The 71,061-nt window shown below is 43.4% G+C and overlaps 5 protein-coding genes across 9 annotated transcripts in view; all 5 read left to right on the plus strand.

Annotated features, from left to right (window-relative positions):
- The first annotated feature begins 1,242 nt into the window (after positions 1 to 1,242).
- aplnrb (apelin receptor b) lies at positions 1,243 to 3,076 on the plus strand. The gene has a single exon (XM_063014130.1). It carries the CDS (start codon positions 1,298 to 1,300, stop codon positions 2,384 to 2,386), a length of 1,089 nt encoding a protein of 362 aa, XP_062870200.1. The 5' UTR covers positions 1,243 to 1,297; the 3' UTR covers positions 2,387 to 3,076.
- Positions 3,077 to 21,802: 18,726 nt separating this feature from the next.
- nfkbil1 (nuclear factor of kappa light polypeptide gene enhancer in B-cells inhibitor-like 1) lies at positions 21,803 to 24,684 on the plus strand. Its single transcript, XM_063014103.1, has 4 exons — positions 21,803 to 22,267; positions 23,335 to 23,447; positions 23,569 to 23,683; positions 23,949 to 24,684. The coding sequence occupies exons 1-4, from the start codon at positions 21,991 to 21,993 to the stop codon at positions 24,530 to 24,532; spliced, it is 1,089 nt and encodes a 362-aa protein (XP_062870173.1). The 5' UTR covers positions 21,803 to 21,990; the 3' UTR covers positions 24,533 to 24,684.
- Positions 24,685 to 28,487: 3,803 nt separating this feature from the next.
- Positions 28,488 to 43,389, plus strand: atp6v0a2a (ATPase H+ transporting V0 subunit a2a). Of its 3 annotated transcripts, none has more exons than XM_063014580.1 (20): positions 28,488 to 28,604; positions 30,037 to 30,115; positions 30,918 to 31,015; positions 31,529 to 31,672; positions 31,827 to 31,924; positions 32,071 to 32,197; positions 33,558 to 33,640; positions 33,748 to 33,841; positions 35,715 to 35,927; positions 36,016 to 36,166; positions 36,266 to 36,405; positions 37,449 to 37,606; positions 38,164 to 38,254; positions 38,344 to 38,462; positions 39,398 to 39,608; positions 39,869 to 39,988; positions 40,678 to 40,788; positions 40,884 to 41,001; positions 41,090 to 41,261; positions 42,041 to 43,389. In XM_063014580.1, the coding sequence occupies exons 1-20, from the start codon at positions 28,488 to 28,490 to the stop codon at positions 42,141 to 42,143; spliced, it is 2,547 nt and encodes an 848-aa protein (XP_062870650.1). In that variant the 3' UTR covers positions 42,144 to 43,389. The 3 variants fall into 3 exon arrangements, with proteins under 3 accessions (XP_062870650.1, XP_062870649.1, XP_062870648.1); XM_063014579.1 differs by having other exon boundaries at positions 31,529 to 31,666; positions 39,869 to 39,994; XM_063014578.1 differs by having other exon boundaries at positions 31,529 to 31,666.
- A 2,027-nt stretch (positions 43,390 to 45,416) lies between these two features.
- ewsr1a (EWS RNA-binding protein 1a) lies at positions 45,417 to 57,645 on the plus strand. Of its 2 annotated transcripts, none has more exons than XM_063014581.1 (16): positions 45,417 to 45,462; positions 47,612 to 47,648; positions 47,858 to 47,909; positions 48,322 to 48,463; positions 48,630 to 48,825; positions 48,907 to 49,211; positions 49,306 to 49,465; positions 53,955 to 53,992; positions 54,523 to 54,537; positions 54,627 to 54,742; positions 56,003 to 56,132; positions 56,223 to 56,336; positions 56,417 to 56,558; positions 56,677 to 56,771; positions 56,898 to 57,147; positions 57,292 to 57,645. In XM_063014581.1, the coding sequence occupies exons 1-16, from the start codon at positions 45,447 to 45,449 to the stop codon at positions 57,329 to 57,331; spliced, it is 1,848 nt and encodes a 615-aa protein (XP_062870651.1). In that variant the 5' UTR covers positions 45,417 to 45,446; the 3' UTR covers positions 57,332 to 57,645. The 2 variants fall into 2 exon arrangements, with proteins under 2 accessions (XP_062870651.1, XP_062870652.1); XM_063014582.1 differs by having other exon boundaries at positions 53,958 to 53,992.
- Positions 57,646 to 60,553: 2,908 nt separating this feature from the next.
- The window catches only part of slc35e4 (solute carrier family 35 member E4), a 13,054-nt gene continuing 2,546 nt past the window's right edge, over positions 60,554 to 71,061 (plus strand). Inside the window, exons 1-3 of one of the 2 annotated variants that reach the window (XM_063014223.1) lie at positions 60,554 to 60,609; positions 64,795 to 65,405; positions 68,725 to 71,061. The exon at positions 68,725 to 71,061 is cut by the window's right edge and continues 2,546 nt beyond it. In XM_063014223.1, coding sequence (XP_062870293.1) covers positions 64,814 to 65,405; positions 68,725 to 70,559 — 2,427 coding nt within the window. In that variant the 5' untranslated portion in view covers positions 60,554 to 60,609; positions 64,795 to 64,813 and the 3' untranslated portion in view covers positions 70,560 to 71,061. Of the gene's footprint in view, positions 60,610 to 64,703; positions 65,406 to 68,724 lie in introns of those variants that run through there. The other variant, XM_063014222.1, reaches the window with a different exon arrangement.

Genomic DNA, 71,061 nt, shown 5'->3' on the forward strand with positions numbered 1-71,061 from the left:
ATTGTTAATTATTATTATTATTATTATTATTATTGCTAGTTCTATGATTATTATTATATTACTACTACCATTAATTAATAAATTAATTAGCTAATTATTATTATTGTTATTATTATTAATTGCTATTATTATTATTATTATCCATTACTATTATTACTACTATAATAATAATTATTATTAATTTCTATTATTATTATTATTATCAATTACCATTTTATTATTGCATTTACTATGATTATTATTATATTACTACTACCATTAATTAATTAATTAATTATTATTTATTATTGTTATTATTATTATTATTATTAATTGCTATTATTATTTATTTTTATTTTTATTATTTATTATGATTGTTATTACCAATTATTTTTATTATTATTATTATTATTATTATTATTAATTGCTATTATTATTTATTTTTATTTTTATTATTATTATTATTATTATTATTATAAGTATAATAATACAACTTTGTTGCAGTTGTAGCCTAGTGGTTAAGGTACTAGATTAGTAATCAAAAGGTAGCTGGTTCAAGCCCCACCACTGCCAGGTTGCCACTGTTGGGCCCTTATCCTTCAGTAGCTTAGACTGTATACTGTCAGAGTACTGTAAGTCATCTGCTAAATGCTGTAAATGTAAATAATAATAATAATAATTATTATTTTATTATTAAGATCTAATAATGATGTATGAGTGTGTTTTTAATTTGATATATATATTATGTCAGAGCTGTTGAGTGGGGCTGAGGTCAGACCTCTGTTATGTCTTTATAGAGTTTTGCTTTGTGCACAGGAAAGGGCCTTCCCTAAACTGTTAATTCCCTAAACATATAATTTCCTATATACAGTATAATTGATTTATTTCACATCATAGCAACTGTTGTGGCTGAAACACATGAATGTAATCATTAGAAGGGGCGTCCCTGTGTGTTTTAATAGTTTACTATTAATATATTTACTATCCATTATTCAGCACTTATTCTTATTCTTATTACCTTTAAATCTTTGTTTGGGTTCTTTTTAAGGTTGGATTAATCATCTCTATTTTAAAGTATAATATTCACGTGCAGGAGGCATGAATACTTGGTGCTGGAGTTTAGTGGGAAGTTAGAGAGGGAGGGGAAGATTAGGGAGGGGTGTGGGGTATTGGGAGGAGGGGTGTGGTGGTTAGAGGGCTTTAAAAAGCCGGCGTGTCCCTCTCAGACGGCATTCACACTTGGACTCGAGTGCAGAGAGAAGGATCTGCCTCTCTCACTCCCTTCTGCTTTCTGAAAACCTTCTGAACTTTGAAACTCATGGATATGATGGATATGATGGATAACGGGTCGGACTACATGGACGATTACGACCTGCTGGGGAACGGCAGCGGCTCATGCGAGTACGCCGAGTGGGAGCCCTCGTACTCCCTCATCCCGGTCCTGTACATGCTGATCTTCATCCTGGGACTGTCCGGAAACGGGGTGGTCATCTTCACCGTGTGGAAGGGCGAGAGCAAGCGGCGAGCGGCGGACATCTACATCGGCAACCTGGCGCTGGCCGACCTGACCTTCGTGGTGACCCTGCCGCTCTGGGCCGTGTACACGGCGCTCGGGTACCACTGGCCGTTCGGCGTGGCTCTGTGCAAGCTCAGCAGCTACATCGTCCTCCTCAACATGTACGCTAGCGTCTTCTGCCTCACCTGCCTCAGCCTGGATCGCTACATGGCCATCGTCCGCTCCCTGAGCAGCTCTCAGCTCAGAACCCGCGGCAGAATGAGGGCGTCTCTCGCCGCCATCTGGATCCTGTCCGGTGTCCTGGCGTCGCCCACTTTGCTCTTCCGGACCACCGTGTTCGACAAGGAACTCAACCGGACCTCCTGTGCCATGGATTTCAGTCTGGTGGTGAGCAGTTCCAGCGAGGAGACCCTCTGGATCGCCGGACTTAGCATTTCATCCACAGCGTTGGGCTTCATAATCCCGCTGATGGCCATGCTGGTGTGTTACGGCTTCATCGGCTGCACCGTGACGCGCCACTTCAACAAGAACCTGCGCAAGGAGGACCAGCGCAAGAGACGCCTCCTGAAGATCATCACCACGCTGGTGGTGGTGTTCGCAGCCTGCTGGATACCCTTCCACGTGGTCAAGAGCATGGACGCTCTGTCCTACCTGGGACTGGCGCCGGATTCGTGCTCCCTGCTGACGTTCCTGCTCCTGGCGCATCCCTACGCCACCTGCCTGGCGTACCTGAACAGCTGCCTCAACCCGTTCCTGTACGCCTTCTTCGATCTGAGGTTCAGGTCTCAGTGTTTGTGCCTGCTGAACCTGAAAAAGGCCATGCACGCCAGCCCGGCCAGCTCCCTCTCCTCGCAGAAGACTGAAGCCCAGTCGCTAGCCACCAAGGTGTGAGCTGACGAGGTGAGCGAGCGGGGCTCTTTTTTTTATGAGGCTTCGCGACTGGACCTTAAATCTACTGATCTCGAGCAACCAGACTCTTATGTGTTGCGTGAAAAGACCTTAAAGGACTGAACAGGCATGCTGGAGGTTCTCAGTGCCGGTCTGGCTGGCATCCATGCCAAGGTCGGACATCACGGACAGCTAAGCTGCTCTCCAGAAGTCGGCGGCTCCGTAGGGACGGACGGAGGGACCCGGTGGGTGGTCCCAGGTCCCTTGTAGAGACATTTGCTCTGGACTTTTAATTTTATCGCTTCATTACTTTTAAGCACTTGGTCATATGTTGATAAGGGGCATCTCGGTGCCTCCTGCTGAGCAATTTATCAATTCATCACGGGGATCAACTTTTGGGCAAGTGTGGAGGGGGGTGGTAATTAAGGAGCAGGGTGTCAGTCCAGACAAAGTGTTGCGGATTGATTAAAGACGTCGTTTGGGAGGGGTGCGTGGGTACGGGGGGCTTAGACTGACAGATGGAGACTGACAAATGCCGCCAGAGGGGGGCAAGATATTAACTGGCAGCTTTTACGGGCGGCTGTGTGTGTGTGTGTGTGAGCAGACACTTTATGAAGTGAAGTTTATATGAATTGACCTGCTGTACTGTATGATCACCACGAATCATGAATTATCCTGTAAATAAAACTTCTTTCCTGAATTTCTTGCCTTTGCTGTGTTTGTTGTTTCGAGCGCTGCAGGAATGTCCTGAGCGTCGAGTAACGCGTCGAGTTTTCCTGTTCCGAACCGCGCTATTGTCCTCTTTAGGTCCCAAATCAAAGCAGACGTCTCGCAGGAAATGCATGTTAGGTGCAAATTTCCCTTCGGCTGCGGACGGGAGATTGTGTGTGTTTGTGTGCAGCCGCAAACTTTCGGCGTTTCCTCTGGCATGCAGAATTCCACTGTTAATTCTTACAGACCTAAAAACTCTCATAATGCATTATTACTAATGACAGGTCTGTCTGAAAACCTAGTGAGCTGCCTCAGTAAAGAGGGTTCTAATCGCAGGTCATTCAAACGGACGCTAGCACGCCAGCTAACATCTCCCCCCGTGCTTAAACTGTCCCTGACGCCACAATTTACAAATAAACCACACTTATATAATTACACTTTATACAAATTAAACATCAATGAGAATTTATTTACATTTGATAAGAACTCTGTTGGTTGCTCTGCCTTATAATCATCCATCACGTTTGTAGTTTTTGTGAGAAAATTCGTGCCGCACTGAATGCTGGGATTGCATTCTGCACTGAGGAGGCGTCGGACGCTCCCTCGTTACTCACTCGGATCATCACTCAGAATTAAGGCGCCTCAGTAGGAGCATTTTAAGGGATCTGAGAATTTAGACACACCCTCTTCTCGGTCATAAATATATATGTGTATATATGTGCCGCACTAAGCTACCTAAACTGCTAATAATAAACTGTGATCCAAGATGCTTTATGGGCATTTTAGTACATAAAGCACAAGGACATACAGACAGGAAACGACGTCCCTACAGGACCACAAGTGCAAACAACACAATACACACAGCATACACACAAAATAACACACAATAAATACAATAAAGACACATTTCAGAACCGTAAAGTGAAAAAACTGGACCTAAAGAGATTGTGTTGTTGGTCTGTACACAATACTGAGTGATGCAGACTGAGGAAACTACAACATACAAATAGAAAATACAACATATTTTGATATGAATGAATTTATCTTGGAAAACAAGAACATAAGTGCTTAAATATTAAGGTCAAAAAGTATGTAGAAACATATATAAGAAAAAGTATATAAAAACAATATATAAAAGTGTATAAAGGTGAATCTGTGCACTAGATTTCACATTTAAATACTTAAGCAACACAAGAATCGTGTACAAAAATGCACTTAATAATAATCCGGTCACTAAGTGTGTCAATCTAAAGCAGCTAAAATGCTTCATTAGTGGTTATAACAACACTATAATCACTTAATGAGCCTCATTAGATGCTTCGGATGAAAGGAAATATGCCAAAAAACACACGGCCATTGAACTGTTCCACTATAAGAATAAAGTGACTGAGATGATGGTGAGGAACAGTTTAATCAATCTTTTAAACACACATTTCACAAATGTGTTGCTTCCTTATAACCAAATGATATTTAAATATATAAATATATATATAATAAATATGATCATATTTCCCCCCATCGTTTTTTGCATTTGTGTGTATGGTATGTGTGTGGTGTGTGTGTGGTGTGTGTAATGTGTGTATGGTGTGTTTGATGTGTGTGTGTATGATATGTGTGTGGTGTGTGTGTAATGTGTATGTGTATGGTGTGTTTGATGTGTGTGTGTATGATATGTGTGTGGTGTGTGTGTAATGTGTGTGTGTATGATATGTGTGTGGTGTATGTGTATGTGTATGGTGTGTTTGATGTGTGTGTGTGTGTGTGTATGATATGTGTGTGGTGTGTGTATGTGCATGGTGTGTGGTGTGTGTGTATGGTGTGTTTGATGTGTGTGTATGATATGTGTATGGTATGTTTGATGTGTGTGTGTATGTATATGGTGTGTGGTGTGTGTGTGTAATGTGTGTATGGTGTGATTGATGTGTGTGTATGATATGTGTGTGGTTTCTGTGTATGTGTATGGCGTGTCTATGGTGTGTGTGAGAGGTGTGTGTAGTGTATGGTGTGTGTGTAGTATGTGTGTGTGTATGATATGTGTGTGGTGTGTGTATGTATATGGTGTGTGTGTGTGTAATGTGTGTATGGTGTGTTTGATGTGTGTGTGTATGATATGTGTGTGGTGCGTGTATGTATATGGTGTGTGTGTGTGTGTGTGTGTGTGTGTGTGTGTGTGTGTGTGTGTGTGTAAAATGTGTGTATGGTGTGTTTGATGTGTGTGTATGATATGTGTATGGTGTGTTTGATGTGTGTGTGTATGATATGTGTGTGGTGTGTGTATGTGCATGGTGTGTGGTGTGTGTGTATGGTGTGTTTGATGTGTGTGTATGATATGTGTATGGTATGTTTGATGTGTGTGTGTATGTATATGGTGTGTGGTGTGTGTGTGTAATGTGTGTATGGTGTGATTGATGTGTGTGTATGATATGTGTGTGGTTTCTGTGTATGTGTATGGCGTGTCTATGGTGTGTGTGAGAGGTGTGTGTAGTGTATGGTGTGTGTGTAGTATGTGTGTGTGTATGATATGTGTGTGGTGTGTGTATGTATATGGTGTGTGTGTGTGTAATGTGTGTATGGTGTGTTTGATGTGTGTGTGTATGATATGTGTGTGGTGCGTGTATGTATATGGTGTGTGTGTGTGTGTGTGTGTGTGTGTGTGTGTGTGTGTAAAATGTGTGTATGGTGTGTTTCATGTGTGTGTATGATATGTGTATGGTGTGTTTGATGTGTGTGTGTATGATATGTGTGTGGTGTGTGTATGTGCATGGTGTGTGTGTAATGTACAGTGTATCACAAAAGTGAGTACACCCCTCACATTTCTGCAAATATTTCATTATATCTTTTCATGGGACAACACTATAGACATGAAACTTGGATATAACTTAGAGTAGTCATTGTACAGCTTGTATAGCAGTGTAGATTTACTGTCTTCTGAAAATAACTCAACACACAGCCATTAATGTCTAAATAGCTGGCAACATAAGTGAGTACACCCCACAGTGAACATGTCCAAATTGTGCCCAAATGTGTCGTTGTCCCTCCCTGGTGTCATGTGTCAAGGTCCCAGGTGTAAATGGGGAGCAGGGCTGTTAAATTTGGTGTTTTGGGTACAATTCTCTCATACTGGCCACTGGATATTCAACATGGCACCTCATGGCAAAGAACTCTCTGAGGATGTGAGAAATAGAATTGTTGCTCTCCACAAAGATGGCCTGGGCTATAAGAAGATTGCTAACACCCTGAAACTGAGCTACAGCATGGTGGCCAAGGTCATACAGCGGTTTTCCAGGACAGGTTCCACTCGGAACAGGCTTCGTCAGGGTCGACCAAAGAAGTTGAGTCCACGTGTTCGGCGTCATATCCAGAGGTTGGCTTTAAAAAATAGACACATGAGTGCTGCCAGCATTGCTGCAGAGGTTGAAGACGTGGGAGGTCAGCCTGTCAGTGCTCAGACCATATGCCGCACACTGCATCAACTCGGTCTGCATGGTCGTCATCCCAGAAGGAAGCTGACGCACAAGAAAGCCCGCAAACAGTTTGCTGAAGACAAGCAGTCCAAGAACATGGATTACTGGAATGCCCTGTGGTCTGACGAGACCAAGATAAACTTGTTTGGCTCAGATGGTGTCCAGCATGTGTGGCGGCGCCCTGGTGAGAAGTACCAAGACAACTGTATCTTGCCTACAGTCAAGCATGGTGGTGGTAGCATCATGGTCTTGGGCTGCATGAGTGTTGCTGGCACTGGGGAGCTGCAGTTCATTGAGGGAAACATGAATTCCAACATGTACTGTGACATTCTGAAACAGAGCATGATCCCCTCCCTTCGAAAACTGGGCCTCATGGCAGTTTTCCAACAGGATAACGACCCCAAACACAACCTCCAAGATGACAACTGCCTTGCTGAGGAAGCTGAAGGTAAAGGTGATGGACTAAACTCAATTGAGCACCTGTGGCGCATCCTCAAGTGGAAGGTGGAGGAGTTCAAGGTGTCTAACATCCACCAGCTCCGTGATGTCATCATGGAGGAGTGGAAGAGGATTCCAGTAGCAACCTGTGCAGCTCTGGTGAATTCCATGCCCAGGAGGGTTAAGGCAGTGCTGGATAATAATTGTGGTCACACAAAATAATGACACTTTGGGCACAATTTGGACATGTTCACTGTGGGGTGTACTCACTTATGTTGCCAGCCATTTAGACATTAATGGCTGTGTGTTGAGTTATTTTCAGAAGACAGTAAATCTACACTGCTATACAAGTTGTACACTGACTACTCTAAGTTATATCCAAGTTTTATTTCTATAGTGTCGTCCCATGAAAAGATATAATAAAATATTTGCAGAAATGTGAGGGGTGTACTCACTTTTGTGATACACTGTATGTATGGTGTGTGATGTGTGTGTATGATATGTGTGTGGTGTGTGTGTATGTGTATGGTGTGTCTATGGTGTGTGTGTGAGGTGTGTGTAGTGTATGGTGTGTGTGTAGTATGTGTGTGTGGTGTTTGTGTGTGTGTAATGTATGTATGGTGTGTTTGATGTGTGTGTATGATATGTGTGTGGTGTGTGTGTATGTGTATGGTGTGCCTATGGTGTGTGTGTGGTGTGTGTGTGTGGTGTGCAGTGTGCGAATATGTGGTGTGTGTGAGGTGTGCGTAGTGTATGGTGTGTGTGTGTGTGTGTGTGTGTGTGTGTGTGTGTGTATTGCATGATGGATGAATGCAGTGATGTAATAAAAGCTTCATTAATTCTCATTTCTACTCTGTGTTGCTTGAAAATATTACATATTCATTTACTGGAGCCTCACAGCAAGAAGGTTCTGGGTTCGAATCCCAGGTGGAGCGGCCCGGGTCCTTTCTGTGTACATTTTGCATGTTCTCCTTGTATCTGTGTGGGTTTTCTTCCCCAGGTTAACTAGAGCTGCAAGAAATTGCACTAGGGGTGTCATCTTTTGACCGAACAGGCACAAATTTTGTGTCTTGTGAGAAACCTTCTAGACTATAAAAGTAGTCCCCCCCCCCCCCCCCCCCCGGCCCATACGGCTAAAAGCAACGAGGATCTTTACCTGTCGTCACCCTGATGAAGCATTTCCAAACAAAAGTCGTGTACACAGAGGGACGGTTCCCCCAAATCTCCTTCATCTCATCAAGCACATTTGCATTAATGAGCTTAAAGCTGTAGCTAATCCTGTCCGGTTAATGAATCGGTGCTAATCACAAACATCTGCGCCCACAGAGCACCGATATTTTCCTTTAATAGAAAGAAGATAAGAGAGCTGAGAGCTGAATTACAGAAATTAGTATCAGATTGTAAACACACAGTAACGGTTCTAAACCATTCAGCGGGGGGTAAGGGGGCAAACGGAGTATTTTTTTACTTTAAATATTAAGCAATTTCACATTGAGGAGATAATGAGGTGCAACAACATTCAAAATCTTATATTGTTTTACTGGATTTATGCTGCGTTTTTTATTTAATCAATTAAGCAGGTGTCCACATACTTTTGGCTATATACAGTGGATTCAGTAAATATTTAGAGCCCTGACTTGCACCATTAATCTACACTGAATGACAAAGTTAAATATTTATTCATTAATTCTTTCATTTGGTGTCTGTTTTACCACAGCTTTATCCTGGTCAGGGTCCCGGTGGGTCAGATTCTCTGGGTGAAATCTTTGTACCACCTTGATCCTTTCACCCGGTCGATTTGGGCATCTAGACCAGAAGAACCTTGGTCAGGGAAATAAGAAAGGACCCCATGGTCACTTTAAAAAGCTACACAAAGGTCCTGGACAGAGATAAGAGAACCTGTTGAATCCACACATGCACTATAGAGCCAAAAAGTATTTGGACGCCTGACAGTGAGCTTGTTGGATGTCCCATTTCAGAAACAAACTGTATTAAAATAGAGTGTTCTCATCAGCTAAAACAACAACTGCTTGTCATCTACTTGCTTTGAAGTATGTCTGTGGGAATTTGTGCCTCAAAGAAAGCCCCAGTTGATGTTCTGGTTAGCTGTTGAGTGGGGCTGAAATGGAGGACACTGGAGTTTCTTTAAACCAAGCACAGGGGCATGCTGTCATGCTGAAACAGGACAGTGCCTTCCCTAAACTGTTGCTGCAAAGTTGAAAGCATACCATACACACACACGTGTGTGTACTACTATGTGTGTGGGGGCTGTGTGGGTGGGAGCAAGGACGGATTAAGGATAGTCTGGGCCCCTGGGCAAAGAGTTGCTTGCCTGGCAACTTGTAGGTCCCTAGAAAGTCAAGGAGCCATGGTAAACGACTTCTATGGAAGTCAAGGGCCCCATAGCAGGGGCCCTCGTGATCAAGGGCCCTCTAATGGTATGCCCTGCTCTTTTCTAGGGCCCCCTGGTAGGGGCTCTCATAACCAGGGCCCTCTAAAAATATGCCCCCCTCTTTCCTAGGACCCCTAATAGCCAGAAGTCGAAGTCAGAGCAGTGCCACAACGCCTCATCCATTTTCATAAGGGGCCCAAAAGCATGGCTAGGGCCCAAAAGCATGGCTAGGGGCCCCAAAAGCATGGCTAGGGCCCCCAAGAGGCCCTGGGGTCAAAGTCCCTAATAGTCAGAGGATCCTTAAAATGGAGGGCCCTCGGAAATAGAAATATATTGTATCATAAATGTTGATAGGCATCGCAAAATGTTTTGGGCGCTGGCCCCACTGGCCCGGTCAGTAATCCAGCCATGGGTGGGAGTCACCTCAGTGTTGGTTTAGGCTTGTTGGAGTGTGTGTGTGTGTGTTGATGAATAAGTGAATCATGTGCTCAGTAGCCACGCTGCTGTGATTCTTCACTGACCGTCTAGGTGTCGGCTGACATGCTAACTGACCCCAACACACATTCATCAGCCTCCAAATTACATTACAGCCAAACAAACAAACACAGCAGCACAGGAGCTTCACAGATGCTGTACTGACGTGTGTATGTGTGTGTGGTGTGTGTGTGTGTGTGTGTGTGTGTGTGTGTGTGAGAGAGATGTGTGTGTGTATGGTATGTGTGGTGTGTGAGGTGTGTGTGTATGGTATGTGTGGTGTGTGTGTACTGTATGTGTGTATGGTGTGTGTAATGTGTGTGTGTGTGTATGGTGTGTGTGTGTGTGGTGTGTATGGTATGTGTGGTGTGTGTGTATGTGTGGTGTGTGTGATGTGTGTGTGTGTGTGTGTGTGTGTGTGTGTGTGTGTGTGTGTGTATATGTATGGTGTGTGTGTGTATGGTGTGTGTGTGTATGGTATGTGTGTGTATGGTATGTGTGGTGTGTGTATGGTGTGTGTGTGTGTGTGTATGGTGTGTGTATGGTGTGTGTGTGTGTATGGTGTGTGTATGGTGTGTGTGTGTGTATGGTATGTGTGGTGTGTGTATGGTGTGTGGTGTGTGTGTATGGTGTGTGTGTATGGTATGTGTGGTGTGTGTAATGTGTGTAATGTGTGTGTGTGTCTATGTGATGTGTCGTTCATCAGCAGCTGGAGTTTTAAAGCCCCTCTGTTCTGACTGACCCGTGTCCAGTAGGGTGTCGGATCGCGGCTCTCAGAAGTCTCGCCTCACATCCTGCTCCCAAACCTCGGCGGATTATCCGTGTCGTAAAAGGATTCGGGACGGAACCCGATCGGGGCGACTGTACGGATTTCATGGAGCTCGTGGTTCTTCAAAGAGAGTCGCGTCGAGGGCCGGAACAGGAACCTGAGAGGAACCTGAGAGGAACCGTAGCTCAGTCATTATGTTCTTAGTCTGAGTGGTTTCACTTTTTTATTTTCTCCAGTGTATAGGTTAGTGAGAAGGTTTCTGGACCTTGTTCACCTTTGGCACCAACAGGATCTAGAGTCCGAATTCCAAAAAACTTGGGACAGTAGAAAAAAGGCAGATAAACGCTGAAAGCATTGATTTATAACCTGCATTTTAAAGAGTGTTTAATTGAAGGCAGCACAAACATAAAATAATTCATGTTTTATCTTCAGCTATTTTTTAGGATTGTGCAGCAGCTCCATTCCTTTTAGTTGAGTAAGTGTGAACCATTTTTTAAAAGATAAACATTTTTATTTTATTTAATACCAGTCGATGTAACTTCATAGGTTTCTGAGGAACCTCGTGTGATTTTGGAGATTCAGGTTCATTCAGAGGGAAGAAATGAACGGAATTTGCTGGCGGCTTTTTAACCTCGACCTCAGTCACTCAGGTATTTCTTTCTGGGCTGAAACAGCAAAAGTATTGGGACGACCTGATTCTTAATATTACGACAGGTATTAGAACAATCTAATTATTAAATTCATGTGTTTTTTAACCACAACAATTGCTAACAAAACTCCAGTGTCCTGCACAGAGTCCTGACCTCAACCCTACTCAACAGCTCTGGGATGAACCGGAACATCAACTGATGCTTTTGTTCCCAGCCATACAAATGCTGTCATCTTTTGACCAAACGGGCACAAATTCCCATACACATACATACTTCAAAGTCTTGTGAGAAGCTTCTCAGAGAAGTCACTCTGGTTTTAAAATTGCATGTCCGACAAGCTTAGGGCCTGGTGTCCAAATCAAAGGGCAATTTGGCAGTTGAGGAAGGCCCTTTGATTGTCCAGCATGACTGTGCCCTCATGTATGGTTTGATGAGTTTGGATTTCTGATCTCGACACCGCCGAAAATCTTCTGCCATTCTGATTGGGAACTATATCCAAGAGCCATCAGAGTTCTGAGAAGAGTGGAGGCTGTTATGGCAGCATGGGTGGTGGTACTGCATTAGAAACAAGCAGAAAATTACAGCGCTGCAGGGGGTTAAATTCTGAACAGTTAGAACCTGTCAACACGTCCATGATTTGTTTAGCTGAGTGAAAAAGATACAGGAAAAAAAAATGCAGGAACTCGACCCCTCCAGTCCTCATATACAAACCATTAATTATCCACTGGTGTTAGTGTACAGTACCAGTTACCAACGATCGTTTTTTGAACATTGTTTACAACATGATACAGTGGGTCTACGTAGCTGTGAAACAGTTTATTGCATGGCATTTATTGAGATAACGCTTAGATGAAGCATTTAGTGAAAATAAATAAATAACAATATACATTAATGACAAAAAATCATTTCCTTATTCCATATTTATGTATAACATTTTCGTCAATGATTTCATTCTGGTCAGAGTCGTGGCAGGACAGGGTGCCAGCCCATCACAGGCCTACGACCCTGAAAATTAGATGCTAGATATTAGACTAAGACGTCTATATGACACTCTGTGCTTCTAACACAAACTACTGAATAAAGTAAAAGCTTTTTTTATTATTATTTCTTGTAATTCATAAGAAAGTGTTTGTTTTTGTGGAAACATGGGTGTGAAAGGTGTGAGCTCGGTTGAGAGTGTTGACTCGCGGATAGTTGATTGTTGATTGATGTATTGCAAATATGTTTATGTAAAACCCAAACCAGAAATAGTTGGGACAGTTTGGAAAATGTTAATACAAAATGTTAATGAAATTTGATGGGAACACTGACAGATTTCAACAGTACACAACGCTGATGGTTGGATTATATATATTTATAATTTTTACACCAGTATATGTACAGTATGTATATTGTGATTACAGCCTTGTTGCAGACAGTATAAACCTAAAACATTTCACGTTTTATCTGGTCATCTTCATTTCATTTGTTAATAAACATCCATTCCTGCATTTCAGGCCTGCAACACATTCCAAAAAGAGTTGGGACGGTAAAGCATTCACCACTTCGTAACATTGCTGTTAAAAGCAGAGTGATTAGATTTTTCAGGTCCTAATTTGTCCCGTTCTTCCTAAAACGCGTCTGTTTGTCCGTATACGCATCGTTACGCCCCGTCACCAGGCTTTCAGGCGCGTCTTTTGTCTGCGTTTCCATTCACGCCGGCTGCGTCTCTGTGTTTTGATTACAGGCTCGACGTTACGAGATTATTCCTCTTTGTCCTGGTGTGCTGTGGTATTTTGACTCCAGGCGAGCGCTGTACATACTGTCAGCTCCAGAATTATGGACCACTTTAAAAAAAACTGAAGCTTTTGTGCTTATTTAGCTCAGAAACACCAGGACACGTGACTTTTAATACCAGTGAATTTATTCCACTAATAAACTAATAAAGAGAATCATTTAAACGGGGTTTTAATTTTCAATTTAAACAAAACAAATCAGTTGTGGTTATAATTCATCCTTTTTATATGGACGCTCCTAGATTCGTAGCTTTGCACCGTGGCATATCGTGTGGATAGATCGTGTGTGGGTGCTGCAGAGCATCATGGGTCCCGGGTCCTGGGGTTTGGTCACTATCCGTTTGCAGTTTCATCCTGGTACTTCTGTTTCTTCCTAACAGTAAACTATATTCCGATACACAAGTGTCGCTTGGGTGGGGGGGTGACCCAGTAGGTGGCGCTGTTATCCACAGCAAGAAGGGTCTGGGTTCGAATCCCCAGTTGAGTGGCCAGGGTCCTTTTTTTGTGGAGTTTGCATGTTCTCCCTGTGACTGGTTCCAATTAACCTGTCATGTAGTCAGGTTCATTGGAAGAGTGTGTGTGTGTGTGTGTCCTGTGATGGACTAGCGGCCTGTCTGGTGTGTTTTCTACCTTTCGCCCACACCCACCATGACCCTGACCAGGTTAAAGCGGTGCTAAAACAGACAGTGAATGACCGTTAGCGTCCTGATCATATTTTATTAATGAATAATAAACTAATTAATAAAAGCTTAGTGGTTAAGGTACTGGACTAGTAATCAGAAGGTTGCTGGTTCAAGCCCCACCACTGCCAGGATACTGCTGTTGGGCCCTTAAGGAAGGCCCTTAACCCTCAATTGCTCAGACTGTACAGTATACTGTCCCAGTACTGTAAGTCGCTTTGGATAAAGGTGACCGATAAATGCCAAAAATATAAATATAAAAAATAAAGCGATCAGGGTTTAGCATTACGCCGCGACATTCTTTACCCTAAAAATGAAGCATTTAGCCCTCAGACGCACATCCTGCAGCGATCCAATAAAGCTAAATCAGGTGTGTTAGCACGCGACACCTACACGTGTGAAGCCGCGGAGCTACGCAGCCTAAATGAAAGGGCGTCTATTAAAACCGCGATGGCTGCAGACGGCCCCCGACTTTCATCTCTCCTCAGGTTCACTCTGGCGTTTCAGCTTCCCTGCTGTTAGCGTTAAAGCATTAAAGCCATCTCAGCTAGGTTAGCCCTCGCGCGCACGTCCACACACCGCTACACGTCTCTGGTGGCGAGGTGAGAAACTGAACGCGGGTGATGTGTATTGGCTCGGCGCTCGTTGAGCTCCAGCAGCTCCGGCGGTGTTTAACACCGGCGCGTCTCTTTTATCTGCTTCCTCCTCCGCCACTCTCACCAGCAAACCATGAACGACCCGCCGGCTAATAAACAAACTCCACGTCACGCCGTGTCTAACTGTAGAACAGAATCAATATATCAATGCATGTAATACAACCCCGAATCAGAAAAAGTTGGGACAGTATGGAAAATGCAAATAAAATAAAAACACAGAGTTTCTTACATTGACTTTAACTTTTATTTGATGTCAGACAGGATGAACCTGAGATATTTCATCTTTTATCTGCTCAACTTCATTTCATTTATTAAAAAACATCCATTCCTGCATTCCAGGTCTGCAACACATTCCAAAAAAGTTGGGACAGTAAAGCATGTACCACTTTGTAAGATACAATGTACAATGAAATTCTTTCTTACAGTGTACAGTCTAAGCAATTAAGAGTTAAGGGCCTTGCTCAAGGGCCCAACAGTGGCAACCTGACAAATTTGAACCAGCAACTTTATGCTTACTAGTCCAGTACTTTAACTGCTAGGCTACAACTTCACCTATTAACTTTGTCCTATTATCCCAGTTATCCTGGCTGCATGTCTCCACATGTAAAGGACCCCAAACATCTGGCCAGGGAATCGAACCCAGGACCTTCTTAATGTGCATGCTGACCCTCTTGAACCTCTATTTTACGTGTTACCACTGCATTATCCCTGCTCTGGGTCGTGCTGGGTTCAGTTTCCCCAGGTGTGTGTGTGTGGGCGGCACGGTGGCTCGGTGGGTAGCACTGTCGCCTCACAGCAAGAAGGTCCTGGGTTCGATTCCCAGGCGAGGCGGTCCAGGTCCTTTCTGTGTGGAGTTTGCATGTTCTCCGGCTTCCTCCTACAGTCCAGAAAAATGCAGTCAGGTTAATTGGAGACACTGAATTGCCCTATAGGTTAGTGTATTAGTGTATGTGTCCAGGGTGTTAGTGTGCCTTGTGCCCATTGAAAAGCTGGGATAGGCTCCAGCACCCCCCCACAACCCTAATTGGATAAGCGGTTAAGAAAGTGAGTGAGTGTGTGTGTGTGTATTGGTGTGTATTGGTGATCTGTATGGGGTGTTTCCTGCCTTTTGCCCAGCAAATCAGACCCACTGTGACCCTGACCAGGATAAAGCTGTGGTAAAACAACACAGACAATTTTTTGTTTTTATAGCATTTTACCAACAGTCCCAACTTTTCTAAAACTGGGTTTGTGGTAGAAACTAAAGGCCGAGGAAACAGAAACCACTTCACACCTCGACGGGTTCTGAGAGGGGTGTCAGACGAGCCCGGGGTGCCTCTGCTGCCCTCCTAAAACACACAAACTCTGCACGTCCAAAATCAGGACGTCAGGATCAGCAGGACAAAAACGCAGAGCGTCCGATCTCGTCCCTCTCGCATCTCAGCCACGCCCGCGTGAACACGTTCCACTGCTGAACCATAGATATGCACACCGGGTATCAGTGTGTGTGTACAATAGCTGAATGGCTGATGTTTGTTTAGGTCGCCCGGTTTTGGGCGCTGCCCGCTTTCATCTCTGTGTGTGAATAGAGCTGAATGGTGCTGGAATGGGCCATGAGACACGCCCTGAATTTAGGACCCTGGCACAAATTCCACTTTCCTCACATTTAAATAATGAAAGGGTGTGGTTACACCCGCTCTATAGAACAGATAAAGACCCACATTCATCTTTTAATTGGCTGTTTGTAACATAAACATAATGCACCTCACGTAGAGTCAACAATATATGGACAAAAGTATTGGGACGCCCCCCCTCTAATCACTGAATTCATGTGTTTTAGCCACAACAGTTACTAAGGAAGGAGGGGGGGGGGGGAGTGCTGGAGCCTATACCAGCTTAGTAACACCCTGGACGGGGTGCCAGTCCATCGCAGGGCAGACACACACACACACACATGGAAGGAAACCGGAGCACCCGGAGGAAACCCACACAGACATGGGGAGAACATGCAAACTCCACAAAGACAGGACCTTCTTGCTGTGAGGCGACAGTGCTACCCACCGAGCCACCGTGCCACCCCAGTTACTGACAGGTGTAATAAATCAATCATATAAAGGAAATCATTCGCTTCCAACTTTGCATAAACAGTTTAGGGAAGGACCGTTCCTGTTCCAGCATGTCTACCCCCCTTGGTTTCACGAAACTCCAGTGTCCTGCGCTCAGCCCCATTCAACAGCTCGGAATGAACCGGAACACCGACTGAAGCTTTCTCGATCAGCCAACATCAGCACCCAGCCATACGAACGCTGTCATCTTTTGACTGTATGGGCACAAATTCCCACAGACATACCTCAAAGTCTTGTAAGAAGCTTCTCAGTAGAGCGGCTGTTGTTCTAGCTTGAAAGATCACACAGATATTAATACCACTCGTTTTTGAAACGGGGCGTCCAACAAGCTGACGAGGATTGTAATAAACACACGCCCCCCTCCGACACCTACCGCTTCTTTTCACCTGCACCAGGCGGGTTCATATGGAGATCCGTATCGCGCACCGATCTCCATTATCCGCCATCTCTGTGCAGCGCCATCGATCAGCCAGCAGAGGTCGTAATTACAGCAGTTATAAGGAAAACCATAAAACCCTCCCTCCTTTGGACTGGGCAGTTATGTCTGTATAGGTGCCTGGCTGGCTGATAGCAGAGCTGAGATTTAAACTTGCGAGCCTAGTGGGTAGAGCTTTGGGTTAATTTGAAGGTTGTGAGTTTGAATCCCATGCAGCCACTAATGGACCCTTGAGCAAGGCTCTTAACACTCTCAGCTCCAGGGGTGCCTGGATTGTACACATGTATAGGGCAGGTGTAGCCTAGTGATTAAGGTACTGGACTAGTAGTCAAAAGGTTGCTGGTTCAAGCCCCACCACTGCCAGGTTGTCACTGTTGGGCTCTTGAGCAAGGCCCTTAAATCTCTCAGCTCCAGGGCCACCAAAAGACAATTGCATTGGACTGTACAGGTGTATAGGACAGTTATAGCCTAGCTGTTAGGGTGGAGGACCAGTAATCAAAAGGCTGATGGTTTAAGCCCCACCACTGCTAAGTTGTCACTGTTGGGCCCTTAAACAAGTCCCTTAACTCTCTCAGCTCCAGGGGCGCCTGGACTGTACAGGTGTATAGGACAGTTATAGCCTAGCTGTTAGGGTACTGGATTAGTAATCAAAAGGTTGCTGGTTCAAGCCCCATTACCGCCAGGTTGTCACTGTTGGGCCCTTGAACAAGGCCCTTAACCCCCAATTGCTTAGACTGTATATTGTCACAGTACTGTAAGTCACTTTGAATACAAGTGTCTGCTAAATGCTGTTAATGTTTTATGATTTCTGTGATGTAAACAATTAGTCCGAATATTTATGGACACGTTGATGAAATGTGAACAGATCTGTGGGTTTGATGATTGTGCTGATCGCTGTAACATCTCGAACCCTGTCAGCGGCAGAAACGTGAGATTAATGGACGTGTTGTCCGAACTCGGGTTCCTCGGGGATACGAGGGAAAGACCCGCTGAAGATACCATCTCAGCTTCAGCACATCAGCAGAGGAGAGAATCAGGCCGGTCAGAAATAGCTCCCGAGGAAACGAGCCCGAGCGTCTCCGCTAGACGTGAACAATGGTCAGCGGTGAGTTGGGGGAAATGCTGGAGGAGATCTTCGAGGACCTTTCTGCATCCTGATTGGAACCTCCACCTTCCCTTCCCTGCTGAGGAGAAGGATCCTGTTCAGGGAAATCCTGCTTTTCAGCATCGTCGCTGCTGCTCGTCCCTTCTGAGCCGAACCCGAACGACCTGCCGGACCCCCCGGGGAGCGCTGGGGGGTCTGGGGCGGCCACGATAAGGTACAACATCCTCGACACCTAACGATCACACACGAGGGCACGGAGAGGGTAACAGCGCTGATTTACGACGGTCTGACCACTGACTAACAAAACATGACCAAACCTGAACATAAGCTGACCTGTCCACTATGTGGGCAAAAGTATTGGGACGCCCCTTCACATGTTTCAGTCACAACAGTTACTAACAGGTGTAATAAATCAATCATATAAAGGAAACTACATGGTTCCAGCTTTGCAGCAACAGTTTAGGGAAGGTCCTTTCCTGTGCACAGAGCCCTGACAGCTCTGGCATGAACCGGAATGTCAACTGATCCATCAGCGCCCAGCCTCACAAATGCTGCCATCTTTTGACTGACCAGCACAAATCCCCATAGACGTACTTCGAACTCTTTCAAGTGAGAAGCTTCTCAGAAGAGCAGCCGTTCTATCTATTTATATTATATTGCCACACTTTCCAAAATGATGCCAGTAGGGGGATTGGCTTCTTTTAATTCCCCTTAGGTGTGAGTGAGTAAATGAGGGAATATGTGACTGTTTTCTGCAGAAGGTTTTGCATCCAGTCTTGCACCCAGATTTTTTATTCATTCCTGTTAATAGGAACTATGTTTCATCCTGGTCATGGTCGCTGAGGATCCCAGCTTCCCAAACATGAATGAATGAATCCTCAGACACCTGGAATGAAGAACCCATCGATCTTCACAGCTAGATGACCGAAGCTCACAGGATCTCTGCAGGTCGCGGTTGAAGAACGAGGGCTTTATTGAAGGCAGAACGTTTGTGATGCTCCGCGGCTCGCGGGTGGGAACGTGTGGACCCTGCCGGATCTGAGCAGGAGCGCTCATCCTCCCAAAAGCACAAAGCCTCCCTTCATGTGCCCTTCATGGGCTCATCTGTACCCCTCTATCCTCTCCCCCTCTCTTTATTGATGGTACTAAATGAGAGTTCTGTGATCGACGGAGCTCGCGGCCAGCTCAGCTGTGTGTGTTTGTTTATGCTTTCTTTCACACACACACACACACACACACACACCTAATAAACCTGTATCTATTACTAATAACAGACCGGGTCTCTTCCCACTGCCCCTGCGATATGTGATCTCCCAGAGTGTGTGTGTGTGTGTGTGTGTGTGTGTGTTGGGGGGTAACATGGAGCTTATTGTGGTTCTCTGTGTGGGAACCCAACACTGCCAGGTGTTAAGAATTGGCCACAATTGAGGGTTAAGGGCCTTGCTCAGGGGCCCATCAGTGGCAACTTGGTGGTGGTGAGCAGCCACTTGAACCGGCAACCTTCTGATTTCTAGTCCAGTACCTTCACCACTGAGCTATCACTGGTGATTCTGAGGTGTACTGAATGCTTCTGAAATTTTGGGAGAGGGGGTTTCTTATAGCTTTGATGAGGCTGCTAAGGTTACAATGCGAGCACAGAACCCCCTTGTGTTTTGTCCTTTGATCCTTGGTTCCGTCCTGATCAGGACAGATTTTATACTAGGGGGGTTTGATCTCAAAACCTTTTTTTGGGTGGGGGTCCTTGTATCTATTTGCTATCAACTCTCAGTCTGGATATTCACACTGTTCCAGCTCACACACACACACACACACACACACACACACACACACACACCAGCTGGACTTTTGATCGTTCCCTTTTGTTGGACCTTGTTGGACGATGTTGATGCAGCTACTCTGTCTCTGCCTGTAATAATAACACCCACCTCACACACACACCTCAATACCACACACACACTCGCCGAAACAAACACTCCCGTACACACGGTGCTTTTCCCTCTGAACAGGTGCTTCTCTCACAGACCCCCTGCGTTGCTTTGCGTGAACATTTCGGCTAGATCACAGGGTCAGGAACAGCTACACATCTCAAACGTTGGTGCTTTCATTACTCCATTATTACTACCCAGTGTAACTGTAACAAACACAATCTCTATCTATCTATCTATCTATCTATCTATCTATCTATCTATCTATCTATCTATCCATCCATCCATCCATCCATCCATCCATCCATCCATCCATCCATCCATCCATCCATCCATCCATCCATCCATCTATCTATCCTATCTAATCTATCTATTTCCTCAGCTGCTCCCATTAGGGGTCGCCTAATGTGATCCGCATTATAGATTTGACACAGTTTCTGACACAACCCTCCCTGTGCAAAAATATACAATATTACAGTATTATAATATAATATAATACCCTGTTTACAGAATCATGTCGTTCTGCTTTGCCGTTTATGGCCGGCAGAGGGAGCATGGAGGCGCATATGGTTAATATATCACTTCATCGTAATCGACAGTCACCTGTTGTCATCTTGTTGAGCGTTAATTCGCTCCAGGTGGAAGTCTTGTTGCAGCAAAACAAGCTCATTTGCGATTAGTACAGTTATTCTATACTGTACTATAGAATAACGGTTGGTGAAATTATAAACCGGTCCGTGTTCCAGGGAATTCAGTCGGTGTTACGGCACGTTTCAGCCAGAGGCTGGGTCTGTTGGTTTGAGTGGGGTTCTGCTCGCTCATTGCCGTCCCTGACGCTTGTTCTGGGTTTCCTTTCTTTCCTCTTATTCTAAGACCTTGGTTGTCTCAGACGCTCTGAGCAGTTTGCCGTATTTTTAAAACCAGTTTTCATTTCTGCTCTTCATTGCGGCTGCAGACATTTTTGTGTCTTTCATTTGTTTATATTATTTTAACCGCCGCTATTATTTTCCTTTTACCTTTTTTGGTTTGTGGTTTTTTGGCCACGGTATTGTTCTACTGTGGTTAAGCATCCTGCACAGCGGGTTCATCTTCAATTCGTGCAAGCGTTCGGCTACACCCGGCGCCTCTAGACGTATTCAATTCCCGTGATTGTAAAACCGCTATGGTAGCACACACTGATTCACACGTGTAGGTACAAGTCACTTCTTTTCACCTGCCAGAGGTGGAGTCTCACAGAGAGCCATTGACATTGACGTGTTTAGAAATCCCAACAACACTGCTGCACCTGATGCACTCATACCAGAACAGCACCCACTGCCATTGATGTGTCATTACCATTAGTGTCATTGCTGCTCTGAGAATGGTCCAAATCAGCAGGGTCCTATGATGCTCCCTTTTTTATTAATAAATATGGCACAAGGGGGTAACAGAGGGTACAGAGCAACAAATGGACTACAGTCAGTAATTGTATACCCACAAAGTTCACCTGCATGGTAGCTGTACCTTAAAAATAATGAATGAACAGACGTACCAGATAGGTGTTCCTAATAAAGTGCTCACTAGGTATACGGTTGTTGATTTTCTAATTGAGCGCCTCCATCTAGTGGCAGCATTAGAGAATTACACCAGCTGTAAATGGCACGGAACTAAAGTACAAGGTAGAAATGTCAGAGGAACTATTTTGCGGCTGTACCGAAGGTTGTGTGGCTGCGTTCCAAATTGCAAACTAGAGGACTACATAGGGTGCACAATTCTAACTTGCTTAGAGCGATGCCATAGACACTACTTAGTGCTATAGTTTGTTATTTGTAGCGCAGCCAAGCCTGTATTAAACGCTAACTAGTTGATACAGTTTTAATCGTATTACATAGAAATATGATGCTTTTTGTCAATGTTTTAGAACTTAAATGCTTGAATTATACATCGAGATAAAGTCTAATGGCGGAATAGTCCTTGGAATTAAGGAATAGAAGCAAAATGTTTCAGATACAGTTGCATAGCATAGCTTAGCATAGTTATCTAGCTGAATGATGGTGTCCCGAAAGCAGAAGAAAGTGTGGCGTTATGTAGAAGAGGGGAGTTTATTAAAGTTAAAGTCCTATTTACGAAAACACAAAGATATCGAGTTGAATTTTACTCAGGGGAAAAGGAGGAGAGGATTATTACATTTAATCTGCACTGAGGGAGAAGATTCCCTGCTCACAGTGCTGATGAAACATGGAGCTGATCCTCTACTGCAGGATAGACATGGAGACACTCCTCTTCACCTGGCTGTCCAGAGAGCTCTGAAATATGGAAAAAGAGGTGAATTAAAGCTCAGGATGGATTACAGACGAAGAAAGTTGGCTGACAGTGTTCTCCAGATAGACTTAAAGAAGTTCTTTTCTTAATAAAAGGAAAGGTTTCCTCACTGGAGTACAAAGAGTCAAAAAGTCCAAGAACACAAATCTGCTGGAACCCTGTTAGAATAACAGTTTTTTTTATTACAGCAATTTTAATTAACTGTTTTTTTTTAATACAGCAAGACACAAAGATGTTCGAACAGACAGCAGAAGTTCATTCCACCACTTGGGTGCAAGTTATACCAAGTTCACATTACACGACTTTCCAGTTGTTCAGATCTCTCTACAGTTCACACTACACGACTGGATCTCTTGTAATCGGGAGTCTTTTAAGTCTTTTAACCCCCTGATTGGCGATAGGGGGTCACACACTACACTATCCATCACCAGGAGGAATCTTAGTAGAGTCTGTCTGGTCTCCCAAACTACGTTTTGTCACAAAAAGACACAAGAAGGGACGTGCACGCCAGCAGAAAGCAAGCGATTAAGTTTGTGCGCTGATATGTAGCGTAAAGCAAGTAGGAAAAATAAATGAATCAGGGTGAAGGAGTGGATTTGGCTACGCGACCAGCAGAGAGAGTTGGAAGTCAAATAAATATTGTTTGCAATGCAGCGTTGGTATAATGGTTTGGTGGGACGATAAGGGCACAAATACTGTAAAGCTTGTGTGTGCCGGTGTATTCTGTTATAAACTATATTATGCCCCTGTTCCACATATTTACACTCCTCCCCCAGGGTTTCCCTTCTGTATTTTGCATTCATAACAACAACAACTTTGATTTTGTGTCAACGACTGGTCCAGATATTTAACATGCTAGATATTTTTCTTGAGTCGCTTGGATTGAGTCGTTCACACATAGCGATCGAGAACAGAGTTTCGAGCCGAGTGATGCCGAGTTGCTTCCGAGCTGCCACATCTAGTGGCGACCTGTCAGCGAGCAGCTTTTCTGTACATCCCTCTGAATAATAATAATAATTATCAATAAAAATATAATAATTAGATTAATAATTCTGTCCACGCTGTTACAGATTATGATGACTTGGTGGTTCCTTTGTTTAAACACTGTCCAGACGCCCTGAAGAAACCAAACAAAGCTGGAATCACTCCACATGAGCTTCTTCAAGGTCTGAAGTTTAAAAAGGTATGAAATCATGCTCAGCAACCAGACACATGATGATGAAAATGATGATGACGTTTTAATTCCCCTCAGTTACAGAAATGAAGTGTATGAAGCGGCGTTCATGTTCGTTTTGTTCGTACAGAGCCGGAGATCAGCGGCAGATTGTCCTCGGAGCGTCAATCCCGAGCAGGAGTGGAGGGAGAAGCTGTTCGGTGAATGTCAGGATGAGTTCTATGAGACGTTTGGGCAGTACGATGGTAAGATCCTTTAAAAATGTGTCAAAACCCTGTACTGTTCTGAGTGTGTCAGGTGCAGTAGTGTTGTTGTGCGAATGGTTCACAAATCCAAACACTGTCTGGTTAATATGGGTCCTATTAGAGGGGGTGGAGCTAATGAGCTAACAAAGTATAGAGCAACATTTTAACTACAGTCAGTAATGGTATATCCTCAAAATGCATTCATATGGTAGATGTTGCACATAAAATGAAGCCTGACTTTGGGATCTCTCCCCCTTCCCCCAAGATGATTTTCTGAGGGAAGACGAAGACGAGGGAGATTTCGCCGACTGGGCGGAGAGGATCAGGCATGAGTACGAGACCAAGCAGCGCGCCAGAGCCACCAGCGGCCGGAAAGAAAAACGGCAAAAGCGGGAAAAAGAGCAGCAGGAGGAGGAGAGAGGGCGGCGGGAGCTTCACGCCCGGTTGGAAAGGGAACACCGGGAATACCTGGAGCGCGCCGCGCGGAAAAAAGACGAGACGCAGCGGGGCAAAAAGAGACGCTACGAGGAGCGCTGTGAGGCCGTGTTCCTCAGCTCTACCTCCTCCGCCACCTCCTCGTCGAGCAGCATGCTAGGATACAGCGACATACCCTGGCCGGCTCCTCACGGCTCGGTGAATGAGATGATGGACGTGATCCTGCACGGCGTGGACCGATCCGACGCCGCCACTTTCAAGAAGTTTCTGAGGCGCCAGCAGGTTCTGTGGCACCCGGATAAGTTCGCCCAGCGCTGCGGCGGGCGGCTGCAGGACAAGGACAGGCAGAGGATCATGGATACGGTCACGGTTCTGTCTCAGGAGCTCAACAGAGTGGCACAGAGTCTCCGCTGATGCCCGGGATGCCACTACACAGACGCTTTTTACACATTAGACGGGTGGTCCTAATGTTTTGGTTTATAGGTGTATAGAGTTTGAATGAACGACGACTGTTTTGAAAATGTACGTACAACAAATGATGCTCAATAAATAATTTATCTGTGTAAGTTTGCTTCTTTAATCAAAAGGTTTTACACAAACGGTCGATCAGTGCAAGCAAAGAAGCGTTCGGTAAGCACCAGCGCATCAGTTAAATAAACAACAGTATAAATAATAAAGACTTGGCCGTGCCACTGTTTTGGTCGTACACTTTACAGACACAACTGACCACATGTGTGAGAGAAGTAAGGCAGGATAGAGAATAACCGAGCGACTCCTACAATGTGGTCAAGGTGATAGCACGAGCGGTGGAGGAGTACAAGAGCGTAGTGTGATCCTTTGTACATGTCGAAGCTCTCTGTAGGAACCCTCCACTGTCTGGTAAAAAGAAGTGGCCGGCAGCTTCACGTGTGTTTGACAGTCAAGCCAGGGTTTGGAACGACTGCAAGTACAATCCAGCGCCAAGCAGGACCAGAGTCCATCCTGGGGACGCACCTTGGAATTGGATCCAGGTCTGAAGGTGACCAGTGACCCGGTCTGCTCGGCAGTGAGCCAAAGTACATTTGCACGTTCATGTAATAAAAATCTTTAGATGCTGATGTTCCATCTTTATAAACCGTGCCATCCTGATCAGGGTTGTGGTTGGTTTGGAGCCTACACAGCATAACTGGACACAAGGTAAGAATACACACTGGACAGGAGGCCAATCCATCCATTTACTCACTCACGAGTAGGGGAGATTTGAGAACATCCATTCTCCTTCTGGATGTCCCTGTGAGGTGGGGGCATGAGACCATGGAGTGCTTGTATAGGAGGAACCAACCTGGGTCTTGGAAACCCTGAAGCTGTACAGCACTCGCACGACGTCCTGTGACGTCCTGCTGCCAGGTTTTGTATAGTGATATAATGTAATCTAGAAAATATGGAACCAAAACTAACTGCTGTGGCCCTAAAACCTACCCAGAAACACTTGAACGTCTATATTTATAGCAGCCGATCCATCTTCTGGAAGTTTTTGGGCGGTGGAAGGTACTCAGAGAACCCATAAAAACCCATACAGACCAGTGTAGCACAATGTTTAACGTCAATGCTAACCGGCTAGGCTTTAGGTTTGGTGGAGTTGGTGAAAGTGGTGATCGTTGAAGTTAATAAAGAGATTAAAATGCTTCTGAGAAACATCTTGAGGATGGTCGGGCAGTTGATGACCTCCTATCTGAGCAGGAATTAACACTGCTTTTGAACCCAGTGCTAAATTTAACTCAACTTCTGCTTTCTGACGTTTTTTTCCCTTAAGGATCAAAAATGTTAGCCACAAATGGTGGCAACGAGCACACTTGGCCTACTGGAGTTACATGACTTCCTCACAACTGGTTATACTGGTATTTACACTACGATTTACGATATTTACGATTAAGCTTATGATGTTTGATTCTTGGTTTTGTGAGCTTGGAAAACATTTGAAACGTGAAACGAGTGCAGTGAATGAACGCTGCATGCTGATTCTGCAGCTCTGGTGCATGGAATGCATCTCTAATGCAGTGCACGGTGCATTTCTTTAGCTGAGAAACGGGATGTTGCAGGTTGCTGCTTATATTCACACCCTTTAAACAAAGGACAGGCAAAGAAAGGAGGTCTCCACTGGGAGAACACACCGCTGAATACGTTTAGGGATGGTTGGGTTGCCAGATTGTGCCACGGTTTCTTTGCAATAAAGCAAAATGCCAGGTAGTGGACAAAATGGGGGAACGTGTTCCTTTATACATGAATTCTTCACTATATGGTCTAAAGTATTTGGACACCTGACCATAGGTTTTGTTGGACGTCTCATTTAAAAAAACAAACAGTATTAAAATAGTGATTCTGTGTGATCTTTTGAGAAGTATGTCTGTAGGAATTTGTGCTTATTCGGTCAGATGACAATATCTGTATGGCTAGACACTAATGTTGATGTTCTGGTTCATCCCAGACCTATTATATGGGGCTGAGGTCAGGACTTTAAACCAAACTTTTCTTCATGTCTTTATAAACTTTGCTTTGTGCACAGGGACACAATCATGCTGGAAGAGGAAAGAGCCTTCCCTAAACTGTTGCTGCAAGATTTATTACACCTGTTAACAACTGTTGTGGCTGAAACACATGAATTCAATAATTAGAAGGGGTGTCCCAATACTTTTGTCAGCATTGTTTATCAGTAGGTGAAGTTATGATTGCTCATTTTTCTCAACCACTTCATCCTGTTCAGGGACCCTGACCAGGATAAAGCGGTGGTAAAACAGACAATGAATGAATGAATATAGACAGTTTTTTTTAGAAATGAAAACATAGACAGACATGGGGAGAACATACCAAACTCCTGACGAAGCCACGCCCACGTTGTTTTAAACTGTGTACACATGGCCTATTACTAAGACGAGGGATTAATAGATGATATCTGGCAACCCACAGCAGCGCTGTCGGGGTCTGTTCATTGCAGGAGGGGATTTTACATCGCGGCCTGTTTTAAATACTCAGCATCAGCACCAGCACCGCTGATTCGGACCCGGTACAGGATGCACAGGTCGGGCTGATGAAACCGAACCCGCCGGTTCTGAGCAGTTTCATCACCGGTTTGTTTCGCTTTAATGGCGAGTCTGAAATGAACGGTTCAGAGCGCCATCGATTAATCAGAGCAGAGCTGAATCGGTAAGAGACCGCAGGTTCATCCAGGCCTGAGATTTTATACAATATATACATTATTAATGCAAGGATTTTACAATATAATCACTTTATTATCAACGATAAATAGTATTATTAACCATACATCACTATTATTATAATTATTATTGTTATTATTTTTTTACTTTATTATCTTCAATATCAATTTAATTATATTATTATTATAGTAGTATTAGTAGTAAAAACATTATTATTTTATTATTATTATTATATTGTTATTATTTTATTTTTCTTTCACATTAATGATGGTTTGAGTGTATTAAATTTTACTTTTTTAACCCCCATTTTCACCCTGTTCTTCAATGGTCAGGACCCCCACAGGACCACCACAGAGCAGGTATTATTTAGATGGTGGATCATTCTCAGCACTGCAGTGACACTGACATGGTGGTGGTGTGTTAGTGTGTGTTTTTAAACACCTCACTGTCACTGCTGGACTGAGAATAGTCCACCAACCAAAAATATCCAGCCGACAGCGCCCCGTGTGCAGCGTCCTGTGACCACTGATGAAGGTCTAGAAGATGACCGACTCAAACAGCAGCAATAGATGAGCGATCGTCTCTGACTTTACATCTACAAGGTGGATCAACTAGGTAGGAGTGTCTAATAGAGTGGACAGTGAGTGGACACGGTATTTAAAAACTCCAGCAGCGCTGCTGTGTCTGATCCACTCATACCAGCACAACACACACTAACACACCACCACCATGTCAGTGTCACTGCAGTGCTGATAATCATCCACCACCTAAATAATACCTGCTCTGTGGTGGTCCTGTGTTGGGTCCTGACCATTAAAGAACAGCATGAAAGTGGGTAACAAAGCATGTAGAGAAACAGATGGACTACAGTCATATCCTGCTCAGAGCATTGACCAGCTCTGGAATGAACTAAACACCATCATCAGTGGCCAGCTCTGTGGCCAGCTCTTTTAAATGAATGGGCGCAAGTTCCCACAGACTTTAAAGTCCTGTGAGAAGCCTTCATGCTCTTCTCTGGACTTCCTTTTTGCTGTTGCAGATTTCATACCTTTATCTTTCATATTCATGTTGACATTGTTCAATCTGGCAACCCATGGTAAACCACCAACTTTAATCTGGCAACCCTGTTCTTCCTCTGTAGGTCAGTTGGGTGTTGTTGACCTCCAGGTTGCAGTAAGATGGGTTCGAGCTTCAGGAGTGAGGAGATGTGCCTGACGCAGCTCTTCCTGCAGTCCGCTTCGGCTTACGACTGCATCAGTGAGCTGGGAGAGATGGGCCTCGTTCAATTCAGAGATGTGAGTGCGCACTTCCACATATTTAGGCTTCCTATAGTGATCCCAAGAACGTTACCCTGATGAGGATAAAGCACTTGATGAAAATGAAATAAAAAGTTAATAAAAAACTCTTTAACTTTTGTAAACAACAACAATATTAAAAATTAATATTTTAGGCTTATTTCTAGTTCTTTTTAAGGTCTCTGTGCAGCGCCATCAACCAGCCAGGAGAGGCCGCAACTGCAGCAATGAGGACTTCATTCAGCCCTGCCAGTCATGTGTTTATAGGGGCCCGGCTGGTTGATAGTAGAGCTAAGCTGAGGTTCACGGGAGGGCACGTTATTTACTTTCACTTCCTATTCAGGGCAGCGGTAGCTCAGGGGTTAAGATACCAAACTAGTCTTCGGAAGATCACTGGTTCAAGCCACACCACTGCCAGGTTGCCTCTGTTGGGCCCCTGAGCAAGGCCCCCAAACTCTCAATTGCTTGGATGAAAGTGCCATTCAACCTCAGATCCCAGATACAACAGGCGGACATTGTTTACACAGCACTCGAGAGATTTTATGCAGTGTTCCAAATCGCATTTCATGCACTACATGGTGCATAATTATGCCATTGGTAGTGCACTAATTAGACATACTATTAAGTACACTAGGGTGGGGTTTGAAAGGCGACCCGTTTCTGCCTCTCGTATTTAGTAGCACCAAATACGACTAATACAAATAGTATACAGCATGCACGTCGTTGCATCCCAGTTGCACGCTGTGTGTTGCATTATGGGATACGTGGTCCAGCACCAAAAGAGATCAGTCTGTGTAATGATGGTTAATGTGCCATCAATTGATCTGTAAAAGTGGCACGAATCTGTTTAAAAGCTTCGGTCTTCTCAGATGCCGGCAGCATTATGGCACACTTAATCCCTCACTGTAGGTCACGCTGTGTGTGTGTGTGGACGCACAACTGCTTTACAACGTGTGTTTAACGTGTGAAATGTGTTGGTACCAGCAATACATAACAGCGATACATAAGATTCACCTACAAACTATAAATCCTAAAAAGTTGGGACACTTTGTGGACTGCTGACGAAAACAGAAAGCAGTGATTCAGAAACCCAAATGTTTTCTCCTGCAACTTATTCCAAAATATTTGGACAGAGACCATTTTTGGACTAGAAATTCTGTAAAATGTAAAGAAATATTTGAAACAGGATGTGATTCATTATATTACAGAACTGTGATGACTGAAACTGATACTGTAAACCAGGGGTGTCCAAACTAAAGCCCGCGGGCCATTTGCGTCCATTTTTTAAACAGCCTGCGAGTATTTTAGAAATATAATTTGCCCACTTTTAAGCAGGTTTAAAAAATCTGTGTGTGTGTGTGTGACTGGTTACAGTGTAAAACATTAAGACTAACATGTCAGGGCGTGGCGGGCGGGTCTATATCTGTTTCAGCTGAACCCGAACATCAGCACCTTCCAGCGCCGCTTCGTCAGCGAGATCAAGAGGTGTGAGGAGATGGAGAGGATTCTGGGTAAGAAAGATTCCACCGACACTTTAAATCTGGCAACCAACCCATCCTACTGGTGGTTGTAATTGAGTAGCAATTGTCTAAGCAACAATCCAATACTAAGTGTATGGGGTTGCCAGATATGAGCTAATTAAATCCCCATTGTTTCCCTGACCAGTTATAACACGTCTTCATATAATTACAGATATTCTTGTGAATACAGAATACACAAATCCCAACAACACTCCTGCACCTGATACACAAATACCAGAACAAGTGCTGCTACACACTACCAGTCATTCCAGTGCTGAGACTAGTCAACCACCCAAACATCTGGTTGGGTCTTATGGGGGTCCTTTTTGATTAATGGATGAGTTAGAGTGGGCTGAAGTATACAAAGCAACAGAAGGGATACATTCAGTCATTGTATACCCACACAATGCATCTATATGGTAGGTGTAGTTTGTAAAACAAGTGTGCTTTTTAATATTGGCACCCCTGCTCTTCTTTCAGAAAATACACCAGTTCCTCCAGAAAAATTGGTGCAACTACAAATGCTTTGGTCCTCACATGTTTATTTCTTTGGTTGGCATTAAAAAAGTAAGAAAAAATCTGATATCATTCCACTCCGAACTTCTGAAGCTGACTGGATGAAATTGTTTCCCCTTCTCAGTTTAATATTTGGTCGCACTTCATTTGGAAACAATCACTAAAAACAATCCCTTCCTGTAACCATGAATGAGTTGGCTATTGGCTTTATATTGACTGCTGTGTGTGTGTGTGTGTGTGTGTGTGTGTGTGTGTGTGTGTGTGTGTGTGTGTGCAGGTTACCTCCTTAGGGAAATCAAGAAGGCTAAAATAGCAGTTCCAGAGCCTGAAGTCAGTCCTGCAGCTCCTGCACCTAAACACGTTCTGGAGATCATGGTAAATTCGGCTGAATACACCGACCCTCCTGTATGATCACAAGTGGTCAGCACAAGGCGCCTTGGTGGCGCTGCGGGATATTCCAGGATTCTGGACTGTCCGAGTTCAAATCTCAGCTCTGCTACCGGTCGGCTGGGCGCCCCCTGGCAGGCACGATCGGCAGGGCAAAAAGTACAGTGGACAAAATCGGCCAATAGTCTGCTGTGTGGGAAAGACGGGACTAAAAAGTGGGCGCGGTCTTTGGTGCTGGACATCAGTGTTATCAGATTGCTGCTTTTTGACTGCCAATGTGGCCAAACCTATATAAACACCTTAAGCTTGCTGGAGATCATTTTAAAACCATGCACGTTAAAATGTGCCCCTTTTGTGGCGATAAAAGGCTCCGCTATTCTGCCGAGGCCTGTTCAGGGTGCCAGGTCAGGAACTTATGGACTCCAATGTCTACTCTGTTGTTTATATTTATTTGTACACTTCTACTATTAATGTTCTTGATTTTTTTTAATGTCTCTGTAGGAGCAGCTCCAGCGATTGGAAGTGGAGCTCGGTGAGGTCACTAAGAACAAAGAGAAACTTCAGAGGAACCTGCTGGAGCTCACCGAGTACACCCACATGCTCCGAATCACTCACACCTTCATGCACAGCCGCTCCAGGGTGCGAGTCTTGATCGTATATTCTACAAAACGTATCATATACAGTATATCTTATATACCTTATATACACCTCAAAGACTGCATACACATATATCTTCCCCTGTTATCCCTGTTACTCTGTCCTAACTATACTGTGTGTGTGTGTGTGTGTGTGTGTGTAGCATGAAGCTCTGGGACCACAGTATGAGGAGTTTCCATCTCTGGAGGCCGAGTCAGTTGCAGGTTGCACCGGTATGCAAAGACTGGGGGCCAAACTGGGGTGAGACACACAAACACACACACACACACACACACTCTTTTAATAATTGAAATAGTAATATTACACCTTTAATTTAATCTCTATCATGTGTCTGTGTATTAGTGTGATTACATTCATGTTAATCAGTGTGTGTGTGTGTGTGTTAGGTTCATCTCCGGGCTGATCCAGCGGGTGAAGGTGGAGGCGTTTGAGCGCATGCTGTGGCGAGTGTGCAAGGGTTACACCATACTCAGCTATGCTGAGGTGGACGAGAGTCTAGTTGACTTTGACACTGTAGGTGAACACTCGAACACACACACACACACACACACACACAGCATGTACATGATTGTAGGATTGGGTACTGTTTCATGATACAAGATATTGATTCATGATGCTAAAACTGATTCATGATACTGACACTAATTTATGATACCGATTCATGAATCTGATTCATAATGCTGATACTGATTCATGATACTGACACTGATTCATGAATCAGATTCATGATACTGAGACTGAGTTATGATACTGACACCGATTCATGAATCAGATTCATGATACTGAGACTGAGTTATGATACTGACACTGATTCATGAATCAGATTCATGATACTGAGACTGAGTTATGATACTGACACTGATTCATGAATCAGATTCATGATACTGAGACTGAGTTATGATACTGACACTGATTCATGAATCAGATTCATGATACTGAGACTGATTTATGATACTGACACTGATTCATGAATCAGATTCATGATACTGAGACTGAGTTATGATACTGACACTGATTCATGAATCAGAATTATGATACTGAGACTGAGTTATGATACTGACACTGATTCATGAATCAGATTCATGATACTGAGACTGATTTATGATACTGACACTGATTCATGAATCAGATTCATGATACTGAGACTGAGTTATGATACTGACACTGATTCATGAATCAGAATTATGATACTGAGACTGAGTTATGATACTGACACTGATTCATGAATCAGATTCATGATACTGAGACTGATTTATGATACTGACACTGATTCATGAATCAGATTCATGATACTGAGACTGAGTTATGATACTGACACTGATTCATGAATCAGATTCATGATACTGAGACTGATTTATGATACTGATATTAATTCATGATACTGATATGGAGAGTTTAGGGGCAGTTGTAGCCTAATGGTTAAGGTACTGGACTAGTAATCAAAAGTTTGCTGGTTCAAACCCCACCACTGCCAGGCTGCCACTGTTGGGCCCTTGAGCAAGGCCCTTAACCCTCAATTGCTTAAACAATATACTGTTTAAGCAGTTGTGATTAGCTGACTCATGATGCTAATACTGAATCATGATACTGAAATTGATTCATGATACTGGTACTGATTCATTATACTAATACTGAATCACAATACTGAAATTGATTCATGATACTGATATTGATTCATGATACTGATTCATTATACAGATACTGATTCATGACACTGATACTGATTCATGATGCTGATACTGATTCATTATACAGATACTGATTCATGACACTGATACTGATTCATGATGCTGACACTGATTCATGTGCTGATACTGATTCATGATGCTGAATCATAATACTGATTCTGAATCATGTCTGGGTTCTCCTGCAGGGTGAGATCAGTAAGAACGTGGTGTTTCTCATCTCATTCTGGGGGGATCAGATCGGTCAGAAAGTCCAGAAGATCTGTGACTGGTGAGTCAGTGATTCATGTCTGGGCGTGCCAATACTTTTGTCCACACAGGTTTGACTAAAATGTTTGTGCTGCGTGTTTTGTTTTTGTTATTATGATGTGTTTACAGTTACCACTGTCACCTGTACCCTCACCCGGAGACTGACGAGGAGAGAGCCGATATAATGGACAGTTTAAGGACTCGCATCCAGGACCTTCACAATGTATGTTGGGGCCCCAGGACCCACACACACATCATTTCATGGTACACTTATATGGCCAAAAGTATGTGGACACACCTACTCAGTTCAGGCTTTACCTATTTTTAATGTGTATAAAATCAGTGATATAAAATAAATCTACATGTGCCCTGTGGATGAATCAGGGAAGACAGGTGACAGGTCCAGAAAGTTTGGGAAATTTGAATTCTTGAACTCAAATGGCCGGCACAAAGCCCTGACCTCAGCTCGACTGAGCACCTCTTGGATGAATCATGATACTGACACTGATTCATTATACAGATGCTGATTCATTATGCTGATATTTATTCATGATGCTCATACTGATTCATGATACTGACACTGATTCAGCATTATGAATCATGATACTGACACTAATTCGTTATACTGACACTGAATCGTGGTACTGATTCATGATGCTGATACTGAATCATTATACTGATACTGATCCATTATACAGATACTGAATCATGATACTGATATTGATTCATGATGCTGATTCTGAATCATGATACTGATATTGATTCATGATACTAATACTGAATCATTATACTGATACTGAATCATGATACTCATATTGAATCATGATACTGATATTAATTCATGATACTGAATCATTATACTGATACTGAATCATGATACTGATATTGATTCATGATGCTGATTCTGAATCATGATACTGATATTGATTCATGATACTGATACTGAATCATTATACTGATACTGATCCATTATACAGATACTGATTCATTATGCTGATATTGATTCATGATACTGATACTGAATCATTATACTGATACTGAATCATGATACTGATATTGATTCATGATGCTGATTCTGAATCATGATACTGATATTGATTCATGATACTGATACTGAATCATGATACTGATATTGATTCATGATGCTGATACTGAATCATTATACTGATACTGAATCATGATACTGATATTAATTCATGATACTGAATCATTATACTGATACTGAATCATGATACTGATATTGATTCATGATGCTGATTCTGAATCATGATACTGATATTGATTCATGATACTGATACTGATTTATGATGCTGATTCTGAATCATGATACTGATATTGATTCATGATACTGATACTGAATCATTATACTGATACTGATCCATTATACAGATACTGATTCATTATGCTGATATTGATTCATGATACTGATACTGATCCATTATACAGATACTGAATCATGATACTGATATTGATTCATGATACTGATACTGAATCATTATACTGATACTGAATCATGATACTGATATTGATTCATGATGCTGATACTGAATCATTATACTGATACTGAATCATGATACTGATATTGATTCATGATACTGATACTGAATCATTATACTGATACTGAATCATGATACTGATATTGATTCATGATGCTGATTCTGAATCATGATACTGATATTGATTCATGATACTGATACTGAATCATTATACTGATACTGATCCATTATACAGATACTGATTCATTATGCTGATATTGATTCATGATACTGATACTGAATCATTATACTGATACTGAATCATGATACTGATATTGATTCATGATGCTGATTCTGAATCATGATACTGATATTGATTCATGATGCTGATACTGAATCATGATACTGATTTATGTTACTGATACTGAATCATGACTGATACTCCCAGCCTTTCCAGAAGCGTGAGTCTGTTATAGCTGCATCCATAAATAATACAGTTGGTTTTGGAACCGGATGTCATACAAGCCCATGATCAGGTGTCCGCATACTTTTGGCTATATATTGCATGTACTTATACTGTATGTGCTGTTACGTGACCTGTGAACCACTGCGTGCATGTAGGTGCTGCACAGGACGGAGGAGTACCTGAAGCAGGTGTTACAGCGGGCGTCGGAGTCGGCTCATTCCTGGGTGCTGCAGGTGAAGAAGATGAAAGCCGTTTATCACATCCTGAGCCTGTGCAGCTTCGACGTCACCAACAAGTGTCTCATCGCCGAGGTGTGGTGTCCCGTCAGCGACCTGTGCAACCTGCGGGGGGCGCTAGAGGAGGGATCGGTGAGTGAGTGGCTGTTTCTTTACCCGGCTTTTAAGCTCCGCATGTACCTGAATCTCACCTGAATTCCACCTGAATTCCTGAACTCAGAGGAAAGGAGACGCCACCGTGCCCTCGTTCGTGAACCGGATCCCGAGTAAAGACACGCCGCCGACGCTGCTGAGGAGCAACAAGTTCACGCACGGATTTCAGAGCATCGTGGAGGCGTACGGCGTCGGGGATTACCGAGAGGTTAGTCCAGGTGAGTGCTTTTAATGCTAGTCCATGTTTTGTTCCTATGTTTTGTTCCATGATGTGTGAATTAGCAGTAATGAGAAATATTAATATAATTTATCCTCAGCTCCCTTCACCGTCATCACGTTCCCCTTCCTGTTCGCGGTGATGTTCGGGGATCTCGGACACGGTGCCGTCATGACCCTCTTCGCTCTGTGGATGGTGGTGACCGAGAAAAACCACAACCGGAGACGGTCAGGAAATGAGGTCAGAGCACAACAGTTCACTCATGCTCATATCATGGATGTTTTTTCCACCCCTTATCTCCCAGTCTAGTCATATCCAGTTCCCCAATGTGAATCCACGGCCAACTGTGTTTGTGTAGATGCCTGGCCAACTCGGGAACGGTGGTGCCCTAGCATGCTAGACCACTGCTCCACCCGGTATGAATGTCCTTGATCCAGTATTTTTCTGCACAACCTTTGTAGAGGCCAAAGAGAGATACAGACTAGCGTGCATCTCCCTCCTGCTCTTCCACCAGCTCCTTCTTTTTACCAACCAGTGGATTCTCACAGAGAGCCGTATCGCGTACGGAGAGTCACTCTCTCCCTCTGTGAGTCGTCTTTCACTCATGCAGGCGCCTCGACCGGACAGCAGGGGTCGCACTTCTGCATCGGTAATGAGGAGAAACCCATCTGACCCTCCCTCTCTCAGGCATGCTTGGTCAATAGCACTGAGAGCTCAAGCCCTCCGCAGTGGTGGGCTAGTGTAATAGATCCCTGCACCACCCGAGCGTCCCAGCTTTTTATTTATTTATTATTTATTTATTTTATTTTTGAGGTATAATTTGTCTTTTTTTATTTACTTCAGCTCCCTGTCACTTCTGAATTACAGAAACTAAGAGTTTAATGGTTTAATTCTAATTAATTCTATTAAAATATTTAGTTCTATGTTAATAATTAATGCACATCAGAAATGATTATTATTATTATTCCTGATAAGTGCTATAAAAGATTTCAAGCCAGTCGGTTGGCGCAGCACTGATGCTCAAGTTCGATTCTCAGTTCTGCTATCATCCGGTTGGGCGACTACACAGACACACGATTGGCTGTGTGTCTGTAGGGGGAGGCAAAACAGCTGAATCAGGGTTCCTTGTTCTATGTTGACCGGTCAAGGCGCCTGCACGGGGGGCGTGGTTGTCTGTAAGCCATATCGCCCCTGGTAAGTGAAAAGAAGCGATCTGGGGGCGCTCCACTTGGCCACGACTGGTTTGAGAGCTTCCTGACGTCTGAGTTGTTTTTCCTCTGCAGATCTGGAACATGTTTTTCGAGGGTCGCTACATCATTCTGATGATGGGCGCGTTCTCCGTCTACACGGGACTCATCTATAACGACTGCTTCTCCAAATCCTTCAACATATTCGGCTCGGGCTGGAACGTCAAAGCCATGTTCACCCAGCAGCAGTGGACGTAAGCCGCGCGCACACACACACACACACACACACACACACACACACACACACACAGCACGATCATCCATCAACAAGCAAAAAGATTAAAAATTAAAGGAGAATTGAGTTTGAAGCTTGTGTGTTTTCTTACATTTTAAGTTCACTACATGGCCAAAAGTGTTTGGACACCTGACCATGGGCTTGTTGGAAGTCCTGTTTCAAAATAAAGTGACCTTTATGTGATCTTTTCATTTAAAACAACAGCCGCTCTTCTGAGAAGGCTTCTCACTTTGAAAGAAGTATGTCTGTTCATGTTGTTATAGACTTTGCTATGTGCACAGGGAAGTGTCCTTCCCTAAACTGTTGCTGCAGTTAGAAGCATGTAATTCCCTTAATATCATTGATTTATTCCACCTGTTAGCGACTGTTGTGGCTGAAACATATGAATTCAAAAATTAGAAGGGGCGTCCCAATACTTTTGTCCATGTTGTGTAGCTCTGTGGGTGTTTTGGTCTGGTATCAGATAAAACAAATAATGAATTAAACTAAATTTAATTATGTTTTTGTTTTTATTAGAAATGCCACGTTGCAGTCGAATGCGTACCTCGCTCTGGATCCTAACGTGTCTGGAGTTTTTACCGGGCCCTACCCCATCGGCATTGATCCGGTACGTGATACAGCACTTATACACGCTTATAAAAACTTTCATTAATTAAAAGAGTTTGATTTGATTAAAGGCGATTCGTTTGTTTGTAGATTTGGAACCTGGCGACTAACCGTCTGACCTTCCTGAACTCGTATAAGATGAAGATGTCGGTCATCGTGGGCGTCCTGCACATGAGCTTCGGTGTGGTCCTCAGTGTTTTCAACCACCTGTGAGTGAGCGGTGGAATCTTTAGCATCTTTATCAAATCAAAGCCCAGTCATGACCAGTCGGGTTCTGAGAGTGCCGACCACCGCGGTGCCACCTCAGCTTCCCATAATTTGTAGTTTTCATGTCTATTAAATGTAATGCCGTAGGGCACCCAGGATTCTTTCTGTGTAAAGTTTGCATGTTCTCCCTGTGTCCCTGTTTTCTCAGTTTTTTACTTTCCACCCAATGAATTAGACCCGCTGCAACCCTGACCAGGCTAAAGCGGGGGTAAAACAGGCAATAAATAAATGAATAATAATTAAATAAACAATTGAATTAATATTTTAATAATTAATTAAATAAATGAATACATAATTGAATAAATGAAATGAATGAATTAATAATTAAATAAATGATTAAATGAATGAATTAATAATTAAATGAATGAATTAATAATTAAATAAATGAATTAATAAATAAATGATTAAATGAATGTATTAATAATTAAATAAATGATTAAATAAATGATTTAATAATTGAAAAAACGATTAAATAAATGAATAAATAATTAAATAAATGATTAAATAAATGATTAAATAAATGATTAAATAATTAAATAAATGATTAAATAAATGAATTAATAATTAAATAAATGATTAAATAAATGAAATAATAATTGAATAAATAATTAAATAAATGAATTAATAATTGAATAAATAATTAAATAAATGAATTAATAATTAAATAAATTATTACATGATTGGATTAATAATTAAATAAATGATTAAATGAATGTATTAATAATTAAATAAATGATTAAATAAATGAATTAATAATTAAGTAAATGATTAAATGAATTAATAATTAAGTAAATGATTAAACAAATGAATAAATAGCTAATAAAAGAGTAATAAATTAATGTCTTTGATCTTTCTGATCTGTGCTCTTTACCCTCAGACATTTCGGCCGGCGCTTTGATCTCTACCTGCTCTTCCTGCCCGAGCTGCTCTTTCTTCTCTCTCTCTTCGGTTACCTGCTGGTTCTGATCGTCTATAAGTGGTTGTGTTACTCCTCCAGCGAGTCGCGCTCGGCTCCCAGCATCCTCCTGCACTTCATCAGCATGTTCCTCATGCAGACCAGCAGCGCCGAGCCGCTCTACCCCGGACAGGTGGGTCTTTCATTGTGCTGAGATCTGGGGGTCCAGGGTTGGAATCTCGGCGGTGCTATCGGCCAGTCGGGCATCTCCATGGACACGATTAGCTAATGTTTTGGGGATGTGGGGTGAAACAGCCTAGCCACTGGAAGGTGAACTTGTCAGTGCGCTCTCAGTGCAGGTCCTAAGCCGGGCATCCAGCATAAAAGCTGTGTTTAAATACGGGCGTGGTCGTATCTGTCGTACCTGTACTGATCTGACTGTGTGTGTTTCAGATGGTGCTGCAGGTCTTCCTGCTGGTGGTGGCGCTGCTCTGTGTACCGGTGCTGTTACTGGGAAAACCGCTCTACCTCTACTGGCTGCATCACGGCACCAAGGGCCTCCGAGTACGCAGGGTGTGTGTGTGTGTGTGTGACTGCAGTGTGTTTGTGTTATACACACAATGCTGCTTGTTTCCTTTCATTTTAGATCGACTAACGTTAAGCCGTGTCTCGTGGGGTGCAGCGGTCTAAATCTCAGCGACGCTATTGCCCTATCCAGGTGTCTTGGTTGGCTGTGCCTGTGGGAGAGAGGGGCGAACGGGTTCTTTGTGACTGCATGTGCCTCATGTGCTCTTCGAGGCGCTTGCACGAGGGGTGGATGGGTCACAGAGGGCATAGAGTGAATCTCCATACGCCATTCGGCTCTCCGCAGTCATGGCTGGGTTGGTGCAAGGGCAATTACATTTTATTCCCCCAAAAATATGGTACGGTCACCAAAATATGTGTCTCCCTATATAATACACACTATACGGCCAAAAGTATTTGGACGCCTGACTATGAGCTCGTCAGATATCAAATTTAAAAAACAAACAGTATTAAAATAGAGTCACCATGTGTGATCACTTCAGCTATAAAAACAGCCGCTCTTCTGAGAAGGCTTCTCACAAGACTTTGAACTATGTCTGTGGGAACTTGTGCCCATTCAGTCAAAAGAAACAGGGAATCTGTAATTAGCCACCAGAGTCCGATCTTTTCAGAACAGTATTGTTATGATGTTTAATTAGCATTTACATTTCATTGGTTAATACCGTGTGTGTGTGTAGGGTTATGAGAGAGTACGGCGTCAGAGCGAGGACGACGTTCCCCCGCCCGTGGTCCTTGATGAAGAGGAAGGACTGGAGGATCACTTGGGGCGAGACACCAAAACACACCCGGTCAGTTACACTCATCCTAACGCTGTATATAACAACAACATTTACTGTTGTAACAAAATAACTGACGATGTGTGTGTGTGTGTGTGTGTTTGCAGTTTGATTTAGGAGACGTCCTGTTACACCAGGCCATTCACACTATAGAGTTCTGCCTGGGCTGTGTGTCTAATACAGCATCGTACCTGCGACTGTGGGCCCTGAGTCTCGCTCATGCACGTGAGTACACACACACACACACACACACACAAGCACACACAGCTGCGTGTATTGATGTTGAATGTGTGTGCGCATGTGTGTGTATCAGAGCTCTCTGAGGTGTTATGGGCGATGGTCCTGCGCGTCGCCCTGAGGATCAGTTCCCGTCTGGGTGTGATGCTTCTCACTCCTGTATTCGGCGTCTTCGCTCTGCTCACCATCTCCATCCTGCTGATCATGGAGGGTCTGTCTGCGTTCCTGCACGCGCTGCGTCTGCACTGGTACACACACACTTACGCATTTCGCAGACACTTTCCAAAGCGACTTACAATTATGACTGAATACAATTCAAGCAATTGAGGGTTAATGGCCTTGCTTAGGTGGTGGGGCTTGAATCGGCAACCTTCTGATCTCTGTACTAGTCCCTAAATTATTTGGCACAAATCCCCACAGACACATTGAAAGATCTTATGGAAAGCCCTCCCAGGAGAATGGAGGCTGTTGTAGCTGCAAGAATTTGGCATATAGTGTAGCATAAGGCCTACACCGATGAGCCAAAACATTAGGACCACCTGTCCAAACAGCTCTGACCCACCGAGTCCTGGACTCCTGTGGTATCTGGTACCAGAATATCACCAGCAGGTCCTTTAATGTCTGTTGGCATCTCTTCCACTGGTAAATGATGAACACGTACCCGACATCCCAGAAGAAACCAGTCCACCTTCTTTTGTTGCCTAGTCTGGACGCCTGCATGGACAAGGGTTACCATGCACACAATGAAGGGTTCGATGCCCTGTGTTGGGGCACATTCATGTCTGCCATCATGATTTGGTCCTTTTTAAAGTCACTCAGGTCTTTATGCTGATCAGATCTGCTGCATCATCACAGTAACTAGGAGGAACCTCCATCAGATCAACGTTTAGTAGATCCCTCACCATCACATGCACCAGAGCTACCACAGTGGCACTGCCATGCACATTTTTAGTGGTGGTTCTAATGTTTTGGCTTATCAGTGTATGAATACTGTAATCTCTCTCTCTCTCTCTCTCTCTCTCTTCAGGGTGGAGTTTCAGAACAAATTCTACAGCGGCACTGGGGTTAAATTCGCCCCGTTCGACTTTTCCCTCCTGCCCTCTGTGTTCGAACAGGAGGGGTTACTGTGACCGCTGGGAAACTGTCCGTTCCTCAGCTGGTCCTTCAAAACTCACTCCTACTGACGGACCATCTCATCAGACTCAACAAAAAACACGGCTTATTTATAACGACTGTATGGCCAAAAGTATTGGGACGCCCCTTTTAATTACTGAGTTCATGTGTTTCAGCCACAACAGCTGCTAACAAGTGTAATAAAGCAGCAACACTTTAGGGAAGGCTCTTTAATGTGCACAAAGCAATCTCTATAAAGACATGAAAAAAAGCTTGGTCTAAAAAAAATTGACTAAACAGCTTTGGAATGAACCGGAACATCAACTGAGGCTTTTTAAACTAATTGAGCACAAATTCCCATACACAGACAAAAGCTTCACAAGACTTAGAGAAGTGTGTCTGTGTATGGGAATCACACAGATCACACAGAGGTCGCTCTGTTTTTAAAACCAGATGTCCAGCAAGCTCACGGTCAGGCGTCCGAATACTTTTGGCCGTATATCGTATCAGTGGTACTGAGACGCTGAGCTCAGATGTTTAACCCTCATTCATTTCCATCATATCAGATCAGACCTCCGAAGTGCCATCGAGTATTTTTCAACGAACAGTTTTTGTACGTCGCACTTGAACTCGGAGCACGTCGGCCAGCTGTGGATTTTAAGCTTGTATGCGCACATCGCAAGTCGAGGAACATCAAACGGCATCATAACTTCCTGTCTAAAGTAATCGTAATGGGTAGTAAATAAAACACAACTTTCAGCCACATTTTTTCTGGATCTGGTCCTCGTACCAGACTCGGCACAGTTTTTACACCTTTCTGACATGATCCTCCTACTTCTATCCGGGCTTGGGACCTGCACTGAGAGAGGACACAATCTGGTCTGTGCAGATGCCTGACTGGCCAATAGCACAGCTGAGATTTGAACCCAGGATCCCTGGATCTCAGTAGCGATGTGCTAGTGTACTTTACCGTTGCGCCACGTGAGCGCCTGCTGTGCCAACCACTTAAATATCATAAAGACACTGTATTTTTTTCAAATGGTCTTACAGTTAAGACAGTCCAAGTACTTATGGGCCCTTTTAGCCAGAGGGTGACGCTGGACCCACTGTGACCGATCAAAAAAGATTACAATTCTATAATTCCATTTGCGTCCGATTACTTTTGACAGGAAAGAAACTCCATATAAATTTCACCCTAGAGTTTTCATTTCATTTTTTCATCCAATAATTAATAATCAGTAATAAAAGAATATTTACAAAAAAGTTCCCTGCCTGGTTATCAATATTTCTTAATGCAGATGTGTCAGTATTTCAGATCAGCGTTTTATGATTTACGGTTTATGGTTTTGAACAGGAATCTGAGCATAACAGTTTCAATAATTATAACATTAAATGTTAATCTGATGATAACAGTAGGCACCTGGGTGCTGCAGGGTATGTAACGCTAGCCCACCACCGCTGATCCGGGTTCGAATTTCTGCGGTGCTGTTGGCCAGCCTGGCGTCTACACAGACATGATTGGCTATGAGGGTGGATGGGTAGCTGAAGCCCTGCGATGGATAGACGCCCTATCCAGGGTGTTCCTGCCTTGCACCCTGCCGTTCGTTGTTACTTGGTCCAGCATCAACTTGGTATCCACCTGAATTAAATATTTATGAGGTTTGATTTTAAATTAACATTAAATCAATTTTAATTTTGTCAATTAGTGAATTTTTCAAGGGATTCAGAAGCTGTACAATGGCTTGAAACTCAATAAATGTGAGTGCATTGTTAATGCTCTTAAATAAGTTTCTATTAAAATGTAACTAGACGTAATCATGTCACATTGCAGTTTTTGAATGGTTACTATATGTTTGCAGGAACAACATTGTTAAAACACCTAAAATTAATTTATTTTGACTTTCTAACTACATAAATAGGTTGCATATATCAAAAGTAGTGGTTGTGTTTGCTGGGATAATGTGGCAATATCAACACATACCATTACATCATAAAATAATCAACAATATAAATAATAAACAAGAAATTTTTTCTCCTTTTGGCTGCTATATTTAGTATTTTGGGTTCTCCACAGCAGATCATTCCGGTCTGCAAGCCTGATTTGCACTTCCTGACACAACCAGGCTTTGGACCGGCACTGAGAGTGCACTGTCTGTGTAGATGCCCAACCGGTCATTCGTATCGCCATAATTGGCCAAGATTTTACTGCTGCGCCACCCAAGCACCCCAACAAAACAAGTGAAATGAAAGTCAAGTTCAGATCGCTCAGATGATGCAGCGGTAAAACATGCTAGCACACCAGAGCTGACATTTCACACTCGTCGGTTTGAAACTCAGCTCTGCCATCCGGCTGGGCGGCTACATGAACGACAATAAGCCTGTTGTTCATACAGGGTGGAAAGCCGGATAAGGACCTCATAACTGATGAAATTCTGACCTCTGCTGACTGATTGATGGCACCTGCACAGAGTCAAGGAATAATGTGTTGAACAGGGTGTGGCTCTTGGTACACAAAGCTGATCCACATATGAACTCACCTTGTGCGGATAAAAAGACGCAGTCGGTACTGCACACGTGTTGGACGGGACGTGTCAGTCTCGCTCTCCTCAATCAGAAAGGGAAGTCAGCATCAGTGGAGAGGAAGCGTAATGCAATCGGGTAATTGGATACAACGAAGAATGCCAAAAAAGTCAAGTTAATAAGTAAAGGTATTTAATGTCAGTATATGTTAAAATCAATATACTGTATATTATTAAACATTTAATTGTTCCTCAGCTCTTCAGGATTCTTTGTTTGGCTTGAAATTTTGAAGTAATATTAAAATTTTAATTTAAAAAACGTTAATTTCTCAGAACTGCTACATTCATCTATGCAAAATCTCATTTAGTAGTATGTTAATAATAAAGAATGCATAAGCAGTGTAATGCTTTATGTTTAGTACTTTACAGAATCTGTTTCAATATAAATAAATAAATAAATAAATAAATAAATAAATAAATAAATAAATAAAGTGCAGATGAAGAGAAAATCAAAACCATCAGTTGCAGCCAGGGCGACCCGTGACGCAATTACGGATCAATCCATTTCAGCTCTTTAAAATAGTCGCATTCTCGGCCTTGTTCTTAGCATTTAAACTCTCTAACACTGAATAAAATAAATATTTTTATAAGCAGTCTTTATCTTAGTAAATAAAAGTGTGATTTATTTACCGCTAACTGAATTGTTTTTCGTGTTGATGGTCTGAAATGGTAGCGACCGGATTTTTTTTTACGCATGCGCAGTAGGTTTGGTGAAAAAGAAAAAACGCAAAATAGCACGAAATGGCGTCCACACCGGGTAAGTCAAATTATTGTATCATGTCATTTGTTCGCGAAAGAATACATGTTACGTTTTCTAAATTACTTTTTCATTCGAGGTAAATGTCTGGTCTGTGAAGAAGAAAGCGCGAGAAACGTTTATTCTACCAATAACGGTTTTCAGGTTCATTCATTTAGCTAGATTAGGCCTGGGTTAAATCCTAATCGCTTCGGTTTTCCTTAGTAGGTTCCCTACATAGTGCGCAAAGGAGCGGCTTTTGGGAAAGCAGTTTACAATCCATACAGCCATTTGTTATCCAACCTTTATTAACCACACGGTTCTCGTTAGCCGGTTGAAATCCGTTTTAATCCCAAATTGCTTCGCTTTTTAATCAAGGTGACCTTAATAGATTATAAATGCAACGGTTTGCGATGCTGCCTAGTGCAATGTGGGATGACATTTGGGACACGGCCTTAATTACTAGTTGCCGGCTGCTTTGTAAACATGCAGCAATACATCTTTAGCCTGTTTAGCATTATACTTATGTATAATTAAGTAATAAAAAAATAACGATAACCGTTGGTAATGCTTATTAAAAACCTCTGCATGATTTTACTCTTATAGTTTACAACATCCAATATCATATTACAGTTTACAATCTTGCATATTAAATTGTTTAAATGATATTTTTAGATCTCTCATAGAATAATTCTACTTTGGTTTTGTGTTGGAATGGTAATTAGCTGTTAAAGGTTAAAGAATCTAAAATGAAATTGAAAAATTGAAGGCATAACACAATAATAATAAAACAAAGCAGGTTATATATTTTGTGTAACTATAATAAAATTGCTTCAAGTTTGACACTGAGTATTATCACACAAGATTTATTTTTATATGGATCTTGGTGATTCTATTTAATAACGTTTAGTTCCCTTTACATCGTGGTTTTGTGTGTTATTTATTTATTTAGTTGCAGAATATAAAGAATGTGGCTTAAAAATGAATGTTACACTGTTTTAAACTACCTTAAATGGATTTGCCAAATTTGGGGCACATGAAACGCTTTATATTTGATATAAGTGTTTAACCTAGCTGATCTTTATATTTTCCAAATTATACCTGTAATAACAATTCAACTAGAATTAAAATAAAATAATAAAAAGAAAAGTTTTTATTGCCTGGCACAACACTTAAACAATCTGCTAGTAGTAAGTTGCTGAACTAGTGATCCTGAGGTTGCTGGTTCAAGCCCCACCACTACCAGGTCGCCACTGTCTGGTACCTTAACCCTGTAGCACTGTCGCCTCACAGCAAGAAGGTCCTGGGTTTGATTCCCAGGTGGCACGGTCCGGGTCCTTTCTGTGTGGAGTTTGCATGTTCTCCCCGTGTCTGTGTGAGTTTACTCCGGGTGCTCCGGTTTCCTCCCACAGTCCAAACATGCAAGTGAGGTGAATTGGAGATACAAAATTGTCCATGACTGATGAATCTTGTGTAACAAGTAACTACCGTTTCTGTCGTGGATGTAACCAAAGGGTGTAAAACATGGCGTTAAAATCCTAATAAACAGACAGATTAACCTTAATCCTAAATTTCAGTGTTGGTCACAATTGCTAATGGCTTTGGGTAAATGCATCTGCGAATTGCAGTACGTCCTAAAACATCCTAAATTAAGTGATTTTAATTAAAAAAATGACTAAAAGTTGAGTGGCGTTTTTAATGTGTTGATTATCTTGTGTTAGTTAGCTAGTTGTGTTACTGTTAGATGTTTGACTAAGACTGGTAGTGATTGAATGACTAAAATCTTAATATATACTTACATAAACGTGTTGCATTTGTAATCAAGAAGAATCTGCTGCATTTTAGATTAACATTATTTAACATGCTTTTATCCACTGCAACTTAACAATTGTGATTAAAAACAATCAAGCGATTGAGCAAAAAATATTTAAACCACTGCACTGGTTGATGGAACTACCAGGGAAGAGTGCACTGTTTGGAAGTTGATGTTTAAAATAAAGCATTTATTCAGACAACTGTCTTCAGTGCAGCTTTAATGAAGCTTGAGTTTGGATTATAAAGACCAATCGTGACAGTTTATGAATCGGATTGTTTTATTTAAATGAAGGTGATCGAGCGGTGGTGTATTTGCGTAAGAGATAAATTGTGTACGTTTTTTCCTTTCATGCAGATTACAGCAGTTACGGACAGGCTGCAGGCCAGCAGGGGTAAGATGGTTTTGTGTACTTCTGAAATGCACCACGTTTAAGAATATAAGAACGAAATTCCACACAGCAGCAAAGATGAGAGACTTTTTAACAAGAAACTAACAAGAAAAAGCCCTAAAATTCTTAGAAATAAGACTAAATATGTGCAAACATATAATTGCAGCTTATATGATTTATATTTGATTAGTATTTGTTGGGTCTTTTTACAGATACGGCTCCTATGCTGCCCAGCCCTCTCAGCCCTATGGACAGGGTTCCCAGGTAAGCCACACCTTGCTATTTACTCGCTGAAATCCTGACTAGACTTCTGCATCAGGCCATTTGTTTGACTTGAACATGTACTGCTGTTTTTCTATGCTGCATTTAAGCTCTACACTCATTATAATGAAGATATGTTTGGATACTGCAGTATTTAGTGTTTAATTAAGTCTATAATATAATGAAGGTATGTTCGGGGTGATCTCTGGCACGCATAGCTTTAGTTACTGGCACTCCTCATGTCTGCCTCAAAGCTGCAGGTTTGAATCCCCTCACAGCCACTGACCTGGACAGACGTCCACACAAACACAATTGGCCATTTTAGTGTTGCTCTACATGATTAGTCAATGTTACTATCAATGTCATTGAATGGTTATAGTTGCTGTGTGGAAGCTAACCTGTAATGTCTGCGTAGCAGTCGTACGGCCAGCAGCAGGGCTACGGCTCCTACGCTCAGCCTGCGGATTCCACGTACTCCCAGAGCGGTGGCTCAGCTGGAGGTGGCTACAACCAGCAGCCCTACGGATCTTCATACGGACAACAACCGCCAGCCAGTGGTAAGCTCAGACTGCCGTTCACATCCCAAACCTTTACCATGCGTCTCAAAATAGAAATTAGTGCTTCCTAAAAGCTGATTAATGCCACTGCTGGAGCGCTCAGTTCATTTATTATGGTTGATGATGAAAGACGATATTAAACCCATGTATTTTTCTGGCTGTGTAGGTGGTTACAGCGCCACCCCGGCTGCCCCTCAGGGCTACACTCAGCCCGTGCAGGGATACGGTAGCAGCACTTATGACGCCTCGTCTTCCTCATCCAGCGGTAATCAGCCCTCGTACAGCGGCCAGCCCGCTTACGGAAGCCAGTCTGGGTACGCTGGGTACGGACAACAGCCTGCCCCCTCCACCGCACCTCCAAGGTACCTGGCTGCAGTCCTGCCGCCTGCTTTAGTTTTGTTTTTTAATTAGATCTGAGCTTAACTGTAATGTCGTCGTTTCAGCTCCAGCGCGCAGCCGGCTGCGGGTTACGACCAGAGCTCGTACTCCCAGCAGCAGCAGCCGCCGCCGCAGCCGCAGCAGCAGCAGCAGCAGCAGGCAGGTTACCAGAGCCAGCAGGGCGGATACGGGCAGCAGGGCTCCTACAACCAGCAGGGTGGATACCAGCAGCAACCGCCGTCCTCTCAACAAGCTCCGCCATCCAGCTACCCCCCACCGTCTGGTTCATACGGGCAGCCTCCTTCCGGTCAGTACGGACAGCAGGGCGGCTCCGGAGGTCCATATGGGCAGAGTGACTACAAACCGCCTGGTCAGTATAGACGGACGTGACTGCTGAAACCAGACGAACCAAATTATTCAGTTTGGCCTCGAAGACCTAATTAGCTTCTCCCGTCCCTTCACAGGTAACTACAGGGCCCAGGATCACCAGGGCGGCGGCTACTCGGAGTCCGGTGGTTTTGGTGGTGGAACGGGAGGGGGGGAGAACCGCGGCCGTGGCCGAGGAGGCTTCGACCGGGGCATGATGAGAGGAATGCGCGGCGGCATGAACCGAGGAGGCATGGGGTAAGTGTGTGTGTGTGTAAGAGTGTATGAATACATGTTTGTTCTTTCCCATAATACAGGAGCTGTGACTGGCCATACGGGGCTGAGAGTCACACGGACAGGGAGGTTCTAAATTTAGTCAGATCTAATTGAAATATATTTATACCGGTATGACGGTCGGGGATATGATTGATCTCTGGACATTATATCCAGCGCAGTGCTGCAGCAGCAGCGTAATTCAGGTTATGTTATTAGATTATGAAAGCTGCTCTTTACAGTCGAGTTTGGATTCGTGTTTTTGGTTTGTTATTCCAGAAATTGACGCTTTAAATTACTCAGCCTCCTGAGTATCCATCACTTTGTTCAAATAGCCTTTATTTCACATATGAAAACATAAAATAAATCCTTACCCAAGACAATACAAGAATAATTCTAACTTACCTTGCAGCCATAAAAATATAAATATAAATGCAGAGAACAATAAACATACTGAACTATAACATAAATGAGACAGATATGTGTTAAACAGCATAAAATCTGAAATACTCTCAGCCCTCGACTACATGGCCAAAGGTAAGAGGTTTTAAAACATGAAACCTGAACGTTTTACCTCACTGTTGTGTTCATGAAAAGACGAATCTGGCTGTGTTTTCCCAACATAGTGTTACCTGTATATAAATCTGTTGAAAGATTAAACAGAGTTGTGCTCCTACATTTCACAAGCTGCTCTAGGGAGATTAAGTGGAGTTAACACCTCATTACATTATTAATAAAAGAGATATACTTATAGGTTTACTGTATTAATATAGATTATCTGAGTTGCATAAAGGGTGTGGCAACAGATTTGGCTTTACCTTTCCACGTGGGTTCATCAGTCTGTATGTTAAATATGGGTTTGAAAGCTCTGTGCTGCTAAAAGGGTTTAAATATAAAACTATTTTAAAAATCAGTTTGAAATCTCTACACGGTGTCCTCACAAAATGACTCGTTTTAGCTGTTCAAACGTAGTTGGGTTAATTTCTGCTTTTCCTCAAGGGTTTGGTCTCTTCATGGTGTAAGATTGTAGGTTGGTCACCTGATTTCAGGTTAAAAGAAGAAAAGAAAGAGCTCATGAGGCGTGTACAGGTTGTGTTGGTTAATAGTAGTGATCAGATTAAACATCAAACAGATTCAGATTAGTTTAATTGATTATTTTTTGAATGTAACTTGGTGGTTTTGCTCCGAAAAGCTGATTTACATTTGTGTGAGTTTAAAACTGTGTAAATCCATTAAAACTAGACTTTAATCAATTGAGGGTTAAGGGCCTGGCTCAGGGGCCCAGCAGTGACGATCTGACAGTGGTGGGACCTTAAACCACCAACCATCTGATTACTACATCAGTACTTTAATCACTGAGTTGCCACTGCTAAATAAATATATTAAAATTACAACGTTTTTCATGTGTGTTTGGGTTTGGAATTAAAAATAACTTCATTAGGTCGTCGGATTTAACACTGAAACATGGTGTTAATTCTTTTAATTGGTTTCCTTCATACACTGTCCACTAAAGTAGAAGTTATTTAATTCTATTTAATGGGTGGTTTTAAATTTGCATGAAATATTTAAGCAATCAAGTGTTTCAACTCGACCGATTCAGCTGTGCCTTGACACATGAGGGTTTCTTTTACTCTCTGATTTATCAACAATTAACAAGGTGTTTTGCTCTTATAGTTAATGGTTTGTTAAAGGCCACCATAACAGAAGAAAAATGATAAATTTGAAAAAAGGTCAAAACCTTGGGATTCTATATAAATATATAAAACTCTCCCTATACAATTTTTTTTTTCAAATGGCTTTAAAAGCCTTCAAATAGTGGGTTGATTAAAGTTGTCTAGGGTGGTTTTGTTCCAAAAGCTGATGCAGAGACAGACTGAAGTTACCACATTTCTAACTTTTAGATTTGCAAGGTGTTTAAAACTGAGGTTTACATACACTATCAATTCTAATTAAATTAGAATTAAAGGTTTTACAAGTATTAAAAAAAAATACATGGTCATGACTCAGTCGGTATCAATAATGACTTTACTGTAATTGTTTGGAGTTCTATTCTATTATGAAATATCTTTAAATCATTGTAATAAGCTGAAGTTCCTGGTGTGATGGAAAAGGTAATGGTGCAAATATTATAAGGCTGCCTGTATGGATGAGGAATAGCACAGATATTTATCCCCTGGCCAGAAAATTCTTTTTTGAGTTTATATTGAGTGATATTGAGAAGCAAAAAAAATCAGTATATCACGGGTTGGCATAAGAAATTAAATGGGAGTTTAATTTCAGACGCACACACAAGAAACTTTTAGAAAAAATGTATCTCATTATGATCAGAAGTCAAAATAATAAATTTCACCCTCCCTTAAAGAACTGCAGTTCTACACACTGGTTTGTGGATGTCAAGCCTAAGACCAAAGACTTAACCCACATGTTACAGTAAGGTCCTTTGAGCACCCCATTAGAGAGAAATTTTATCCAGATCACTCCCTTTGATGTGAAAGGGATAGCTGTACAGTAAATCAATGCAATGTTTGCCAATAGAAATTAGGCTAAAACTGCCCAGAACCCAGTCCTGTTCCCCTTCATTCAGTGTGTAACTATATTGGTCAAAATGTTTTCTAATTTCTTCTTAAAGGGTCGCTGATGATCCAGTGTTGGAGATGAAAAGGTGGTATTTGAAAGTGGATGCAGTGTTAAATACTACTTTTACGTATTAGTTACATATCTGAAGTTCCACACTAGAGCGGCATGTCTCGTAAAGAACCTAATAAACAGACGTGCACTACAAAATCTGTTGATTAAGTTGAGGCATACAAGTTGCATTACTTTCATATTTTGCAGATTATAAATGTGTTCTGTGGGTTAAAAGGGGGTAAATATACTGAATATGCTTGTAAGTAGTTTGGGTTTGTATGACGGCACTGCATCCACTTTCCTGATCCATTACACTTTACCTGACTTATTGATGATTGCATTTGTCTGAACTGAAGTGAATGAGATTCTTTAACATGCTTTGTCACGTTTATACGCTGCAGGTAACAAAGTGAGAGCCATGTAAACACGGCAAAACATTTACAGTACCGCTCGCCACTCGGTTTATGGGGACATAAAGAGTTGGTGGCTTCCTTTAATGTGGAGAGAGAAAAAGTGTGGTTAAACTACCTTTCTTGGGATCAAAAAAAGGAAAAATCTTGTATATTTTTGACAAAAAGTGTAATTTTTTAATTGTATAAATAGACTTTTTTGTGTACATTTCTTAAGATTGTTAAAAGATTAAAAAATGGTGTGTTATATGTTTTTTATGCTTATTTTGAACATCTGAAATGCATGTACCAGTTTATTTATGTAAGCAGATTGTTTCAGATGCAGCCAAACAATACAAAACAATACAGTTGAAGGGAACAATCACAACCTGGGTGTTATTAAATATGCTGGGTTATCGATGCTTTGTCTGCATGCAGTAAAAATGCTGCTTTGGGGTGTGTGTGTGTGGGGGGGGGGGGGGGGGGGGGGGTAATAATAGGTATTAATAGGTAATACACCTATTACACCAATAGGTGTAAATGTAAAAATAGCAGTGTGAATTTACCAGCCCTATTGTGCAGTCACTTATGGGCACTCTGGTGGTACAGCGGTGAAACTATGCATCTCAGCAGCACTATTAACCGGTCAGGTGTCCACACAGGCATAACTGTGCCAAATCAGGTAGAGGGGATCGACTGCAGTGACCCCTACATACAGGAGCACCAGAAGAAAATTGTGGAGTTCAAATTTAACTGTGGGTACTGCCTTATACTATATATGTTTTAAAGGCAACAGCATTTCCATGGGTCACCCATGCTTTATCTGTGTACTATATCAGGGTTTTTCAAACTTGCTTTTTTTTAAGCGACCCACAATTTGTCCCTTGATTTTTACATGACCCAGGAAACACAAACAATGCATCTTATTCTCTCTGCTCTGCTCTGTACGATCAGGTCTCACTGTGGTTTACAAGATGTAACATAAAGCCTCCGCAAGGGGGGGCGTTCGTGTCCAAGTTCATTTAATTGGTATTATTTTTCTCTGCGACCTGTTTAAGGGTTGTGACCCAGGGTTAAAAAAAAGATTGTACTATATAATACTGGTAGTAGTACTCGAGCATGAGTTGATGCCGTAGACGTGTTTTCTTTTTCTGGTGGCTTGATAACTGGGCTGCATCTGAAACAACAGAATTTCTGTACAAAGTTTCTGCTTCTGTGGTAGCAAAACCTTTATAAATATTATTGTTCAGCCACAAACATGTAAATAACCTGAGTCGTTAGTTGTTACTACAACCACCCCTGTGTATGAAGTCTTGGTTTGATTGTAATTAGTGGTGGTTTTGGGAGAAGGGGGGGTTTAATTAGAGCATACATGTCCATCGTTTCCCCATTATGTGGTACTGAAGTGGCTGTTTAAAGGGAAACTCGGCTTCATATCTTCGCTTATTCCCCCCCAGCAGCGCTGGAGACAGAGGTGGCTTCAGTAAGCCTGGTGGTAAGTTTAAACGAGTATTACCAAAGCATACACTTCGATTGCTTTACCTTCTTTATTTTTTTGGATGTTTGATTATTACTGAGGGGAGTTAAATAAAGAGTTTTAAGAATTTACAAGCAGTTATTTAATGGTGACATTGGGTTTGATTTTATGAGAATTAAAAAAAGCTGTATGGCTTTGAAAAGGCTTATTCAGGGTTTTAATAGGTTTATATGTCAATTTAATTTAAAGTGAGTGTCAATTAAGGGTTCATTAAATAAAACGTTGGGTCTTTTTAAGAGTTTGATATTGACGGCACACTTGCAGAGTAAGGTTTAGGTGTAAAGACTTTTAAAGATGAGTATTTTCCCCACAATATTAAACAAACTGGTATTTTTTTTAACATATTTAAATGCACAGAGAAGCAAGTGTGCCTGGGATATTTATACCCTGAACTTGGTAATATCAGGCGTGCAGTATTATACATTCAGACTAAATTCTCATCTTTCTCTTCCTTTCTGTGGCCCTTCTGAACTCGTGTTTGACCTCAGGACCCGAGGACATAGGTGAGTACGACCTGTAATCTGTTAGTTTGTGATAAACCGTCCATCTCTGCTCTCTTTGTGGCTTTTAAATCCACCGTGTGTCTCTTAAGGCCGCCCAGAGGAGCAGGATGACTCTGAAAACAGCACCATTTACATCACCGGCCTGACCGAGAACGCCACGCTGGATGAGGTGGCCGAGTTCTTTAAGGAGAGCGGCGTAATTAGGGTGAGTGCGGAGGGCTGTCATGGTTCTTCAGCGAATGAGGAGGAATCATCTGGAGAAATGTGATCGAAAAAGCGTCATAGGAATGATGGTTTTGAACGAAGTACCTCCATGGGCCCTTTACTGCTAACAAAGGAAAACATGGCAGGTTTCCTTGCTAAGAAGGAATATAAAGCAGCATATAGAAGCATCTAGAAGTTTGTTGACGTTCTAAACCTTATGCTGCCTTAATAGGATGAGCGTTTTGTACTTTGTTCATCACTAGGCTGCAGGCGGCAAGCTTTAAAACAATCCACAGTACAAAAATCTGCCAACAGTTTATTTACATGCAGTATTGTTTAAAATATACTAGTTTAAAACCAATCCATTTGGGCAGTGGTGTTTACGTACGTACGAACGAGTGTTTTTTGTCCCTTTGGTGATTCCATAATCAATGTAAAAGTGCGTTTCTCTACACACGTGATCATTTCTGTTTATTTCTTACTTTATAAACTCAGCAAAAAATTGATATTAGCAATCGAGTTGATTAGACAAAAAGTATAAAGCCGATAAAAAATACTAATGTGGTTGGCACTGTTGGACCTTCAATTGTAAGTCGCGTTGGATTTAAAAACGGCTGCTAAATGCCGTAAATGTAAAGGTGGAATCGATGCAGTTTAAATAACACACTTTGTTTTTGACCTTCATGTCTTAAATGATTAGAATTTGCCAGAGTTTTAATATTAATGAGCAACGAAGCAACAATGATGATTCCAGGCTTAGGAAACGTGGGGTTGCTGGCTAAAATGCAAAACTGGTCTCACCAGTCTCCATGCAGTGTTTTTCCCCTCTTGAAAGTCTTAGCCTATGGTGGTAGTCTTAGGGACAGTGGTTAAGAGTTCTAATCCCAGCTCTGCCATGCAGCCACTGTTGGGCCCTTGAGCAAGGCCCTTAACCCTCTTTGCCCTAGCTTACAAACAAGCTTGAATGAAACAGTTCAGGGGTTTTGCCAATCGTTGAGCATTGGTTTCTCTTGTGCTTCACTTCTGTCTACATCATATAAACAGTTTGTCTCATCGGGGGAGCTTTGAAAAAGTCTTTGTCGGTGTTCAATCTGATTAAACTTTGGGCGCAGCGGCAAGCGGTAAAAACCGAGCAATAAAGCGGTAAATCTGCAAGCTAATACAGCAGTGTTTTATTCAGTGTATCTGTCTAAATGCCAGAAATCCAGCTGTATGATTCTGTAACGGCTGTCATGAATGTTGTGTGTTTCTCCCTCCTCAGATTAATAAGCGCACTGGCCTCCCTGCTATAAACATCTACACGGATAAGGACTCCGGCAAACCCAAAGGTGACGCCACGCTGTCCTACGAGGAGCCTCCATCTGCGAAGGCTGCGGTTCAGTGGTTTGATGGTGCGTGATGCTTAAATCAAACTGTGTAAATAAGGGAAACGTGTTTAGTGTTAATACACTGCAAGTTTTTTGTTTCCTTGATCTGAGCAGGTAAGGACTTTCAGGGCAAGAAGCTGAAGGTGTCGATGGCCCGCCGGAAGCCCATGATGATGAGGGGTGGAATGCTCATGAGGGGAGACCGCGGTGGCATGATGGGAAGAGGAGGTAAGCGTGTACGGTCGTTTGGTTGAAATTGAAACACCCCAGAATTTGGGTGCATGTAAAAGCATTTCTTTCATCTGTAGGCATGATGGGTCGAGGTGGCATGGGTCGAGGCGGAGAGCGTGGGGGCTTCATGCCCCGGGGTGCGCCGAGGGGCATGGGCCGGGCAGCTGCAACCGGAGGAAATCTGCAACAGCGGGCCGGAGACTGGACATGTCCTAATGCGTAAGGGTCTCTTCTCACACATACGCTATTATGCTACCGGATGTATTAGTTTGGGGAAGGTCCATTCCTACATATTTTGCATAATTGCATTGATTATTTTTCTTGTTTCATCTCACAGTGGATGTGGGAACCAGAACTTCGCCTGGCGCATGGAGTGCAATCAGTGTAAGGCCCCCAAACCTGAAGGCTTCATCCCACCCCCCTTCCCTCCAGGTACTTACTACTGTAAAGACATCCTGACTGTTCGATTACAGGAACGCATTCGTGTGTAGTCGGAGGGCAGAAGTTTCTCCACATGAGGAACTACTGGCACTTAGACTGACCGTCTTTCGTTACCAGGCGGTGAGCGAGGACGTGGTGGTCCCGGTGGCATGCGCGGTGGGAGAGGCATGGATCGCGGAGGACCTGGTGGTCCGGGCGGCCCCGGAGGGTTCCGAGGCGGCAGAGGTGGAGACCGTGGGGGTGGATTCAGAGGCGGGAGGGGCATGGACAGGGGCGGCTTCGGTGGCAGAGGCAGAGGTGGCCCTCCAATGGACGACATGGGACGAAGGGGGCGAGGAATGGGACCGCCAGGCAAAATGGACATAAAGTGAGTATAGAAAACGTCTGACTTGTCCCATTACTGCTTATTCGTACCTTTGCATCTGCTCTCACAGCAAAAACGACAACATTGGCATTGTTTTATGTTTAAAGCTTGTTTATTATTTATCTTTTCTTTTTTTTTTTTTTGCAGGGGAGATCATCGCCAGGAGAGGAGGGAGAGGCCGTACTGAGAACCGTGACTGAAATTTCTCCCAACCTATGTTCATTATGAAGATTTTAAACTTGTTATTCCATATTTATATTAATGGTTAGTGGTAATTGACCGTTATTGTTACGTTGGTAGAATTTTATTTAGTTTAGCTTTTGTTTTAGTTGAGTTTGTGCTCCGAGTGGTTGTGAATTCAGATGCCGTGCATGCTGTTCAGTGTACAGTTTCTTGTGGAACGAGCTATTAAGTTTTTGTTTTATAAGCGGCTCTCCCTCTTCAGTTCTGTACGACCCATTCCTTGTAAAAAATGTTGAATTAAAAAACCATTAAGCTCCACTTGTACTGGTGTTTGTGGTAAATTCTGGCTCTATTAATTCCTCCTTTTTTTATGGTTTTATTTTTCCTCCTGTTTTTCTTAATCTGGTCATACCTGATTCCCCAAACTGTAACTTAGTCGGCTACTGCTCTACTCCTCCACTCCGTACTTGGACCATCACAGGCGCTGCCAAGCTGTATCGATCATGGAAGCGGGCTCTTCTATCTGTGATCATCCATCCTTCGAAAGATGGGAAGCCTTGAGTTGTCTGTGTTTACAACAGAGTAAATACCCTCTTAATACCACTGTAATAAAAAGTAAAGCTAAATTAATACCTGTAAACATCGTGTGTTTTCATCTTGCCCAACCCTGCTTGAGACTAATGGTTGCTGTGAAACTGCTGTCAAACAAAGGGAACCCTTCTTTTTTTTATCTGGGCTTGGGACCTGCTGTCAGAGTGCACTGAGAAGTACACCACCCAATGACAATGGATATTAGCCAATCATGACTTTACAGCTGTGCCACCCACATGATCTATTACAATACACTACATGTTTACTACACCTTTATTACACTGTGTTCTAGCTAGAAAGGTGCAGAATTCATTTTCTCAACTGTTTTATTTCAGAACATTATGTATGTACATGCAGGTTAAGGAGAGAAGAACCAGCCTCCTTAACAACTTTACCAGCAGAAACCGAGTCAGAACTCGTTCACCTGGGTACAATCACACATTCCCAGGATGCTACACTGTTAGGATTGTGTAAATCAGCAGCACTGATTTATAGAGTTTGTGTAATTCGGCTTTTCTGCCAAATTTCATAACCATCGCAGCCTCAGGATTTGTTTGGGTGTGTCGGTGCAGCATAAACAGTAAGACATGCTCCACAGCAGCCATCCAGGATCTAATCACATGCTGTTCTCAGATGAGTGTGTTAAAGGTAGGCACATCTTTTCAGAACACATGCTCACACATACTGAAGCTGGATTAAAAGAGCTGCACTTTAAAACCAGCCTGCCATGATTCATGGTGAGTCCTGCAAAGTTTCTGGTTATAATGCTGATTAACTGGATTTCTTCAAACAGGATACCTATGATCATCTTACTATTGATTTGAGCAGGATTTGGTGCTGAGGTCAGTAAAATGATCTGTATAAATAAAATAAATCATACATAATTACCTCCACATGAAAGGCCATGTTAGTAAAACGCTTGTTTGTGTAGAAATTAATTGAAATTTTAATGTGTACTATAATGGGCATGTTATTTAGTGCTAGTTAAGTTAGTTTGTGATTTACTAAAATTAATGTAACAGTCAATGCATGGGTATGTGGTGTGGGGAATGGATAGTGTAGTGTAATAAAGGTGTAGTAAACGTGTAGTGTGTATGTAAAGCCTACTAATGCTGAAATCCTGGGTTGAATCTTAACTGTGCTGTCTGGCGTCTGCACAGACATGATTGGCTAATCTGTATTATCATTAGGAGGTGCACTTCTCAGTGCGCTCTCAATCCAGATTCCAAGCCTGGATTTAAAAAAAAAGGGTTGCATTTAAAAGACCATTTGATACTGTGTCTGGTATGGGGATCAAATCAGCTGTGGAGACTCTTAAATACAGGAGTAACAGAAAGAAGGAGAAAAAACATAGTTTAGTGTGGTGTAGTTCGTGAATACTTTAGTGATTGTGTAGCGTATGTGTAGTGTAGTTCATGAGTAGTGTAATGATATAATATACAGTGAATGTGTTGTGGTATAGTTGATGCATAGGGTAGTGTAGTTCTTGGATACTGTAGTGTTTTGTAAAATGTGTATTGTGGTGTAGTGATTGTGTAGTGAATTGTGTATTGTGGTTTAGTGATTGTGTATTGTATTGGAATATAATGTGTAGTGAGTGTGTAGTGTGTTGTATTATAATGTGTATTGTGGTTTAGTGAGTGTGTAGTGTGTTGTATTATAATGTGTATTGTGGTTTAGTGATTGTGAAGTGTATTGGAATACAATGTGTATTGTGGTGTAGTTTATTGTAATACGTGTATGTTGTTTTTGTGAATGTGTATTGTTGTGTTGTGACTAGTGTATTGTACTATAATGTGTAGTGATTGTGTAGTGTATTGGAATACAATGTGTAGTCTGGTGTAGTGATTGTGTAGTGTATTGGAATACAATGTGTACTGTGTTAAAGTGAGTGTGTAGTGTATTGGAATATAATGTGTATTGTGGTGTAGTGATTGTGTAGTGTATTGTAATACAGTGTGTATTGTGGTGTAGTTTATTGTAAAAAGTGTATTGTGTTTTTGTGAATGTGTATTGTTGTGATTGTGTAGTGTATTGTAATATAATGTGTAGTGATTGTGTAGTGTATTGGAATACAATGTGTAGTCTGGTGTAGTGATTGTGTAGTGTATTGGAATATAATGTGTATTGTGGTGTAGCGATTGTGTGGTGTATTGTACTATATGTGTAGTGTAGTTTATATTGTGTTTTAGTGAATGTGTAGTGTGGTGTAGTGATTGTGTAGTGTATTGGAATATAATGTGTATTGTGGTGTAGCGATTGTGTGGCGTATTGTACTATAATGTGTAGTGTAGTTTATATTGTGTTTTAGTGAATGTGTAGTGTGGTGTAGCGATTGTGTAGTGTATTGGAATATAATGTGTATTGTGGTGTAGCGATTGTGTGGTGTATTGTACTATAATGTGTAGTGTAGTTTATATTGTGTTTTAGTGAATGTGTAGTGTATTGTAGTGTAGTGTATTGATTGTTTATCGTGGTCGTGTGTTTAGTGTCGAATTGGAACACAACAGCAATGGCGGGCAGCATTACACGCACTAGTTAGGGCACAAGTGTGCAGCCTGAACGGAACACACACACACACACACACAGCTGAGCCGATGTGATGTGACAATAACAGAGGACTGAATGCCGCCATCATCAGCGCTGAGCGATCATTCATTCATCCGTCCTTCACCCAGACACGCTCCGTGGGTAAGATCATGATAATGTGGGGTAGAATGGAGGGGTTAATGAGGATGGTCATGGCTGTGGTGAATCCGTGCTGTTTATCCACACTGCGCTAACGTTGCTTCAGTATTTGACATTGGTACCGTTCTGTTCTCGGTTCCAACCCAGAGAACTCACACAGTTCTGGTTTCTCACACAGATAGAGAAGATTGAGATGGTAATCAGGAGCTGGACCCAGATTTAATGTTTTACTTGGTGAAGATTTAAACCGAACAAACCCGGTTTCGTTATTGCTGTTACCGGCTTAGGGAGCGTCGGAAAAGTACAGGGCTCGTAAAAAAGCGTACACGGAACAAAAAACGTAAAATATAGAGAAAGGGAAACAAAAACAAAGCTTTTTAAAAGCTTAAATTACAAATTAAATCGCTGTACATTGGACTACAACTGCAGGGAGCGAAAAGTAGTATTTTAACTGTATACTTTCAGAAATAATTTACTTCAAATGTCTGTCTATACTCTGTGCTTATAAATGAATCCTTTTGACATTTTTATCTTTATTCATTTATTTATTCAGGTAATTTTCATGAACACACAGGTCCGATTTTACCAGGAAACACTGTGTGGAAGTCAGGAACACCCTGGACAGGGCGCCATTCCACCCCCTCGCTCAGAGATAGCCAATCGGGTCTGTGTAGACACATGGTTGACCGATAGTATCGCTAAGATTCGAAGCCGGATTCCAGTTTTAGTAGGCTAGTATAATTTATTCCTGCACCGCATGTTTGTTTATATTAAGAAGTACAAACCTAAATGAGATTTGTAGTGGATTAGAAAATACTTAAAGTACATTAAATAAATGCAAACATATTGTTGGTGTATTACTCACACACAAACTGTAATTATTTATATTATATGGACAGACAGAGAAGTGGAACAGTGGTTACAAGTCTACAGGGCAAATTTAGATCAGACGCACCAAACAGTGCAAGTACACTTTCTTTATGCATTGCTTAAATTTCCAACCACGGTCCCTAACTCTGTAGCAGCGGTTCTTCCTGTCCTGCAGTGCATGTTCAGTGCATCAGGAGCCCTGATCAGGCACATTTATGATCTTTAATTGCTTTATTTACCATTCAGTGAATGATTAATACACAGTAATGCATGGATGTGTCCTCACTTCACACTGACCGTGCACCTGATATGCAAATCAATGGTAAACTGGCGGTTCTGTGTTTTCCTCATTCGGCTTTGATCCACGCCGTCTCGCTCCTCCAGACCTCATGCATTAATGCTCAAACCACCCCCCCTTGTTTGCCTATTATTTGTTTTGCAAAATCTTAGTGTGTGTGTGTGTGTGTGTGTGTGAATTTGGTGTGCTGGTAAAACCAGTGATAACATCTGTGCTTACTGGTTCTGTAGTTCTGTTTTAGCCCCACCTACAGTGTATCACAAAAGTGAGTACACCCCTCACATTTCTGCAAATATTTCATTATATCTTTTCATGGGACAACACTATAGACATGAAACTTGGATATAACTTAGAGTAGTCAGTGTACAGCTTGTATAGCAGTGTAGATTTACTGTCTTCTGAAAATAACTCAACACACAGCCATTAATGTCTAAATAGCTGCAACATAAGTGAGTACACCCCACAGTGAACATGTCCAAATTGTGCCCAAATGTGTCGTTGTCCCTCCCTGGTGTCATGTGTCAAGGTCCCAGGTGTAAATGGGGAGCAGGGTTGTTAAATTTGGTGTTTTGGGTACAATTCTCTCATACTGGCCACTGGATATTCAACATGGCACCTCATGGCAAAGAACTCTCTGAGGATGTGAGAAATAGAATTGTTGCTCTCCACAAAGATGGCCTGAGCTATAAGAAGATTGCTAACACCCTGAAACTGAGCTACAGCATGGTGGTCATCCCAGAAGGAAGCTGACGCACAAGAAAGCCCGCAAACAGTTTGCTGAAGACAAGCAGTCCAAGAACATGGATTACTGGAATGCCCTGTGGTCTGATGAGACCAAGATAAACTTGTTTGGCTCAGATGGTGTCCAGCATGTGTGGCGGCGCCCTGGTGAGAAGTACCAAGACAACTGTATCTTGCCTACAGTCAAGCATGGTGGTGGTAGCATCATGGTCTTGGGCTGCATGAGTGTTGCTGGCACTGGGGAGCTGCAGTTCATTGAGGGAAACATGAATTCCAACATGTACTGTGACATTCTGAAACAGAGCATGATCCGCTCCCTTCGAAAACTGGGCCTCATGGCAGTTTTCCAACAGGATAACGACCCCAAACACAACCTCCAAGATGACAACTGCCTTGCTGAGGAAGCTGAAGGTAAAGGTGATGGACTAAACCCAATTGAGCACCTGTGGCGCATCCTCAAGTGGAAGGTGGAGGAGTTCAAGGTGTCTAACATCCACCAGCTCCGTGATGTCATCATGGAGGAGTGGAAGAGGATTCCAGTAGCAACCTGTGCAGCTCTGGTGAATTCCATGCCCAGGAGGGTTAAGGCAGTGCTGGATAATAATGGTGGTCACACAAAATATTGACACTTTGGGCACAATTTGGACATGTTCACTGTGGGGTGTACTCACTTATGTTGCAGCTATTTAGACATTAATGGCTGTGTGTTGAGTTATTTTCAGAAGACAGTAAATCTACACTGCTATACAAGTTGTACACTGACTACTCTAAGTTATATCCAAGTTTCATGTCTATAGTGTTGTCCCATGAAAAGATATAATAAAATATTTGCAGAAATTTGAGGGGTGTACTCACTTTTGTGATACACTGTATAACTAATGATCGTGTATTTGCATGTCGAGTGCGCTTAAAAACACCTGAGGTTGTTTCCTTTGACCTTTTTATTTTGACACATGAGGTGCACCCATGCTCAAACTGGTCACTTTATTATTGATTTATCTGTCTTGTCTCATGAAGAAAACACAAAGCCTGTTTTCTTGATCTCCACTTCTGTACAGGCGCCTCGGGCTACTAACCAGGGTCCTTACAGGGTCCACCCAGCAGACTTTAGTGGCCAATTTTGTCTGAAGCAGACACTGCCAATTGTGCCTGCTAGGGGGCGCCCAGCTGACCGGTAGCACAGCTGAGACTCGGGCTGATATAAAAATGTAATTGCAAATGTATTTATTTCTATTTTATTTATGCATTTTCTCCCAGTTTAGTGTAGTCAGTTAGTCTTCCGCTGCTGGTGGATCCCTGATTGCAGTCGAGGTGGGTATATCGCTGCTCACGCCTCCTCCGACCCACGTGCAGGCCTTAACGGAACCCTTTTTCACCTATGCATTCTGCACAGACGCTTCTATATCTGCTAATCAGGGTCCTTACACAGCGTTTGAAGACCCCACCCACGTAGTCCGGTCACCCCGCCCTAGCAGAACCGTGTCTGCTGCAGGCACTACCAGTTATTCCCGCTAGATGGCGCCCAGATTAACACCGAGTTTTGAACCGAGGAGTTCAAAATGATTCATTTAAACATTTGTTGTTAATCAGGGCGCTCATGCGACACAGCGGTCCGCTAATCCGTTAATCCATGACCACAATCGGACGTGTTTGAGGGGGGGGGTCCACATGGAGCTTAGCGTGACTCTTCGTGTGGGAACCTAACACTGGGTGGCGGATTCACAATCAGGTATTGAGTATTTGTGTGTACATTTGTTGTAATCTATAAATTTTATTTTTACATTTACTTTTGTATGATGAAAAAAATAAAAAAACGATTTGCCACTTATTACTGTCTAAAAATAAAGTATATAACTTGTGGTATTTCAGTGGGTGTTAGTATCTTTGGCCCTGTGAAAGTAGGGCACCAACTGAGCACTATCTAGGGAGTAGGGAATAGGGAGTAGGGAGACCCGGATTGAAACAAAGCTTCAGTTTCATTGACGACCAAAACAAATTCCAGTTGCTGACCACTTGCGTCATTCGGTAAAATGAAACCTGACCACATAATAATAATAAAAACACGTGTTGGCGGGACAGCAGGCGGCACTTTCTGCCCCAGTACAACCCTCCCCCCTCCCCCCCATCCCAAACACAAACACTCATGTTGCCATGGCTGATTCAAACATTCTTGGTGTGGAGAGGGAAGGACCGGAGGTTTTTACCGAACACTCTGTACTCAGTGAAATGAACTCGCTGTTATTTTCCCTGGTGAATCTGAACTGTGTTCTCACCCACAGAGCCGAGGATGAATCCAGCATGATCAGGACCGATGGCCCCTGCCGGACCGAGGAGACCCGGGACGCCGGGCGGAGGAAGAAGCGGTCACCGGAGACGCTGCACCTCCTGATGGCCGTGGCCGTGTGGCTGGTGACGGGCACCACCATCTCCAGCCTGAACAAGTGGATATTCGCCGTGTACAACTTCAGGTACCCGCTGCTCCTGTCCGCCCTGCACATGCTCACGGCCATCGTGGTGGATTACGGGCTCATCAGGTACTACTTCGTCCGGTCCAAATGGGTCCGGGGGCAGGAACTGACCTCCAGCGCCAAGTGTAAAGTCTTCCTGCTGAGCCTGACCTTCTGTGCCAGCATCGCTTTCGGGAACCTGGGACTGAACTACGTGCAGCTCTCCTTCGCCCAGATGATCTACACCACCACGCCCATCTTCACCCTGGCCATCTCCTCTCTGGTGCTCGGCAAGCAGCACCACGTGCTCAAGTACACCGCCATGATGCCCATCTGCATCGGGGCGTCGTTCAGCATCATGGGCGAGGTGCAGTTCGACCAGACCGGCTGCTTGTTCGTCGTGGCGGCCACCATGCTGCGGGGGGTGAAGAGCATCCAGCAAAGTGAGTACCGGATTATTCCTAAAATATAAACGATCACATCAGCCTAATATAAGACAGATAAACCATCCAACAGAACTGGAACGTGTTGACGTTGATTAACAGCTTCAGTGTAGAAGCTCTTTGTTGTTTATTTCTTCAGCAGTTGGCGTACACGTGCTTCCCCTCCTCCAGACTCCCACGCTGCATCCCTCGCTTTCAGTGGAATGTGGAACTGACCGAAACCTTTCCGTTAGAAAGACGCTCACTGACCTCATTCTGTGAAACCGTTTTGCTTTAGCAACACACACACACACACACACACACACACACACACACACACACACTAAAGGGAAGCCAAACACTAAACAAAAGTTCCGCTTCTGACACCCCAGATGTACAGGTATTAATTTTGGGTGGCACTGTTGCCTCACAAGGAGAAGGTCCTGGGTTTGAATCCCTGTGTGGAGTTTGCATGTTCTCCCCGTGTCTGTGAGGGTCACTGCAACCCTGACCAGGATAGACCGGTGGTAAATACAGACAATGAATAAATGAAATGTATTAATTTTATTATACTGTTCATAAAATAATGTCGCTCCTGGAAACTTGGAAGACGGAACCTTCTGCTCTGTGTTCGTGGTTGCATCCTGGTCAGGGCCGTGGTGGGTCCAGGTGGCACCGGAAAACGCTGAGCGGAAGGCAGGCATTCCCCAAACAGGGCGTCGATCGATTCCAGGGCTTCGGCCATCATCTTTCTACCTCGTTAGATGCCTGACCGGCTGATAGCACCTCAGAGATTCTAATCTGCATCTTAACAGAGGTGGACGGGCATAATAGTCGGCCGTGCCAATCGACTTTTACAGAGAGCGGTGTGGCACACGGGGAGTCACACACTGCTATCTGTGGAGGCGCTTCAGCCATCCAGCCAGCAGGGGTCGCAATTACAGCAGCCGTGGGGTAAAAACTGTACCAGATTAATTATACGGACAAACGATTCACTCTGGCGCCGCTCGAAGCGACTTACACACAGTCTAAGCAACTGAGGGTGAAGGGCCTTGCTCAAGGGTCCAACAGTGGCAACCTTGCAGCGGTGGGGCTTGAACCAGCGACCTTCTGATTACCTTCCAACTTTGCAGCAACAGTTTAGGGAAGGCCCTTTGTCATTGTTGACAATGTCCTGCACAGAACCCTGACAGCTCTGGGATGAACCGGAACACCAACATCAACGTCCAGCCATACAAACGCCGTCATCGTTTTACTGAATGGGCACAAATCCCTACAGACATACTTCAAAGTCCTGTGAGGAGCTTCTCAGAAGAGCGGCTGTTGTTCTAGTGCTTCTGGAAAGTTCACATAGAGGTCACTCTCTATAAATAAATAGCGTTTGTTTTTGGAATGGGACGTCCGACAAGCTCACGGTCAGGCGTCCAAATACTTTCGACCCTATAGTGCGTATTAATTAAGTAGGGTGGGGTAAGAGTGGGGTCACGAAAATGTTAAACCCTACAGAAGGGTTTCCGAAGGTCCCCCCGGGGCTCGTTTCGATCAAGGTGCTCCGTGGAACACCGTACGCCGAAACCTCGTCTGTAATTGGAACCGGTTCGTGTTTTCGTGCGAGAGGCTCGGGCGGTTCCCCTCACGCCGAACGTCTGGGAGCTCCACCGACCCCGGGCTCATGTAGGTCAGCGTGTTCCGATCAGGTTCCAGCGGGTCTATTTCTGCTGGCGGGTTCCAAACATAACTCACAACCCTCCCTTCGGTTCCTGGAGGAAACGCACGTCTAGATATAGAACACCATGTGACCAAAAGTATTCGGACGCCTGACCGCGAGCTCGTCGGACGTCCCGTTTCAAAAACAAGCGGTGTTAAAATAGAGCGACCCTCTGTGTGATCCTTTCGACTGGAACAACAGCCGCTCTTCTGAGAAGCTTCTCACGGGAGTTTGGAGCACGTCTGTGGGGATTTGTGCCCATTCCTCAGTTGCCTCAGAGCTGCTGAGTGGGGTTGAGGTCAGGGCTCTGTGCTGGACACTGGAGTTTCTTTAAACCAAGCACAGGGGCAAAGTCATGCTGGAACAGGAAAGGGCCTTCCCTAAACTGTTGCTGTTAAGGGCCTTGCTCAGGGCGGTAACTGCAGCAGTGGGACTTGAACCAGCAACCTTCTGATTCCTAGTTTGGTACCTTAACCACTGAGCTACGAATTTCCTAATAATTCTAAGGGGCGCGTCTAATGTTGGATTTGGATGTATCCAGTTCCCCTGCTGGTTTCGGAGAGCTGACATGGAAGAAGCACGCCACGCTACGCTCTGTGTGTCTCTCCTCCACCACTCATGTCGGCGCCTTTAGCGAAACAGTAGGGGTCGCTGTTGCACCCGTCCCTCCCTCGCTCGACTGCGTTTGTCGACCACCTGACGTTTGAGATTCGATCCGGTCACGGCGGGGTCGGCTAGCGCAGTAAGACCAGCTAGCCAAATCAAAACGGTCCGGTTATGCGCCGTACGGCCGCTAATTATTGGGTTTAGGTGTTTCGGCCACACCCGCTGTTAAGAGGTGTTAAATAACTAGAAAGACTAGCGAGACTAGAAATCAGAAAGGTCGCTGGTTCAAGCCCCACCCTTGCCAGGTTGCCACTGTTGGGCCCTTGAGCAAGGCCCTTAACCCTTAGTAGCTTAGACTGTACACTGTCACAGTATTGTAAGTCGCTTTGGCTAAAAGACGTCTGCTACACCCTTAAACACCCTTAAAACCACCTGAGGAACTGTACAAGGACCTAAACTCACCCTCAAAACAACCTCCAGCACTCGGGCAGGTTCTAGAACCATCTTTAGAACTGTATGATGACCTAGAACCATGGTCAGAACTCTACAACAGACTAGGAACACCCTCAGAACCACCTGAGGAACTGTACAAGTTCCTGTACAAGTGCTGGTTCCAGCCACTGTTGGGCCCTTGAGCAAGGCCCTTAACCCTTAGTTGCTTAGACTGTACACTGTCACAGTACTGTAAGTCGCTTTGGATAAAAGGCGTCTGCTAAATGCTGCAAGTGTGAATCTACATCAGTGATATAAAACTTTAAAGCCTTCAACAGTTTAGGGAAGGACCTGTTTACGTTCCGGCATGCCTGTGTGCTCCTGTGCACCAAGCAGCCTCTATAAAGATGTGACCCCCAACCCCACTGGTCCCACTGATTTAACATCAGCGCTCGACCTTAAAATGCTGTTTTATTGTAACAGGCACAAATTGCCACAGACGCACTTCAAAACCAGGTGGAAAACTTTGGAATTTGATGCCCCAGGAAGCGTCCAGATATTTAAAGCCTAACGTGGATTATTTTCTCCTCCTAGGTATTTTACTCCAGGAGGAGAAGATCGACTCGGTCCTCCTGCTCTACCTGATGGCCATCCCCAGCTTCTGCATCCTGGCCGTGGCGGCTCTGGTGCTGGAGAACTGGGCGGGGTTCCAGTCGCCGCTGCACTACGACGCCCACCTGTGGGGCTTCATCGTCCTCAGCTGCCTGGGTTCGGTCCTCTATAACCTGGCCAGCTGCTGCGTGATCAGCCGGACGTCCGCCGTCACGCTTCACATCCTGGGGAACCTGAACGTGGTGGGGAACCTGCTGCTCTCGCAGCTGCTCTTCGGCAGCCAGTTCTCGGCCCTCAGCTGCGCCGGCGCCGCCCTCACGCTCTCCGGCATGCTGGTCTACCAGAACTCAGAACTCATCGCCTCCTACCTGGACGGCTGCCGGGCCAGATGGGCCAGGGGCGAGGCGTCAGAACCAGATTCTACATCCACTTTGGAACCCGGTTTAGAACAGGAACCGCTTTTGGAGCCGTATTTAGAACAGGAGCCAAATTTAGAACTGTATGATGACCTAGAACCCTGGACGGAACTCTGTGATGACCTAGAACCATCGTCAGAACCCTACCACAGCCTAGGAACACCCTTAGAACCACCTGAGGAACTGTACAAGGACCTAAAATCAGCCTCAAAACAACCTCCAGCACTTGAGCAGGATCTAGAACCATCTTTAGAACTGTATGATGACCTAGAACCATGGTCGGAACTCTGTGATGACCTAGAACCATCGTCAGAACCCTACCACAGCCTAGGAACACCCTTAGAACCACCTGAGGAACTGTACAAGGATCTAAAACTGCCTTTGAAAGAACCTCCAGATATTGAGCAGGATCTAGAACAATCTTTAGAACTGAATGATGACCTAGAACCATCGTCAGAACTGTACCACAGCATAGGAACACCCTCAGAACCATTTGAGGTACTGTACAAGGGTCTAAAATCAGCCTTAAAACAACCTCCAGAACTCAAAGATCATGTAGGAACGTCCTCAGAACAGTATGATGACCTAGAACCATCGGCAGAACAGTATGATGACTTAGAACCATCGTCAGAACTGTACCACAGCATAGGAACACCCTCAGAACCACCTGAGGAACTGTACAAGGATCTAAAATCGCCTCCAAAACAACCTCCAGAACTAAATGCTGACCTAAAACCACATCCAGAACTCAATTGCCAATTAGGAACGTCCTCAGAACTGCATGATGACCTAGAACCACCTGTAGAACTGTACAAGGACCTACAATCAGCCTCAAAACAACCTCCAGAACTTGAGCAGGATCTAGAGCCATCTTTAGAACTGAGTGATGACCTAGAACCACCTCAGGAACCATCAGAGGAACTTAACTCTGACCTAAAACCACATCCAGAACACGATTGCCAATTAGGAACGTCCTCAGAACTGTATGGTGACCCAAAGTCATCTTCAGAATCATCTCTAAAGCTGTGCCACGATCTCGAACCATCTCTGGAACTGTACAACGACCTAGAACAGTTCCCAGAGACGCCTCCATCACCTGACCTAGACCCATCTTCAGAACCATGTTCGGAACTAGCCGAGGATTCAGGACCAGCTCGGTTTCTAGACCAGGATCCGGACCTGGCTGATGATCTAAAGCATGATGTAGAAGTCTTTACAACACAATCACTGGAACCACGTTCAGAAGCACAAACGGAACACCCTCCAGCACCAAGCAATACACTAGAGCCGTCTTCAGAACTTCCAGAATCATCTAGAACCGACGGTGGAGAACGTGGTTCATCATCAGAACCTGGAGCAGAAAGCAGGACAGAAGAGCAGAACGATGAGAATTCAGACTGAGAACTGAACCATGGACGTCTGAAGATGTTTGATCTGGAGGTTCTGACGGTTCTCCTGAGCCCAGACTGTGTGATGGTCGGGTTCTGCTGGTGCTTCCACGCTGATACTGTGCCAGTATTTAATCTGGAACTGGTCCCAGTTCTCAGCGGGCAAAACGGACCCGTAATTCGTTCCCAGGGCCAGACGTGATCTCTAACAAGATTAGACGGCTAATAGCGGCGCTTGGGTGGCGCGAACTGGTCCCACCGCCACCCTGACCAGGATAAAGCGGTTGATGTAAATTAAGTGGTGGGAAATTTGAGGAAAAAACTGAGAAATTGAAGCTGCAACACGAGCGGAATCAAAGTAAACGATGTGCAAATAGGCTTAACGTTTGCTCTGATTCTCTCTGCCTTTTCAATGCACTTTGAGCACAACTCAAATACAACTACTGACTGTAACCCTGAGTAATGATCAGCACGCTAGCCCACCAGTGCTGAGATCTTGTGGGTGCGAATCCCAG

The sequence above is a fragment of the Trichomycterus rosablanca genome, chromosome 18, assembly GCF_030014385.1.
Source record: "Trichomycterus rosablanca isolate fTriRos1 chromosome 18, fTriRos1.hap1, whole genome shotgun sequence".
NCBI lineage: Eukaryota > Metazoa > Chordata > Actinopteri > Siluriformes > Trichomycteridae > Trichomycterus > Trichomycterus rosablanca.

Bases quoted from the DNA above. Each gene is read 5' to 3' on its own strand.
- aplnrb (XM_063014130.1), top strand. From the start codon at position 1,298: ATGGATATGATGGATATGATGGATAACGGGTCGGACTACATGGACGAT.
- nfkbil1 (XM_063014103.1), top strand. From the start codon at position 21,991: ATGATGGTGTCCCGAAAGCAGAAGAAAGTGTGGCGTTATGTAGAAGAG. The intron at 22,268-23,334 runs GTGAATTAAAGC...ACGCTGTTACAG, and splicing joins TCTGAAATATGGAAAAAGAG to ATTATGATGACTTGGTGGTT. The intron at 23,448-23,568 runs GTATGAAATCAT...TTGTTCGTACAG, and splicing joins AAGGTCTGAAGTTTAAAAAG to AGCCGGAGATCAGCGGCAGA.
- atp6v0a2a (XM_063014580.1), top strand. From the start codon at position 28,488: ATGGGTTCGAGCTTCAGGAGTGAGGAGATGTGCCTGACGCAGCTCTTC. The intron at 30,116-30,917 runs GTAAGAAAGATT...GTGTGTGTGCAG, and splicing joins GGAGATGGAGAGGATTCTGG to GTTACCTCCTTAGGGAAATC. The intron at 38,255-38,343 runs GTACGTGATACA...GTTTGTTTGTAG, and splicing joins ACCCCATCGGCATTGATCCG to ATTTGGAACCTGGCGACTAA.
- ewsr1a (XM_063014581.1), top strand. The intron at 48,826-48,906 runs GTACCTGGCTGC...TCGTCGTTTCAG, and splicing joins CCCTCCACCGCACCTCCAAG to CTCCAGCGCGCAGCCGGCTG. The intron at 56,337-56,416 runs GTAAGCGTGTAC...TTTCATCTGTAG, and splicing joins TGGCATGATGGGAAGAGGAG to GCATGATGGGTCGAGGTGGC.